A 72,089-nucleotide genomic window follows, 5' to 3' on the forward strand; every position below is an offset into this window, starting at 1 on the left:
GCACCCCTACAACTAAGAAGACAGCTCCAACCAACACAGCAAAATGAAACCAGCAAGCCCCTTCCAGAGAAAATGACCATGTGGAGAGCACCTGTACCCGGAAACAAAGTGCCGCAAGCGGGCCCCCTAAGAGAAGGAGAACCACTGCAGACACTTCCCCACACACCAAGGACCAAGTGAACTCTGAAGCCGAGGGCATGATTCCGAGCACACCTGTCTCGCGTTACGATTTGAGAAAGCGCTGTGGTTCGGCACAACGCATCCGTCATGACTGACATCCAGGCCGCGTGAGTACGCCGACTCTCTTCTTCTCACATTGCCAACAGCCTTCCTCAGATAACTCCAAATTTTTAAAGTTAAGAAAAATTGTAGATAAACGTATTAGACATGAATTTCATATCCGTAGCCTTAAGCTTTATCTCCAGTCCAAAATCACACCAACGGGTTTGCAGGTATCACTGTCACCCTCAATGAATAACCTGTGTGACGAGGACAAGGAAAATTGGAACCATGTATTGAAATCTGCATCTTTAGATCTCTTTAAAGTCACCATTTCCCATTTTGAGAGGGTGTTGGTATCCCTGAGAACAGAGGAGAGTCGTGTTCGCAGAAAAAGTGCCCTTTCCACGCTCCAGGCCACTGAACTCATGTTGTTTGAGGAAAAAAGAGCGACCGAGATAGCCGAAATCAAACGAAAAAAATTTACCCGTGACGGTGTTCCCCACATTATGATCACAAACCTAACAATACCGGAAAAAAGCTCGAAAACAGAAGCAGTTAAGCATTATTACCCTCTGGTTGAAAGCTCAGATTTTGACCCCGAGGACAGTATTATAAACCTTTCATCCACCCCCCTTATGGCAGAGGAACGATCTGTACTCTCACGAGGACTTACATTTTGCCCTACTACTGGAAAATTTAATGAATTTTCGGTATTGAAGGACCTTGACAACTTTGCGCGAACTCTGAGACTGAGGGAATACTTTTTCGAAGGGACACAGAGCACGGCACATGACAAAGAATTCAGCCTTAAAAATCACCAATGGACTCCGAGTACGGGGAGAGATAAACATTTGGACATGTACATTAGTGCCGTCCAGAACGATGTAATCAGGGCTTATAAGGACTACAGACCAGGGAAGCAAAACCTTTCCAAAAAGGAACGTGACGCATTGAAGGCGCTCAGTAGCCGGAGGGATGTGGTCATCAAACCGGCAGATAAAGGAAGCGGCATAGTGGTAATGGACAAGGACAAGTATATTGAGGAAGGAATTAGACAACTCTCTAACACTAAATTTTATAAACACCTAAAAGCGGACCCCACTCTAGAGCATCAAAACTTCATAGCAGGGACCCTAAATGAGCTCGCAAAAAGTGGGGACATCTCCCTGCGATTATGCAAAGCCCTGACCGCCTCACACCCGTCGCCGGGCCGATTCTACATGCTTCCGAAAATTCACAAAAATGGCAATCCTGGCCGCCCTATAGTATCTGGCATCGGTACAATCACAGAACCAATCTCCAGTTACATTGACACATTAATTGGACACATACCTGAAACACACCCATCCCACATACGTGACACAAACCACTTGCTTCGCGAAATAGCAGGTATAAATCTTCCTCAGGGGGCCTTCCTTGTAACCTTAGATGTAGTCTCTCTATATACAAATATCCCGCATTCTGACGGAATCAAAGCTCTAATTCAGGCCTATATTCAGAATAGGAAGGAAGGATCCCCCACTCCAGAAGTCCTAGAGGTATTGACAAAACTAGTACTAGAATACAACAACTTTGAATTCGACAACGAACACTACTTACAAACTAACGGCACCGCCATGGGTACAAAAATGGCCCCTACTTATGCTAATATCTTCATGCATAGCATTGAATTTGAATTTTTACTTACTTCCCCTATTAAGCCCACCCTATACAAGCGCTACTTGGATGATATTTTCTTAATTTGGACTGACACAGAACAATCACTCCTACATTTCATTGAAAACTTCAATCTCCTCCATCCTAGCATATCATTCACGCACACATATTCCCGAAACAAAATTAACTTTCTTGACGTTGAAATTGCGGTTCATGAAGGTTCACTCACCACAAGCGTATACAGAAAACCCACGGACCGACAACAATACTTACATTTTCAAAGCTGTCATCCTCATCAATCAAAAACAAGCATTCCATATTCTCAGGCTCATCGATTCAAAAGAATTTGTTCCCAAGATCAGGACTTCGCACGAAACGCAAAGCGTATGCAAGAAGTCCTGACTAAACAACGGTACCCGCCAAATATTATTGACGACGCCATAAACAAGGCATATGAACTCAACCGAGAGGAGATACTGGAGGGACGTCCACGAAAGGAAAACATAGACCGTCGAACAAGCCTGGTACTCACCTACACGAGTAACCCCCCCAACGTGAACAAAATCCTAAAGAAACATTTCAACATTCTAGAACAGAGCGAACGTCTCTCCAGTATTTTCACGACTCCTCCCCAAGTTGTCTACCGGCGACCGAAAAACATCCGCAACATCCTAGTCCACTCAAAAATAGGTAATAACCCGCGGTTGGGGTGCCGGCCTTGCGGAAAGAGTAGATGCCAAGTGTGCAGCCACATGCAGACATCAAGCTGCGCAACAAGCACAGCGTCAAGTTTGAAGTGGAGAATAGATGGTAACTTTGATTGCGATGCCTCAAACGTTATATATCTCCTAGAATGCGGTGTATGCCGCATGCAGTATATTGGCCAGACAGCTACCCCTCTTCGAATGCGGTTTAATAATCACCGAGCTCATGTCCGCTCTCTGCCCAACCTTCCTTTTTCAAAACATATCAACCAGAAACAGCACTCATTCGACTCAGTCAAACTAACAGTTCTTCAGGGGGGATTCAATAATACACGGGAGCGGGAGCAGCGTGAGTCATACTTTATTTATAAGTTTAGGACAATTAATACTGGGATAAATGAAAACATTGGGGCAATGTCGTCCTTACGAGCCCTGCAAGCTTAATGCTATACATATATATCAATCATTATCCCTTTACAGTTTTTCCTCGGTTTCTTTTTTTTTTCTTTTTTTTTCTCGCTTTTTTGATACCCTCCACATCCCACTTCTCGTAAAAACCTTCTTCATGCTTGGCGCTCACATCTTTTAGCGAAAACCTCAAAGTATTTCACCATTCTACAGTCCCCCATCTATTTATTATTTTTTTTCTTCTTATTCTTTCTTTGAGTTTCATCTCTCGTCGCGAGTTGTTCGAACTTTACTCGCCGCTGTCAGGTTCTGCTAACCAGCAGTGTCCACCTGGTTTTTTCATCAAGCGGGGCGCTCCCAGTGAGAACAAGAAAAATAATTTTCTCACCACCTGCAGCAAACACGTTCCCCCACCTGTTTTCTTCTTTTGCTTGGCCCTCACATCTGTTAGGGAAAACCTCAAAGTATTTCACCATTCTACCGTCCCACATATTTACTCACTTCTTTTTTTTTTTATTATTCTTTCTTTGAGGTTCATCTCCTGTCGCAAGTTGCTCGAACTTTACTCCCCGCTGTCAGGTTATCCTAACCAGCAGTGTCCACCCGGTTTTTTTCATCACGCTGGGCGCTCCCAGTGAGAACAAGAAAAATAATTTTCTCACCACCTGCAGCAAACACGTTCCCCCACCTGTTTTCTTCTTTTGCTTAGCCCTCACATCTGTTAGCGAAAACCTCAAAGTATTTCACCATTCTACTGTCCCACATATTTACTCACTTCTTTTTTTTTTTTTTTTTGAGGTTCATCTCCCGTCGCAAGTTGCTCGAACTTTACTCGCCGCTGTCAGGTTCTTCTAACCAGCAGTGAAATTTAAAGGACTTTTGTGTGCCGAGAGGAGCGCCCGCAGCTGGGCCTAACGTCGACTCCGGCCTTGGCCGGAGGAGCGGTAGGCACAGCCCGAGCCTCGGTGAGGCCGCCAGCGGAACATCGATTCATCGGTGATTACGCAAGTGAGCATTGACCTAAGATAACCACAGCTATGCGAGTAGAGGTGGACGGCGTCGAAATTCCGCCGGACCAGTGCACAAGATCGCAAGGCTGGAAAACTGCCGGCGAGAGGGTCAGGCACAAAGGCATGGGCAAGTTAGGCCTAAATGCCGTACTTCAAACGAACCAAGATGGCGCCAAGGCCATGGCTGCCACTGGCAGCGATACACGTCACTCAAGGGCGAAACGTATAAACAAGGGCAAATTGTTGAAGGGCGCGCGCATGCCAGACTTGCCGCGCGGCGACATAAAGATCGTATTACGACCACGAGGCGGGCTCCACGTGAGCGACGTGACCCGCGTTGAACTAAGTCGTGCAATTGTGGCGGCGGCACAGATCCCCGGCAATGAAGCAAGTGAAGATGTCGTGTGCCCCAACCTCCAGCAGAATATCGTTGTGGTGAGCACCTCCAAGAGAGAGAACGCCGACCTATACACTGCAGTCGGAAGGATCGACATACGCGGCACGGCACACGAAGTAAGTACCTACGAAACGGCCCCCCACGGCACGGTGAAGGGCGTCATAAGGGGCATCCCGCTCGAGGATACGGCCCAGAATATTCAGGACAATGTTGTGCACAAGCATAACCCAACGGCGCTACAGGCAAACCGGATCGGTAAGACCCGATCAGTCGTCATTGCTTTCGAAGGGCATAAAGTACCCAAATACGTGAGATACGGCAACCTGCTCATGGAGTGCACGTTACATAGAAAACAAATCGACGTATGCTATGCGTGCGGAAGAGTGGGCCGCAGAATGGACGTGTGCCCGGATCCTTCGAACACGATCTGTCGAGGGTGCGGAATCTCCAACCCCGCCGAAGATCACGAATGTGTCCCGAACTGTGGCCTGTGCGGAGGCAAACACCTGACAGCGGACAAGGCCTGCAAAGCCCGCTTCAAGACACCCTACGTCGTCCGCCGGCGGCGCTGGGAACGGCGCCGAGCAGAGGAAGAAGACATCGAGAGAAGGAACCAAGACAAGAGAGGTCCTGCAGGCGGACCCCACCGCAGCGCCTCCAAACAACGGGGCCGGTCACACACGCCGGGCCGCAACAGCAACAACAGTGGCTGTCAACAACAGTCGCCAGAGTCAACCGGACACCGAGGGATCGCCGAGAAAAAGGTGGGCCGGACCAACAGGTCTCCCGTCGCTCTAACCAGCGACACCGAATTCCCATCCCTCACCCCCTCCCAACCCCTTAACTCACAAGCGAATCCGCAAAAGGACAGTAGCGAAGTGATAGAGCTTAAGAGGATCATAGAGCGCCAAAACGCTCAGATCCAGGAACAGAACGTCCAAATACAGGCGCTTATGAATAAGATCGAAACGCTAGCGAGTAACGGCAGCTTGGCAAATTCAGGACCCCAAGACAACACGGCGACAAGCAACGCCGCAGGCTTGCGCAAGGTGCCGCGGAGGGCCCCCCCCCCCCCCTCGCCCCGCCAAGGGCGGACAGCTGGAGAGGCTGAGGCCATGCAACGTGCAGCAAATAACCTAGAGGCGATGGACGCCGAAGAGAGCCCCGCGAGCGGAGAGGAAACTGCGAACGCAGAGACCGCGACCACGGTAACGACACAGATCCCGCGAGAAGGAGAGCTTATGGCCATTTTGGCCGCAATTTCCCAAATTAACGAAAGGCTCAGCAAAATAGACGACCGACTTAAAGCTGTCGAGAGTCAGCCTCAGACGCCATCGGCGAAGCACAAACGTCAAGCGCTAAAAGTAGCCTCAACATCGGTGAGGAACCACTTCGCGTCCCTGAAAAAGGAGCGGGCCGAAAAAATAAAAAACGCGATCGCGAAAAGGCGCAATCGACTCGAGACAGCCGGAAAGGATGATGCAGAAGCCAAGTAAGAAGCACAAGAAGACCGGGGGGGAAACCACCGTGATTTACCAATGGAACTGCCGTGGGATTCGCAACAAAGAAGCGGAACTAATGTTATACATTGACGGGCAAGACAACAAGCCTGATGTAATTGCTCTACAGGAGACGAACGGGAAACCAAGACTTCCGGGGTACGTCACTTACACGGACCCCACGGAGAACGGAACGGCGGTGCTCGTTCGCAGCAACGTGGCGGCAACTCAACATGTTACGGCGCAGGGCGGGTGCGAGCACACGCTGGCCGAAATTCATGCAAGAGAAATTGGCAGCGCGGGCAATTTATTTGTAATGAGCGCGTACTGTCGGCCGTCACAACGGCAGTACGAATTTGACCGCATCGTGAGTCAGGCGAAAGGGTTGGCGGGGACCAGGCCGCTCCTGATCCTCGGCGACTTTAACGCCCCTCACACAACATGGGGCTATAAGTTCCAGTCAAAAAGAGGAAAAGCATTGGCCAAAGCAATGGAGGATCACGAGATTGCCCTCCTGAACGAGCCTGACGTAACTACCAGAAGAGGCAACAGTGCCGCGAGGGACACTACGCCAGACCTTTCGTGGTTATCGGGAACGCTAGACGTCTCCTGGAGAAGCGAAGAAGTGGACCTGGGTTCTGACCACAGCGTGATCGGCATCACGATCCGAGGTTCCCGATATCGGGCTGTGTTGGGGACAGCGCGGATCACGGATTGGGACAAGATGAGAAAGTTCACCCAGGAACAAGAAGATGCGTCTGAGGAAGAATCGGGACGAGCTGAAACACAACAGACCTACACCGAATGGTCGAGGGACCAGAAGAAGACCCTCCAAAAATTTACCCAAGAAATCGCAACGACTTCGCAGACACCGTACGTGGACGCCAGACTGACGCACATGTGGGCGGCCCGGCACTCGTTAACGCGGCGATGGAAACGTCAGCGGCACAACAGAAAACTGGCCAAGCGCATAGCAGCCTTGAACAAGCAGATCGTCGAGCACGCGGCCAAACTATGCAGGGAGAATTGGCTGAAGACCTGCGACGGCCTGCAGGGCAAGCTCTCGACGTGGAAGACGTGGTGCCTCTTGAGGCATCTGATCGACCCGCTGAGTAGCAAAACTGCGACCAATCGCAACCTTACCAAAGTATTGAACATGTACAAGGGAGACGGCCGCAGGCTCCTGGAAGACCTGAAGGCGAAGTACCTAAAGACAGAGAAGGGACAGTACCCGGAGCCAGAGAGATACGAAGGACCCGACAACGAAGACCTGGACCGGCCGTTTTCCATGACGGAATTGTGGACAGCGATAGATCAAAGTAACAAGAAAAGTGCACCCGGCAGGGATGCCATAACATACAAACTACTCAGTAACATGAGCAGTAAAGCGGCCCGCGGCCTCCTAGGGCACATCAACGAAGCCTGGGAGAGCTCGCGGTTGCCGAAGGAATGGAAGGACGCCGAGGTCTGCTTCATTCCAAAGCCCGGCAAAGCCCTCACGATAGACAACATGCGGCCCATCTCCCTCACGTCCTGCGCGGGGAAGGTGATGGAGCGTATGGTCCTTCGCCGGCTGCAGAAGCACCTCGAAGAAACAGATCAGATGCCGGAGACGATGTACGGCTTCAGGCAACATCTCAGCACCCAAGACGTGATGATCCAACTTCACGAACTGGTCGTCAAGCCGGCAACGAGGCACACGCCGCGCGGGATACTCGCCCTCGACCTGAAGGGAGCGTTTGATAACGTGTCCCACGCGAGCGTGTTGCGGAATCTGAATATGACCAGGTGTGGCCGAAAGACATTCGACTACATCAAAGAATTTCTGTCAAACCGAACAGCGACCATCAGAATAGGGGAGGAGAAGTCAGACCCTGTCGAGCTGGGTGATAGGGGCACCCCACAGGGATCGGTCTTGTCGCCCCTGCTCTTCAATCTGGCCCTCCTGCCCCTGCCCGGTCTACTCAAGCAAATCGAAGGCGTGGACCATGCGTTCTACGCCGACGATATTACGGTGTGGACAGCTCGAGCCGGTTCTGATGCCTGGATGGAGGAAGCCTTGCAGAAGGCGGCAACAACCGTGCACGAGTACGCAAAGTCATGCGGACTGAGCTGCGCTCCCCAGAAATCAGAGTTGCTTATTATCCAACCGGGAAAATCCAAGAAAGAGCTGCCGCCGAACGTGATCGTCACCATCGACGGAACGGCTATCAAGCCAACACAGCAGATTAGGATCCTCGGCCTACTACTTCAGGCCGACGGGAAGGCACACGCCGCCGTCACAAAGATCAAAACTACAACCGAACAGATACTCAGTATGATCAGAAGGGTATCTAATAGAAACCGAGGCCTCAAAGAGGACGATGTCATGCGCCTGATACGCGCATTCGTCGTGTCACGGGTTACCTACTCCGCCCCCTATCTCCAGCTGACGAAGGCGAATAGGGACACCCTAAACACGATGCTTCGTAAGGCAACGAAGCAAGCACTGGGCATTCCCATATACTCGTCCACACAAAGACTGCTGGACATGGGCGCCCACAACACGGTGGAGGAGCTCATTGAAGCCCACCTCTCTAATCAGAGAATCCGGCTCAGTCATGCGAAACACGGACGAGCCGTCTTACGCAAGATAGGATGGCAGATTGAGCCAGTACCCTTCAAGGAAGCCCTTCCGGAAGACTGGAAGACGGCCATTCAGACCAAACCCCTTCCCCGGAACATGACGCCGGGCAAGGACGACGAGAGGCGCACCGCGCGGGCCAAAGCCATAGCCCGAAAGCTGGAAGAGAACCCCAGGGTCCTCTACGCGGACGCCTCGCTCCGAAAACACAGTGACCGTGCAGCAGTGGTGGTTACGTCAAAAGACAGGCTGATCGTCAGCGCGTCCATAAAGACAACAGACGCCGCAGTTGCAGAAGAAGCGGCCATGGCCCTCGCACTCGCACAGCCGAGCGTAGACACCGTGGTTACTGACTCAAAGACAGCCTACAGAAGCTTCCGCAGAGGGGTAATATCCTCCGCGGCCCGAGCCATTCTATCCAAGTGCAAGCCTCCGGGAAGAGCTTAGAGCTCGTGTGGGTCCCGGCTCACTCGCAGGTAGCAGGCAACATCATCGCAGACTACCATGCCCGAGAAATGTCAATCCGGGGCGAGAACGAGCCGGAAGAGCTACCGCATCCGGTTACCAGCTTTCGGGAAATTACAAGTATGTACCGAGAGGAAAGGTGCAGACTGCCAGAACCGCACCCCAAGCTCACCAGGCAACAACAGACGATCCTGCGCCGAGCGCAGGCGGGATCGCTTGCGCATCCCGTATTGATGAGCCGCATGTACCCTGCGGAACACGACATGCTCTGTCCTTTTTGTAAAAAAGAAAAGGGCACCCTGCCGCACGTTTTGGCAGAATGCAAACAACTCAAAACCCCCCCTCCTCCCCTTCCCGCCAACACCCCCAATCCCCAACCCCTTGAGCGATGGGAGACCTTGTTGTCCAGCCCCGCCCTATCGATCCAGCTCGCACTGACAGACAGGGGCCAGGAGCTGCTGGAAACATATGGGTCCCGCAACTAGGGAACCACCCCGTCTGGTGCAAGCATGCACCACCGAATTATTTCGGGCTTAATAAATGTTGATTCCTCCTCCTCCACCTGGTTTTCTCATCACGCTGGGCGCTCCCATCTTTTAGTGAGAACAAGAAAAATAATTTTCTCACCACCTGCAGCAAACACCTTCCCCCACCTGTTTTCGTCTTCTTTTTTTCTTTTTTTCCTTCCAAGGTTGTTCCGGGGTTGCCTGTATTGTGTCTTGTATTGTATATAGATGACTCGCGGCGGCCGGTGCCTTGGGTTGATGGCCCATTGGGCCTAGCCTGCTCTCCGCACCTGTGTGTGTATGTGTGTGTTGTGCGTGTCCAGCTGACTCACCTGTGTGTGCCCATATTGTTTGTATCACCTATGGCCAACCCTATAAGAAGACAAACAAGAATCATGTACCATCAGTCTTGAGAAAGGCAGGGCTCCTGCCGAAACGTCGACTACAAATAAACTTGGAAACAGTATGAAGCAATTTTTCACTTTTATATATATATATATATATATATATATATATATATATATATATATATATATATATATATATATATATATATATATAGCGGGCCCCTTGCAGAGCTTTTTCTAGCAAGGCCAGGGCAGGTGCTGCACAGTTAAAATTTCATTTCTTAGCGCGTTCGTTACAGTGCTATATATAATTATAATTCATTTACAGGAAAGGAAAGGCGCAGCATCCGTCACAATTCCTCCTGCAAGTGTGAGACTGGACTACACACCCTCGCTCCTGTCGCGTGCCGTTCTTCGGCGCGTCAGTAGAACTTGTCGGGCTAGTTGGTTCATAATTCGATGCAATAAAAGAGGTGCGCTGTCGATACAAGGACGAAGAAGAGGCAAAACACACACAAACGCAGACTAACAACTTTACTTCGGAGAAATATTCAAGGCATATATATGCGATCTCCGCTACAAGCTAAGGGGTCTAAGAACCCAGCACGCGACCAAGTGGCGTACAAGACATCCACACGAAAGAAAACATTCCACAGTGTTGTATTTTTTGGGTTGTGACGAAGGCAGCCGCGTGCCTGCGCTCCTGTGCCAAAGACAGCCGCGCGTGCCTGTGTTCCTGTGCTGAAGGCAGCCGCGTGACAGCGTTCCTGTCGCTCACGCTTCTCTCCCTCTTCTGTAACCCTCTCAGCACGAGAGGTTTAAAATCTCGGCTCTGGGCAATAAACGTTGTTGTTCACTGCCGACCAGCGTTCATGTTGCAGCGCGTGTTCTCGCTGGCTTTACTACAGTGGCGCCGAGTTCGAAAATTACCCATGCGGTAAAAGTTGAAGCCGACAGCCTGCCGCAACGTGAAGCACCGACGAGAGCTATGACCAGCCTGCAGCTCCCGACTTTCGACGACCCATCAGATAAGTGGAAAGCGTACCTTACAAAGGCTGAAGCATATTTTGAAGCCAATGCTATTACCGACCCAAGACGGCAGCGAGCCTTGCTTGTGGCAGCACTCGGCACGCAGACTGTTCAAGTGTTAGCGGAACGAATTGCACCTCGGACGCCGAATTCCATCACTTATGACGAAGCAGTCGCAGCTGTAAACAGCTACTACGACCCGAAGCGTCACGAGATAGCCGAGAGCTATAAATTTTTCACCCGTTGTCAACAAGGGGGTGATGCGATGCAGGCATTTCTGGTCGAAATACGGCGCATAGCAGACGGCTGCAATTTTAGGACTGCGCTAGACCGAATGCTGAGGGATATAATTTTTTGCGGTGTATGCTCAACTAACCTACGCAAGCAGTTACTGGCGAAGAAGGACTTGACGCTGGAGGAGGCTAAAACGCTGGCAATAGCAGCAGAAACAGCCGAGAACGATGCAAACGATATTAATGCAGAACAACCAACGGTGCTAAGAATGCAAGGCAGTCATCGCTCTTCATCGCGAGATAATCATACCAGCGGCGCAGTGCAAGAGTGCGGACGATGTGGAAGCGCGACTCACGGTGATAACGCCTGCCGCTGGGCTAACGCACGATGTTTCCGCTGCAGGCAACGCGGTCATTTGGCAAAGAAATGCTACAAGGCCAGAACAGATGGAAATGCTGCTAGGCGAACTGCGAGTGTCAAGGCACTGACAGTTGAAACAGCGTCTGGCAACGAAAGCACGGATGAGGCACACGTCTGGACGATAATTTAGAAAAGGAAAAACCGGTTGGAACCGCCGTTTCGCCGAACATTTCGGTAGGGGAAATAGATCTGCAAATGGAAGTGGATACAGGATCCCCGGTGTGCGTCATATCACATGAACGTTTACGACCGACACCGAACGCAGTGGCCACGCTTGAAAACGCCACATGTGAAGTGTCATGTTACGCGGGACAACTGCCGGTGCTTGACGAACTCGAACTTTCGGTGCGATACAAAAATGTGTCTGTAACCTTTCCACTTATTGTGCTTGACTGTTCAGGACCGAGCCTGTGCAGTCGCGATCTGATTGCGGCACTTGGCAGGAAGGGCGTTCCGATGACAGAACTCACTGCGCCGGATTCGACAATAAACGCGCCGAGCGACCACATGGTGAACAGACTGCTCGTTGAGTATAAAGATGGCTTTTCGACAGACCAGGGGCTCATCAAGGGACCGCCAGCCAGCCTAAAGCTCAAGGAGACTGCGACGCCGAAGTACTGTAAGGCCAGATCACTTCCTTACGCCCTCCGTGATAAGGTCTCTCGCGAAATTGATCGGTTATTGTCCCTTGGTGTCATATCACCCGTGCAACATTCAGAATGGGCTACGCCCATCGTAGTTGTCCTGAAAAAAGATGGCACCGTAAGAATATGCGGAGACTTTTAAGTCACGCTTAACCCGGCTTGTGATATAGAGAATTACCCACTTCCATTGGTCGAGGACATATTCGCGAACTTAAATGGAGGTGAATACTTCAGCACCTTGGATTTGAAGGACGCGTACAATCAAGTGCTCCTTGACGAAGCGTCACGCGGACTTTGTGTCATTAACACGCATCGCGAACTTTTTCGTTACAACAGACTTCCGTTTGGAATAGCTTCTGCCCCAGCTATATTTCAAAGAAAGATGGACGCTGTAGTCAGCGGGCTACCAGGTGTCCAAGCCTACCTTGATGATGTGTTAGTGTCCGAAGGCAAAGGAGACAACGGAACGCGGCTCAAGAATGTGTTGGAACGATTCCGGGAGCATGGTGTCAAGCTAAGGGCAGACAAATGCAAGTTCCGGCAGACTTCAGTGACTTACCTTGGGCATCGTATAGATCGGCAAGGCCTACACCCTATCGGAAAAAAACGTAGACGCCATTATGCAAGCCCTGCGCCCAAGTAACGTGAGCGAGCTGCGTTCGTTCCTTGGTATGTTCACGTACTACGCACGGTTTTTGCCGAATATGTCGACTGTGCTCAGCCCGTTATGTCGACTCATGGGGAAAAAGAACCCGTTGGGAGTGGTTACAGCCGCAGCAGTCGGCATTCGAGCGAGCTAAACAAATTTCGAAGAATGCACAAATTCTCGTGCATTTTGATCCTACAAGGAGCTTAAATTAGAGTGTGATGCATCTCCGTATGGTGTGGGCGCAGTGCTGTTTCATTCGATAGGAAATGAACGCATGCCAATTGGGTTCCGTTCCAGAATACTAACAAAAACAGAGCAAAACTACTCGCAGCTGGAGCGAGAAGCACTAGCCCTCATGTTTGGCGTTTCTCTTTTTCGTGACTATCTTCCAGGTCAGCAGTTTACCCTGGTGACCGACCATCAACCACTGCTGGGACTGCTCAGGCCTCACCGTCAGACGCCGCTGATGGCTGCCGCGCGAATTCAACGGTGGGCACTATTCTTGGGTGGATACCAGTACAAGTTACAGTACGTGCCAGGGAAACAGCTGCTGACAGCAGATGCCCTCAGCAAGCTACCAGCGCCGACTACGGAACCGGGGACCGAGGGTGAACCGCCGGAGTATGTCCTTTCATTGGAATCCCTGGGAGAAGGTTCAGTGACAACGCGCGAATTGCAAGAGCTGACGGCCAAAGACCCGAGGTTAGCCAGTGTCACACACTACATTTTGCATGGATGGCCTAAAATGATTAAAGGAACGAGAGACTTGCCGTTTTTTGATCGTAAGCTGGAGCTATCGTGGGCTCACCGTCTTATCTACTGGGGCAACAGAGTGGTGATACCGCGGAAAGCGCAGAAACGGATGTTGCAGCTGCTACATGAAACCCATCAGGGCTCTTCGGCAATGAAATCAGTCGCGCGTTCATTGTTTTGGTGGCCAGGCCTGGACAGGGACATTCAAAACTTGTCTGCGCAATGCCGCAACTGCGCGCAAAACCTGCCAATGCCTACGGCAGCCCCACTAGTGAGCTGGCCGAAGACCGCGGACCGGTGGTCTCGTATTCACATTGATTTTGCAGGGCCGTTAGGCGGCAAGATGATACTGATAGTGGTTGATGCCCCCACGAAGTGGATTGAAGCAGTACCCTTGAAGCACGCGAATACCGCTAGTACAATCCGATGCCTAAGGAGCATGTTTTGCCGGTTTGGCGTGCCACGCACAATCGTGTCCGATAATGGCACACAATTCACAAGTCAGGAATTCGCCACTTTCGTATCGAGAAACAACATCGTGCACCTGCGCACTGCGCCTTTCCACCACCAGCCTAACGGAGCAGCAGAAAGAGCGGTTCGGACCGTGAAGGACGGGTTGCGGAAAATGGGAGACGGACAGATGGAAGACAACCTCATGCGTTTGTTATTCAACTACAGGCGGACCCCCCAAAGAGAAGGAAGGTCACCTTCCGAGATGCTTCTCAGCTATCAGCTACGTTCCCGGCTAGACACATGTCTGCCACCCAGAGATGCGGACTCGTCGGCGGACGCTCACGACTGGACCATCACGCCAGGCAGCAGCGTATACGTGCGGAACTACGGCGCCGGCTAAAGATGGGTGCCTGGGAGTGTACAGACCACGTCGGGGGCGAGAATGGTAACAGTGAACACGCCAACCGGAGTAGTGCAGCGCCACGTCGACCAAGTCCGCCATCGTCAAGAGTTTATGCCAGGGACTGCGTCTGTAGAGGCCACTGCAAGCGCGCAGTTGGAAGGCGGTCCTGACAAGGCGACCAGTGCGGATCTGCCACCAGTGCATACACCCAGGACCACTGAATCGGAGCAAGAACAAAGCCCTCGAGCGTCAGCAGCCGACCAGAGTGAAGTACCATCTGCAGCAACAACGGAGCGCCCACTGGTTCCGACGGAATTGACTGAACCCCTGCAGCCCACGCTCAGACGATCCATCAGAATAAGAAAACCGGTACAGCGGTTTCAATTTTACGGGAGGAGAAATGTTGTATTTCTTGGGTTGTGCCGAAGGCAGCCGTGTGACTGCGTTCCTGTTGCTCACGCTTCTCTCCCTCTTCTGTAACCCTCTCAGCACGAGAGGTTTAAAATATCGGCTCTGGACAATAAACGTTGTTGTTCACTGCCGACCAGCGTTCGTGTTGCAGCGCGTGTTCGCGCTGGCTTTACTACACACAGCAAAGATAGTCTAAACCTGTCCCGGCCCACTAAGTAAAGGCAAATCCACAAAGTCATCAAATCTCACGAATGAAGAGAGGCAACTATTAAAGGAAATTATATTGGGCACTATTACATCAGTAAAACACGTCAGAACCAGAAAACACAATTAAGGTAAAACAAGCACTATCTTCAGGCTGCGTCAAAGAAAAACAGTGAAAAAAAGGCACCAGGTCGCACCAGCACAAAACCGCGCAGCTCAGAAAAGCGTCGTAGAAACTTTTTTTTGCTCTTAACGACGTAAGGCACGCCGACACGAGAAATCACTATCATAGTCGAGTAAAGCTTCCGCCTTAATAAAACACAAATCAGGAGACGCATGTGAGAAAACTTTGCCACCGCACCGATCGCCACTTGGGAATTCCTGCCACCCCAGGGCAAGAAAGGAACACGCGTAGCGGGTCCCCTCAAGCTCCTCCTACAGCTGCTATCGCCGCTCAGCATGAACGCTGCTTAGCTTGACTCAGATTCCTACTATAAAATACAAAGCAGCAATGTTAACACAAGGACTACTTGCTTCCCTGCTTAAGTGCGGGGCCTCCAGCAACGACGCCTACCTGCATTGCTTTAGTCGTCGCTAAGCCTAGCCAGTTTCGCATCAAAGAGTCAGATTGCGGCGCTTCGGAACGGGTTAAAACTCTAAACGCTTGACTTTAGTCACCGCTATACTGGGAAGCCCATCTCACGATAAAACAAACAAAACAGATGCCAGGCGAGTCACATGTGCATTGGGTAACAACAGCTAACGGCCTCTGTTAAAAAACCTCACTTGCGTATCAGTTATTACTTCCACCAGGACATCAGTATTGGCCAAATGAATGAGTGAGTGGCAACTTTATTTGTCGCAAAAAAGAAGGATGCGGTGGGAGAGGTAGGTCCTATGCTAAATAACATTCCGCTACCCTCTGTCCAGCAGATCTGCGCTGGGCTATGCAGGGTAGCACCCACTGCCCTTTTAAATGAACATGGATGTATTTTTTGTTCGGGGTGTGAAAAACGCAGCTAAACATGATGTAGATATCTGGGCGGGTGAGGTAGCGTAAGGATAGGACTTTGAAATGCACGAGTTTGAAGGTAAGGCCACAAAATCTAAAAATTTTTGCGATGGGCAGAGTGGTACTGAAAGCGACCAAGCCAGTAATGGTGATAGATGTTATTAAAGAAGAGGAGTCAGTAGCGTGCAGTACGCGGGGCCACGTGGCGCGTGGCCGAAGGCGGAATGCATGACCTGCGCCCGAACAGTGAAACCATAAGCACGGGCATAAGACACCTCGTTGCCAGATAAGCCCGCGTGTGCGGGGCTCCGAACAAAGGTGATAGAATGGGTTGGAAGATGTTTTACAAGGAGAGACAGGGTTGGACGAAATATCCGACCCGCACCGAAGTTATGAATGGCTGATGTAGATTCTCATACCATGCTGTTAGTACCGGCAGTGGTCAGGACAAGAACGGGGGCCGCCTCTTCTGAATCCTCTCTGAATCAGGGGCATATGGTGCCAGCCGCTGAAGTCAACGGTCACAGAAAAGGTCGAAGGGATATTCCAAAGATATTCACAATTTATTCGTTATTCACGATCCTGTATCCACGGGATTTCTTTGTACGCGAAGAAACAATATTAACGCATTTTTCCGATACTGGCAGACCGGGTTGCCAGCATAGTCATTACAAGGGAAGAGGCCTCTTACATCGCTATGACGTTGGCGCTCTTCGCGCCCTCACTGGCTGTTGACGGCCGCCGGCGCGCGTGCCGCGCGCGGGTCATCGTTGTTGTGCCGGTGGGGTTATCACACAGTATTCCACCGTCCACAGGGTTGTGCCAAGGAGTTGGTTGCGTAGCGCTCGTCACCCGTTTCGTGAACGAGGGCTGTCAGCTCCCTGGGCGGTAGCGCGATGAATCCGAGTTGGCGCTGGTGAGATGAAGAAAAAGCTTTATACACTATTTACAGGCATTTACACAACGAGACAGGCTCTGGGGCCGAAAGCTAAAGTGCCTTACGCGACTGTTCTCGCGCAGCGACGGCCGGGGAGATTCTGCCGCGTCCGCTCTCTCAGGGGGCGAACTGCTCCCGATGGACGCTAGTGACGAACTCACCCTCGTAGCACAAGCAGATGCACTTGAATCTCCGTAAATCGAGGACCCTTTGACGCTCAAATGGTCCAATGCGACGGCAGCACTTTCGCAGGGCCAATGGGAGAGCTTGTTGCGCCCTTGCTTCAGATATGCCGCAGAGCGAGAAAGGTTCCACCGCCTGGGTCACGGCGCCGAGCTGTCTGGATGCTCAGCTTCTGTTATGAAACAATGAGGTATACGCTGTCACGGCCGCTTACGAAGTTTTGCTTGTTGCTGTCGCCGTAGTGCGTGTGAACAGAGATGAGAATAATGCATATATAGCATACGTGAAATGCCTTGTAAAGCTAAGGTGAAAGGTAACCTTACGACGGATATATATATATATATATATATATATATATATATATATATATATTTCATAAAAGTCTTCCAGGATCCAGAAATATGTATAAGATGAGGTAGGGGCGCACAAACGAAAACAAAGGTTTATTTCCGACGTTTCGGCCGGGCCCGAAATAAACCTTTGTTTTCGTTTGTGCGCCCCTACCTCATCTATATATATATATATATATATATATATATATATATATATATATATATATATATACACACGCTCTATACACGCTCAAACGGCTTAAAAGTCGATAAGAAAAACAAAGCTGTCATTAGGCAGGCCCAAGCATTAGGCGCGTGAGCGCGGTACAGCGCAAGAAACGTGCAAAGTAAATCTAGAAGACTGGTGGTTGCGTGCTTTGTTTTCCTAAAATCAACTCTTCTTCTGCTGCATTGGCGAAATCCTTCGATAGTTTTCTGCAATATTGCAGAAATACTGCAGAAGACACGTTTTCATCACCAACAAACCCGCCGTAAACTCGGAAGCAAACCTACGCAGCGTGCGTTTCTACGAGCGCCGCCGTCTGCCGATCCACACTACCAGAGTGACGGTGGCACCACCTCTAGGTCGATCTCGCGGCGAATACACATACGCACCCGCTTGGAGGGCGCGCCGCGAAACGAAATTTTGTTCGGACGTATGCTCCGTTTTATTTTGGGGGCAATACATGTCATCCTGTACTGCTCGGACCAAACGTAGTGGAGACAGTAAGTGAGGAGGCAGCCGGTAGTGATTAGAAGTAGTAACGGAAGCAAGAAACAATTGCCGATGATTATGTTGCTCCCTAATGCGAAATTTGAGCGCAGCTCATCAGCGGTTCGGTGGCGGCTATGCGTTTCGGCTCGGGTGGTGGACATATCGAGATTCGCCGCCGCCGATCCGGTTCTCTGATTGCCGCTGCACAGGCGTAGCATTGGAAGAGGAGCGAAGCAAGCAATTAAGTTATCTGGAGGTCGCAGGAGGCAGCGCGTGGGCCCATAGCAATGTTACACGGCGAAGAGAGCAGCGATTGGCTGATGCCGCTGACGCCGCTAGCGAGTCAAGTAAACGTGGCTCTGCGTTTCGGCTTGGGATGCACGCACCGTGATCTGATGATGCCGAGCCGGCGCTTCGGCAACCGGAGAACACCGTCGCCGCCACGTTGGAAGAGGAGGGTACGCGCAGCGGCGAACGTTGGCGGCAGGAGCGCGCGCCCCCCAGAGTGGATAGCTGGTGACGAGGGACAATGGCGACGGCGACGACGACGCGAAACGTAGGAACGGGCGCCACAAAGCTTTGTTCTAAAATATTGTGTTTCCAGCCAAATGCTCCAATTTCAGTGGAGCAAATATCACTGCTCCACAGAGCTCCATAACCGGTGTCGACACCGACCCCAATCTGCCTTTGAAACAACAAATCTGCTAGTTTTTGAAAGCGGGCTTTCTCATTTGTCCCTTATTGTGAGAGGAAGTTGCACATGCAAGTTATCCTCTGCATTACCACGCAAGACCAGAATGAAGACAGTAGCGAGTGGGGTATCTGTTATTGCATCAAGCACTTGGTCGAAACCTAGCTGCTGCTACGTGGCCATACGGCCAATTTTGAAGCGAAAGCTTCACTACGCCACCTCGCCTAAAGGTCAACGTGGGCTAGCGATTGACCTTCAAAGAAATAGAAGAGAAGGTACTGACCCTTAAAGAACACAATCTGTCTCCACCGGGCATCGAACAACTATCCATCCGATCTCCAGCCGACCGCGCAAACCAATGCACGCACAAAAATATATATATATATATATATATATATATATATATATATATATATATATATATATATATATATATATATATATATATATATCTATAGGAAGAAAACGAAGAGCACTGAAGAACGCTCTATGGTTATGGTGGGTACACGCCACTTTTCAAGAGGCTAACAACAGCAACGGTGTTTCTGCTCTCTTCGTTTTCTTACTGTGACAGTGTTTTTTGTGCGCATTACGGTATCAGATATCTGCCGATTGAAAACAAGGACGGTATGCATTATGATCTTGTAATGACGTTGGCACTGCTTAATAAATGTAGAAGTAGAATGGCAGTGCGTCACGCAGATCTTGACGCACGGCCAGCGGCCGAATACTTTAAGCATGCAATTGTAAGGCATTGCCAAGCTCTAAAACCTGTGGATTTATCACCTGCCTGGCTCCTACGCATTGATATATAAAGAACCATTGAAAGAATCATCTTACCTCAGTCATATACAGCTGAAGGTTCTTGCGTAAATATTGTATATCATCATCACCATCATCATCAGCCTGACTATAGCCACTGCAGGACGAAGGCCTCTCCCATATTTCTAGAATTAACCCGGTTCTGTGCTAGCTGCATCCATTTGACCCCTGCGAACTTCTTAACCTCATCCGACCACCTAACTTTCTGCCGCCCCCTGCTACGCTTTCCTTCCCTTGGAATCCAGTTTGTTACCCTAAGCGACCAGCGGTTATCCTCTCTTCGCAATATTCTGAGGGCAATAAAAAAAATACTCCATGCCAGGCTGATTAGCGTGAGGACGATAGTAGCGATGACAATGTCACTGTAGTTGGTGATAATGACAATAGTAGCGGTTGGTAATGATGATAGTAGCGATAGTGATTACGATAATGAGTAAGAAGAACTGTAAGTAAGCCTAGCGAAGCTTTCGCTTCGTTTGAGTTTAGCAGGGTTAAACCACGGTAATATGTATATGTATATATATATATATATATATATATATATATATATATATATATATATATATATATATATATATATATATATATATATATATATATATACATGGAGGGAATCGGTTCTTCAGCAATTGCTTAGTCGAACGTAATTTTTTAAACCGTAGCAGCGATTGGCTGTGTTGCCCATTTTAGACACGCAGCAGGTTTGCCAAAGCTCATTTTAGATTGTCTCCGTGTTCTCTCATCTGTTCGCCTTCGCGTTTTTCCTTCGGTTCGTCCCCGAGTTCTCATTCTGGCTAAAGGTCAACAATGACGCGCTGACAACTCGGCTGAAGCATTCCATGCATAATAACACCATTCAGTTGCAGTCGCAGAACACATCCAAAACCTAACGATGACGTCTCCGGTACCTATGCCCAAGACGTATGAACGCACAGCAGACACAGCAGTCTTGCTTCAGTAATCGGAATAACATTTGTTTGAAGCTCCCTTTCTCAGTACAAAGTTACAAATACTTAGGTTGTGCGAAATGACTGGTGAAGGCGACAGGGGAAGCAAATCAGAAGGCGAACTGTTCTCAATAATCTTCAAAAGGATAATAGCATTATTTTTTTTTTTGCTTTTCAATACACTTTAGGCCACACCTACTCTTTAAGAAGCTACTCACCGATGCAGATCATTGGCTCTATCGCTTTGGGACGTTCCAACCACATAAACCAACTAGCCTTAAAATTATCCACGGTGATTTGCTGCTGTTCGACAAGGGCCCGCTGTGCAAAATTACCTGAAAGTAAGAGATAAGCGACCTCAACCCCCTCCCCCATCCCGTCTCATTGGCGCTATGTCACGTGCGGTTGTACTTCGATATTTTGACGAGATGGCTGGTACAACAGAAATAGAAAAGCAGCGACAGCAGCGCGACGAGTGCGGTTGAGAAGAAGTGGCTGGCGTGATCGAAGGTGGTGTAATTTGTTGAAATAGGTATGCTGCGAAAAAAACCAACGTGACCTGAAAAAAAAAAAAAAAAAAAAAAGAGCAGGTTCGTTTTCGGTTGTTTTCTCTGGTCATTCGGAATGTTATCCGTGTTGTCTCATTCGCAAGGAAGTGACATTGTGAAAATGACGCAAGGGCATGGTCTTTCTTTTTTCTCTGCAAAAGGGGAATAAATCGATGGATTCATTTGTCATTCTCTGAGCAGTGAATCCGCCTATTTCGAGCAAATAAAGCGCTAGTGTTATTCCCGAAGGCTAATGCATTAGTCGAGATTAGTTTATGGTCTCCGTCGAGGTTTAACTTAGTGTCCCTTAAAGATACTAGCCGATAATCTATTACACTTCGATTTTGCCGCCTTCTTGCCGTGAGATTCCTGAACGACGACTCAGCCATGCAACCGCACGATCGAGTGTCACTTAACCATCGCCGTATCTGGCATAACAATGGTAAGTAAAAGCTATAGTTTGAGGGTGAATGTACAACGGTGCTTTGGGGTCAGTGGGAAAGAACGAAATAGCCTATAGTAAAGTAAATCTTCTCATATGGAACAAATATCGGCCACTATATCCGTGCGGGCCAACTCAACTCTGCGCAGAAGGAGCGCCTTTTTTTTACGAAGGCTGAGAAGATGACGGGGTCCTTGGTGGAGGGGGGGGGGGGGGGGGGGGGTCGTAGGTTCGAGCTTTTTTATCTAAAGCAAGCGCAGGTGTCGCTACAGCGACTTCACTGCCACAATCCACTCGGTGTAATGCGCTATTGAGTTGTCACCTTAATGTACGAGCTATTGTTTTCATAAGCCTCCAATATAAAATTGTAGCGCACGCGAGAAAGCGGCACGATAAGAGCAGTTACAGCCATGAGAAAACCTTGTTTCAGTGCTTTCTTGAACCGTATGTTGCGGAAAGAGACTATACATAAATTCCACCAATTTTTTGTAGGTATTCAAAGAGGATTTTGAATCATTATTTACATCACCCCCGCCTTACCTGCTTGAAACGTGCGCAAAAAAAAAAAAAAAAAAAAAAAAAGAAATGAAAAAAGATACTTGGGGCCCCTTTTTAACTACATCTTTAACGAAGGAAACGAGATAGCATTGAGGTTGTCGATTTAGGTATCTAAATTGTGCAGCTAGTGTCTTTCTAGATAATAAATTGTGTCTTTTCTTCAACCTGATGCTCTGTGAGCGTGCACGGTATTCTAGGCGTTTCAGACAGCGCCATGCAGCTTCTGTCTATGCGAGCTCCAGCCGCCAGGCGCTCCGAGCTCCGATACCGCTTATATACCCTCATTTCTTGCCAAGAATTGTTTGGATTTGGATATTACAGCCATTTTCAGATCATAACTCCCTCTGCGGACAATGTTGCGGTTGAATTCGGATCCACATTAATTATATCGTGTACGGGAAACATTCTCTTCTGCATATTCGAGTGCCTGCCATTGGATTAGAATACTGGACCTATCCCCCCCCCCCCCCCGACCTATTCACATATTGTAATTTTTCCCTAAATCACCTTTATTGATACCATTAACCCATCACTACGAATTAAGGTGGATCAATGAGTGAATTGATCAGTGGGCCGGATTAGTGCATCGCGACAGTTGGCCTACACCTGCCGAATTTTCGACGGTTGCGGCGTTTTCTAATAAGGCGGCCCTTTCTAACTGGTTTCTTTGGAGTCAAGAGACTTTGGTGATGTTTCAAAGTTGATGACGCCCTCTGTTTCGTTGTTTAGAGGGTCACGTGAGCATAGTGTCATCACCATCTACACCAATCAAAGAGCGTTGTGCCAGAGAAGCCATGTGAACTTCGTTGCAGAAAAATCGCGTATATTTTGCAAGATGATAACCTAAACATTGTCGCATTATATAGTATATACTTATTCGGTGTAGCTTGCTCTACTCATTGACAGCTTTCTGTGTCTTTGCGGTGAAAGCTAGGCAGAAAAGGAAAGGAGACAGGCCTTTGTCCTCGTGCCAAATCGAGTGGAATATCCCAGCAATAAAGACGCCGCCAGCGTCTCTAGCTTTTTCTTACCCCTCGGCACCATAAATCGGACAATAAACAACCTACTCCCAATTGCACGGAGACAAAAGTCCGTCCCCTTCTCTTTGCTGCAAAGCCATGAAAAGTTCTGTTCGGGAGTCTAGTGGATTACAGGCGTTCAGACGCATACTCTTTGCTTCTTGTATGTTTTTGTAAATGTGATGTATGACTGGCCGTCATTTTGCTGTTTGCTAACTGTTAAGGGGTCCACACATCATCAAGCTCTCCAAGGTTTAGTCCCATACTCCTCCTTTTCAGAAAAAATAAAGATGTGATTGGTTGGTTGGTTGATTGATTGATCGATTGATTGATTGATTGATTGATTGATTGATTGATTGATTGATTGATTGATTGATTGATTGATTGATTGATTGATTGATTGATTGATTGATTGATTGATTGATTGATTGATTGATTACTCGCATTCTTTCCGGTTTCTTTTTTGTCGTACCTCAAATGACAACTATAGTTACAGCAACAGTGGCTGTGCGCACTACTCTAGACTGTACATATTTCTCATCACCTTGATTCGCGGTTCTGCTTTATGCTGCCCTTTTAAAGTTTTAAAAACTGAAGCCTTTCACGCTAAACAGCCAAGCCAATAGAATGAGAGTGAGCGGACGAATGTGTCGATATCGCCTTCCAAGGATCTTTTGTGTTCTTGGAGCCGTTCATTCAAACAGAGCCCTGTTTGACCGATGTAGGTGCGCCCGCGTGACAAGAGTATCTGATAAACTACATTTTTGTACATTTCACGTGCATGTTCTTGTGCTTCTTTTCGCATTGCTTTTTTCCCGTTCGCTTACTGTTGACCTTGACACACATGCTCTTTAACTTCTTAGGTGCTGGTCTGCATCTTTTGTAGTCTTCATCTTTTCTCTGTCTCTATGTTCTTGCAGTATTCTTTCTTCGACACTGTATAATAGCAGCGTCGGGTAACCTGCTGCTTTCAGCCGACAATTTTGGGCGTCAAATCTAGCTTGTGTACAGCACGGTAGCAGGGTCTTGTCAATGCGGCTCTCGTATCTGCTTTCCCTATTCCCCGCTTGATGATCTTTGAGCGCGCTGAGGTGTATGGGAGCAGTCCCTTTTTGCTTTGTGGTCCCCACCGCCAACATACATGACTGTCTAAAAAGGTTAGCGTCAAATCGAGGAATCGCAGAACGTTGACTTCTGTTTTGTTTTGTGCTTTCCGCTCAACATGAGTGGCTTTTCAATAGATGTAAAAGGCCTATACTACTCGCTCCCGTAGAACATGGTGTGCAGAGAAGTCGAAGAATGCATTGACCGACATGACGTGGGAAAATTTCAAAACCCATGTGGCCTGTCGAAGGAAACTTTTATGGAATTACTAACCAGCTACTTGCATTCCACTATCATCAGTCATAAGAGAAGTTTCAAGATTCAGCGGGAGAGCAGGGCGTCGAGTCTTCACTCGTCCCTATTTTGAATAACTTGTTTCTTGCGCGTATTGACAGACGGCGCCGACCAAACTGCCCAATTCTTTCTGAAAATCAAGACCACTTCCCGACTCCGTGGAGGTGGGGTACATGTAAATCAGCTTCAGGCCTTACATCCCGAATCCGAGACACTGCTTCAATTGCCAAAAGTATGGCCATGGCGCACAAAGCTGTCGAGGCCGACTCACTTGAGCAAAGTGTGCTGCTCATGAACACACCACTGATGACTGCCAGACCCAACCCCATCTTTGTGCGAACTGCTAGGGCAACCATCCTGCCTACTCGCGTAGCTGCTCTGTGTGGAAACCAGAAAAAGACATTATCACTCTCTTATGACTGTCATCAAAGTGACAAGCATTATTGAGGTATTCCGTTATGTAGACGACTATATATCTCTTTACAAAGAGGACGAGACATCACCACAGCAACAGCACGTTGGCCAGATCATTGACATTATCAAAGACGAACTCCAGAAATAACGAGCGAACTCCCAGAAAACAATTTTCTGCGATTCCTTGACGCTGTCATGTATGTTGGCGGTACGGACCACGAAGCAAAAAGGGACTGCTCCCATACACCTCAGCGCACTCCAAGATCATCATGCGGGGAATAGTGAAAACAGCAATGAGAGCCGCATTGACAAGATCCTGTACCATGCTGCGCAAGCTAGTTTTGACGCCCAGAATTGTCAGCTGGAAGCAGCAGGTTACCCCGACGCTGCTACTGTACAGTGTCGCAGAAGGAATACTACTACAAGGCAGAAAAAGATTAAGAGTACAATGGAAGAAAGGAAGCCGTTTGCTCTCATTCCGTACATTCATGGTTTTTCCCACAACCTCAAGAAGATAGGCGAAAATGTTGGCGTAAAAGTGCTGATGTCAGCACCTAACAAGTTACAGAGCATGTGTGCCAAGATCAGCAATAAATGAACGGGAAAAAAGCAATGCTAAAAGAAGCACAATAACATACACGTGAAATGTACAAAAAACATGTAGTGTATCAGGTACCCCTGTAATACGGGCGCACCTACATCGGTCAAATAGGGCGCTGCTTGAATGAATGACTCCAAAAGCACAAAAGATCCTTGAAAGGCGCCATCAGCAGTGAACTGGCAAAGCACTGCCGAGAGCATGAATGTTTTTCCCAGCTCGGCAACACCCCTATCTTATCGTCCTACTTAGATCAACGGACCAGATAAACTCAAGAAGTCATTAACATTCGGCAAAATGGCAGAGTGTGCGTCAGTTCTACAGCACTTAGCGACAGCGAAATTGATTATCTGTGCATGAATGCATAATCTTGTGCCACGTTTTCACCTTGTCGAGGTTTTTGTGTTTGTCTGTCTTCCCTTTTTCTTCTTTTGTACGAACGAGAGGCATATAATTGACGAACGTGCAATACAAATGTGGTGGTTAGCGTCGTGTCCCCGCTCTATTTCATTCGTCTCGTGTTAGCGCTGTTTTTAGCCACAAGATAGCCCAAATTTCTACCATCTTAAACAAGGCATCAGTGCCCACGTCAAGCTGCCCAGATTAGCTTTTTAGCCCTGCAAACCCTCCAGCACCTGCTAGAAATGAGTTGAATTGAAATTAAATTGAATGAAACGCAGCAGTTTATATGGTTGCTGATTCGGCGCTCGAGGAATGCGCCAGTGTAGAAAGAATCATGACGAAAACAAAACAGGCCCCTAACGCTTTGATCTATTCGTTGTCTAAGAGCGCCCAGAAGATTGCCTTGCCACTGGCAGCATAACCGTCCCTGTCCTCGAGTGAAAAATACGACACTCAAACTCATGTGCTTTGTGTGTACGTGCGCTGGTATTTGAGCGCGTACTTATGTAGGGGCAAAACTTCCAAAATGTGTGCACAACTGATTGCTCAAGTCAACATACATCTGTTAACTGCTCAGGCAGCGAAACTTTATTAGCAAATTGCAGTACACGACATGCAGCAGTAGCGCACAACATCCGTCGTACTTACAGAGAAAAGACGAAAACTTCCAGGAAACGAACTTGCACCTACGCAGCCTTAAATACTTCATGCTACGTTATTGGAGGATGCAATAATGAGTATGATCTAAGCAAGCACGTGCCGAAGCTCACTACCAGATTTGGCGGCGTCATCCCTTAGCGCCCAGCTCACAAGTAAGCCGGTTTCACTGTTCCCCACGCCACTCAGCAACCCTGACTATAACATAGTTAGGCCCCCTTCCCCCCCCCCCCCCCCTTTCTTCCTCTGGGACCTTTGCGAATACAATAGAGTAGTCGAAGATCAAGCGGCACGGCCGAGAATCAGCGCGTCATAAGGCTTGCGCTCCGAAGTGTGAAATAATTACACTTTCAATACCACTACGCATTACAACGTGGATCGAAGCTATCTTCCAAAATGTGCGGTTCGCATTTGTGTTATGCATGTTTGCATGGTCGCCAACCTGTTGGGTCTCATCTGTCTCGCAAAAGAAAGAAATCGCGAGAGCTTCGAACGCAACCTGAACGCTCGGTCGGATGAATTCTTGGCTGAAAAAAAAATAATAAAGTGCTCCTAAATCGTGTTTTGACCATGGTGTTCAACACAGATCGAATACACGGGATGTTCAAAACTAGATTCTTCCTTTTTTTAATACAAACAATAATCGTGCGCGTGAAAGTTTCTCCCCGAACGCAAGTTATGCTACCAGGCATACTTTAAAGTGAGGGGATAGTTGTCGCTTTTAACATATTTTTTTAAACTAAAATCAGTTAAAAATCGTTTAGCTAATTTTTAGCTTAATGATATATTTAAGAAGCCAATTCTCCAGACACGTACGCTTATCGAGATTTCAGCTCCAGGGTTTCAACTTTATCCACCTGATTACTAATTGAAGGCGGAGGTGATCGACGCGAAACTTCTCCCCAGTATGACGCAGCTGTAGCGTAGCAGTTTGCAGAACAACTCGATGTGAAAATAACGGCTTGAGGGGCTAGTTGGTGCTGCATAGTATTCAGAAATGCCACATTTCTGCGCCACATTTCTGAAAACTCGATGTGAGACAGCACTTAAAACAGCCGGAAAATCAAAACGTGAATATGTATTGGTTATACATCTGGGGTATTTTCCTGGCTGATTCCTTCCATTAATGGGAATAGCCGCTGGAGTACACTTACTTGTATGTCATACATCGTATTTTAGAACGCCGCGTATTGGCATGCACACTCGCCACATAACGGGGCTTCACTTGAGGGCAGATTTTGAATCAAGATTCGGCTTCTGCGGGACACACTGTGCTCTGCGGTCTTCTGAACCACTGGACAAGCCACTGAAACCGGGAGACCGGTCACGCTCGCTTTGCACGTCCAGTAATACATCTCCTTCGCAGCGAGGGCGAGGAACCCCTTGGCCGGGTGGGCATCTTTCGGTCGGGGAAATGGCGCCGACAACAGCAGATGCATGGCTAGCGGCTGTGCTGGTCCGCGCTCCCATGGAAACGGGCAGCGCTTGAGGTAGCGGCGCCGAGAACGCGGGCGCCAAAAGCGACGGTAAACCGGGCACTGCCAGTATGCCGGGAGCCGAAGTGGGGCAGGGGTGGCAGGGCACCTGCGGCCACAGCTGAACGGCGGCCGCAACCGCTGGTCCGGCTGTGTCCTTCTGCAACGTCTCCTGCATGGCCAAGGACTGGACTTCTAGCCGAGCTGCACAAGAAAGAGCAAATGGCGGTCGCCAAACCATCGAACAAAGTTTGTTAACCTTCGGAATATCATTTTAAAATACATTTATTACTCTAATAAAGATCGTATACCGGCATCATCATCACGTTGCGAAACTCAAAGACGCCGTGCACTTTACTTTATCAAGCTCAGGCTGGGTGGTGTTAACCCGGAACAATTGTGGGTGTTTAGCCCTACTTGGCACTCCTATATGTTCTGTTGAATATCAAAAACATTATTACAAAGCGTTGACGCATTGCAAAGCGATAGGCGACGCTTTACATCAATTATGAAAACATTTCACACGCAACCTTAAGGGCCGTATTTGGGTGCATAGCAAACGCATATTTTCCGAAACTTGAAACGATTCCTTCGTAACTTGTCAAGGGACATCCCTTGACGAGTTACGAAGGAATCGTTTCAAGTGATGTTGATGGCGATATTAGCAATGAAGGTAATATCCCGATGCCGACGACCATAGACCATGAGATGTGCGAAGACCAAGACACGTGTGCTCAGTCACCCGGAGAAGCTGGTTTCCATAAGCTAAATGGTGGAAAATGAACGGACAATTCATGTCAGTAATGGTGAAAACAACACCTTTACAATAATTAACTCAACTCTGCCATGTATATCAGCACTTGAATAGCTTTTCAGTTTGAAATTGAGCTGAACTTGATCATCATGGGAATTTATAACAAAACGCGATAAAAGTTGTGGCTAACAGAATACTTTTGTGTCAAGTTTAACCCGAGCATTGCCGCGAGGCCATGTGGCTGTGATGTAATGGCCGTGTTGATCAATCAAGGTTATTCGCCCGCGGCCAACAAAGGTAAGGGTGCAGAATAAAGCTGTCAGACTTATTTTAATCAGTGCAGCATTGCACCCAATGCTGAATTTATGAAAAAGAGTAGGTTCGAGGGTGCTACCTAACAGGACTCTTATCGCATTTCCTATTAAATGTTATTGCGTTGAAGTTAAAAGTGTTACTGCTTTCCTGGTTAAAAGTTGTTCCAGATAAAAAAAAAAATTAAAAAAGAACACTCCTGAATATTTCATATTTTCTCCTGATTGCGCTACACACCCAGAAATCATTTTACTTTGCTTCCATTTCAAGCAAAAAAACAACTTTTTTATTGTTTCTTTCCTCGCTCCGGAGACGAAAGGAACGGCCTCAACCGTGTGTGGGTTGAAGTGATATAGGTTTCATGAGGTGGTTGACCTAAATATATAAAGCATGTTCACGGTCGTTTGATGATTTTGAGTGGTTCCGTGGTTCCACTCGAGTGTTTACTATTTCTTGTGTGATATTCTTTTCAAACCTCATTGTTACTATTATCCCTAATATGAGCTATTCCCTATTACAGATGTAAACGATACCCTCCCCATGCCCTACCTCAGAACTATATCAGTATTGTAAATAAAAAAAAAATAAGTAAACATTTCAACAAATGTATGCATAAATTTCCAAACAGCGTTTGCGGTGGAGAATAAAAAGTGCGCTTTTTCTAGATGCAGTTTTCTGAGCAATAACAGATGCATCGTTTTCCGCCGCCGAAAACACATAAACGTAGCCCGCCTAGCGGTCGATATTTTACCGTGAACGAGAACCTGCACACATACAGCCTGTTTTTGTTTGTGTTTTTTTTTCTAAACAATGCCCAAACATGCCCCTAGTGCGATGACTGCTGTAGCGGTAAACCGCAGAACCTAAATGCAGCCCACGCATCGTCCGAGTAGTGGGAGACAAAACAGCCAGCAATGTTCCAGAAGACCACCGCAAGCTCATCGACTGTTTCAAGGTGTAGCGGCAGCCACCGGCGTTCTGAAATAACGATACCGGCCACTGACTTTTCAAGTCCTCTGTTGCATTAAATAAAAGTCTTCAATCAATCAACGAAAACCGATCGGAAATGTCCTCATTGTCGTGTTGAATCCCCATGGCGGGAACTGTTCCTGCTGATGCTGCTCGCCCTGATAGGCCACCAACGCTTTTTATTTACAAGGCGCTCTAAACTGGCGCCAATAACTGCTCTCATCGCTCGCACTCGCACGTTGCGGAAGATGTGAATCTTGAATAGCAAAACAACGCTAACGATTTGAAGAAACAAAAAGCTGAGAGCGAGTGCACCAGGAGCAATCTCGTTTTGACATCGCTGCTTAGGGGAACGCTTATTACATGCAAGCTCTCTTTTTTTTTTTTTTTTTTTTTTTGCTGATAGAGAGACAGAGAAATCGCTAAACCTCTAGAAACACTACTCACACATCCACTAGTCGAGCAAAGAAGAAGCGAATGCGCCGATAAATACGAAAGAATAAACATGGAGGATACGAAAGTGGGCGCGCTTTCGTTGATCGATGTTGTCAGCAACTTTCAAAAAGAGACGTCAAATCATTATTTATAATTCAGTGCCAGCCTTCCCATAGAGTCATTACTCTGAGAGAAAAACACGACTATTAGCTGGCTTTTCTTTAGCTTTATCGGCGCTTGCAACAGCTAGTGAAATCATTTACCTCACGTCTGGGCAGGTATAAGTGAAACAATTCCCCTACCATCCTCACCGAACAACGATGAAACGGACGAGCATGTGTCGCTTCCCGCAGCTCCGATGTCCTTTTATTGTACTACCTGATCGATCCATTTTGTCACCGTTCGTAGCCGGGAGCCCACGAAGCGATCAGCGTTATCAAACGCGCGCCTGCAAAGACTGCCGAAACACAATTACGCACGAGCTTCATATGGCTTCCCGCCAATGCAGCAATCAGGGCACGCCTTCAATAAGCGGCAACGTTCATTTGCAAGGTGTTTCTTACTGTTTTTATTGATTTCAAGCACGGCCTGTAAGTAAGGCACACTCAGCGAGCTTTGGTGTTCCCTCACCGCGCGCGCTGAAACAAAAAGAAGCGATGTACGCGAAACACTCAGGTTCAAAATCAACAAAAATTCATCCCCACCGACTGCCCACGAAAGGGCCTACCTTCTATCTTATTCGTCTACTGGCAGCTGATCGGCAAAGCTTGGACAGCCACCTGCAGAAACGGTATAGCATACCTGGGCGGACCAGACGCGCAGTCACGAGGCACCAATATAGATTGCTCTCTCTCTCTCGCTCTGCTTCATCCTGTTCTTCAACTTTTTATTCTTCTTGAGGTAGATAGCTAACGGTGATTAGGTTTGTTGCTATCTACGCGATTCGCAGCCAGTGCAGGCTACGTATGGCCTTGTTTGCGGTGTGTACGCTTTTAAAGACTTGGGTGGACTTTATTGCTACCCAGGTGATGTTAGACATAGATCCAGCTACGTGGCGTGAACTCAAATGTGGGGAGAGGTAAGGTATGGTGTCGAAACGAATCCATCTCTTCATAAGAAACGAATATCTCTCCTCGGAAGCCAGTACACTGACGCGCAAAGGGGGCCGGAGGCCGTGAGGTACTTGAGAAACAATCGTGAAAGGAGGCGGGCGGGCAGCATGCAGGTTATATGGTCCACCCATACCTTCCAGTAGCATGGAGAAAGCCCGGTGGACGCTGAAGTTTGCCTCTCGGAGTAGGGCGTACAGGTAGACGAGCGGTGGCGCGTCGGCACCGGACACCCTGAGAGCGTTGACGAGGCAGGCGAGGGCCTCTTGGACGTGCCGGCGTTTCCGGACGTCTTCATGGCGAGCACCTGGGCACACATATATGCACAGCTCTATAGGACCCGACCTCCGCCTCGAGAGAAGCATTTCGAAGCGCTACGCGTGCCGGCAAAGACGAACTGCATCGATGAATTGGCGTTATCTATTGGCAGGGGCTACACACCGAACTGTCAGAACACTGATAGCCTTGTGCGAGACGCGCAGGTATGCCAAGTACCCGGTACATCTGAGCTCACGCGACGCGTTATAAGTGAGCACAAGCGCAATCTCTTTCGCCCTTTTGGTCAATATTTGCTAAGCTCATTCCCACTGCACAATTTTGCAACGGTTCGGTGTTCTGTCGTTCTCTCAGTATGACAAGGTTCGGAGCCAGCGAGAGATAGCTACTGGGCTTTCCCAGCCTGTTTGGCGAGTACATTCAGCAACGTCTGTACTCTTGAATTGTAAGCTGACTCTACGCCGGATTTTCGTACTTATTTTGTATCGATTCTTCTTTAAAAAAATGTAAAGTAATGAAAGCTACGATGATACAGTCTCTACGGCTCTCGACGTTCGACCGGCCGCGAGAAAAGAACGCGCATGTCGTTAATTACGAGGAACGTGCCCCTGACATATAGCGTTCTCCTTTAGGTGCTCCTAACTCGGCCACATGACATGGCAGAGTAATGCAGACGCATGCTCCACAGGGCTTCCACTACGTTCCTGGTAGTAAAGGCGCACAGTAACGGCGGCTAGCCTCGCTTGTCGCTTAATTAGCGCCGATGCTTTATTCCCCGCCTAAATGCACCGTTGAACACTGCGTCAACCTCGTAATGTATACTGTCGAAACGCAGGTGCGCTTTTTTGGCATAGGTTCGTACCTCAGACTGACAGTTTCCCTCCAGCAGCGCAAAAAGGACAGAAGCCGGTCGGCCTAACTCCCAAAAAGCGCTCCTTGATTTTTTTCACCTTTGAACGCTCTTCCTCTCTTCTATGAATTGCGGCTATACTGCTGGAGCACTTCGCGCCTCGGTGCAGGTGTCTTTTGATTTTTCGCGCGCACTTGATATCTGGAACCTCAAAATCGGTTTAGAAAAACTGAGCTTGCCTATGGCCATTTAAGGTCTTCAATTTCGCCATGCAATATTGAGCCTAAAAGCAAAACAAAAATGTTTAAAACGGAGTTGGTGAAGAATCGCTCAGTTATAGTAATTTCACTGCCTTCTACCGCAGGCATAATGTCACCGTAATTCATAATCAACTTGTACTGGCCCCATTGCCATATCTTTAATGGCTTTTTAAGGAAAAATTCGTACAGATTTAAATAACATACAACAGCTATGTCAATTCAACTATGCATATTGCAGCGACGGATTACGGTGAGAATAAAGGTACGGGCGGGAGCCGGAACGTGCACCCCTTGCTGGGTAAGTTAAGCCGAATGTATATGTCTTCCTGCCAGAGAAGAAAGCAGCATTGAAGATGACTGACAAATATACACAAAATTATTAATCCAATGCACTCAGCACCCTTTCATCCTACCACATAGGGTCAGCGGCAGCAGGAGGGTAAACAAATAATTAGTGAAATAAAAAACAAAACCATAGACCTCATTAAACAAATAGCCACATTCAAAATTTGAGTTGAGTGAGTAACACGTTGGTAGTTACTTTCCCTCCATTTTAAAGCGAAATCGGTTACTGGGTTGGTGCCGCCACATAGACCTGTGTTGTATACCTGGAATCTACAGCGTCAGCCAAGAGGAAATTGAATGATGTCAGGGAATTTAATTGATTCACTTGAGGTTGCAGCTCAACTGTTAATCGGCTGCAGGTGGCAAAGTGAACAAAGGAAAATTCCCTGTCCCGTTGCAAGGGAGAGGCCGCAAGTGACTACCACGGAAAGGACCCAGATCGTGGAGGCCGCCGTGTTACGGGGAAGGTCCTTGCTCGGGAATAACACGGCGAGAGGGACACTATGCAAGGCTGACTTTACGATGCCGTCCCGGAGGAAGGGGCAAGCATCAAGCAGCGAAGAAACGCGCAATATGTTTTTGAAACATTTTAAGCAGTCACACCGTCTTGCGTTGAGCGAAGAAATGAGTATTTCTGAAAAATGAGAGCAGTTGACTTTCTAAATCAAAGCTGATTAATGCGCTAAGCCACCCACCTGAGCTCTTCATTTTCTTATTCCTTCCGAAGCATGACAAGCATCAAGTAGTCGCATTCCTTAGTCTGGCTAGTGCAGTCATTTCACCGCGATATTCCAAATTACGAAGGAATACAGTTCGGCTTCACTTTTCCGGTTCGACTTTGAAACGTCACCGATGAATTTTGGCTCAAGGTATATCTTAATAGTGAGTGTTTAATATTACTCGCTTCATTTCACCATTCCAGGTGCCACTTTTCATTTCCGTCGTAAAACATATTGACCCAAATAGTATTTCCAGATATTTAGGAAGACAATTCGCTCGCTTTGCAGCGGTTAAGTTATTCTAGGAATGTGCGAAATTTCGTAAAATTTGTAATAACTGATTAAAAATTTACAAAGTGAATTAACTGACGGACGTCTATGCTAACGTGTTAAAAAAGTTCCCTCACTGCTCATTTGGGTCCGACACGAGAGACAGTGCCCCGGCAGCTATATGAATTGATGTTGAGGTGAGCGTTGCCTGTCTGGCCGAATGACATCATGTTGCCAGACCCTATCCGACGTCAGGAAGACATGCCATTAGCGTAACCGAATAATTCAAATATCCAAGGGGTGTTTGCGTATTGTGTATGCGCTCTTGCGCCTCTCAACTGACAGGGCTAGCTGCTTAATAGCTATCACGTCTAGTTTAATATAAACAGGAGAGACGATTCGCTTCAGCGAATGTAACCTGGTTAACGATAACGGCGTTGGAACCATCAATTCGTTCCAAAGCTTTCATATACCGACGTGCGTCTGAGGAGGCACATCGAACGTTTCAAGCTTTGGATGGGTTTGCGAACAGACAACTGATGCTTGCGGAATGCGTGGTACGTCTGTGCACTAGGTTATAGGCCGAGTAATAAAGATACAATACCTTTACATATCCGTTGTTAACCTTAAGGCGTGTTTTAGAATGGGGTGGATACCTAACCAGCCTTCCGAAAGGCTGGCAGGAAGCCAGTCGGTAGTAAGATAAACGGCCTGTGTAGTATTCTTGTATATTTGATGCCAAGACTTCTGTCCACATCCGTCTCTGTTTTCATGCTACAGCGTATAAATATACGACGCTTACTCCTTGTAACGAATACGGTTTATGTGTGTACCTACATGGTTTTTAGTTGAAACAAAGAATAAAAATAAAAATTTTAAACACAAACATTAAGAGCGCCGAAAATGCGTTCAGCATATCACTCTTGTACTTTAGAGTTGGGGATGTTTTCTTATTTCTGTGAATCAAGAAAACATTCCTAACTCCAAAGTAAAACAGTGATATGCTGAATTCTGTGAACCTCACATCGCCTTAAAAGTTGATGTTTCATTATTTTTCTCGGTTTATGTGTACTTTGAATGCATAAAGGTCACACGTCACGTGGACATGACCCAAATGCAGAACCTGCTAGTCTACTCTTTATTTAGCCTCGATGATCGTAACAGCTAGTGAACTAGAAACCGTCTTTGTACAAGTCCATCCCATTTTGTATGGCATGGCATGTGGAATTTTACATCTTAAATGGGATATCCGGTCTATAAGAGACGCCGTAATGACACCGACGCTTCTTTATCCTGCACTCACATTGCACAGCACGCGGACAGTTTTGTGTTCCGCCTCCATATAGATACAGCTGCCGAGGCCAGAATCCTATCCCGTCCCGTAGAGCTCAGCAGACCGAATGCCGTAGCTACTAAACCACCGCGGCGGGCGGGGATTGTTGGCTCTCAATGCCTAAAGTTTCTAAATTAGTTTGGCTGCGTATCAATCATTTCACTTAGCCGCTTGTAACTGGATCAAGCAGCATTAGAGGGTATTAGAATAGGGAGGCCCTATCGCTCAGAGGAATAGGCGAATGGTGGGGAGCGAGCGCGCATGCTCATTGGAGCATTCCGCGCATGCGCAATGTCGCCCCGCAGTTACCCTATTCCCTTAACCCATAGGGTCCCCTCTTCTAAATCTCTCTATTAATATGAAACCTCCTTGCCTCTACACTGGGGCAATTTGTGCATGTCCATTAGGTCGTACAGTAGGCGTGGCCTACGCGTGTGTGCTGCTGAACAGGCGTTGTCTAAAGCTTACATGCAAGAATAAACCACCTTATCTCACAGCATCTCATCTTTCTCATGCAATCTCCCAGTGGTTCAGAAATCGACTAACGTAGAAACCGGCTGCTGGTTCTCGCGTTTCCTTAACCAACACTCAGCGATATGCGACATGTCTTCCACGAAGCTTTCTTGCAAGGCAGATCTCGATTGTTCAAAAAAAAGGATAGTTCCCAAGCCCACAGAGGTTAACGAATTGTACTATATTGAAAAATCAACAGACTTGAGGCTTGTGAAGCAAGCATCGACGTTACGGAATGTTCAAATCACATCAAGTAAGCGCCTTGTCAACGTTATGTGGCTGTGCAAAGGTCCTCTGCTAAGCGCGCAATTTGAAAACGCATTAAACCAAAGGAAAAAATTACAAGACACTTTTTCGACTAGAGCAGTGAAAGGCGAAAGCCTGAGTGCCCCATTCTGCTACGCATTTGCTGCGAATGTGGCAGTGAATGGTGCTTCGAGTAAAGAGGGTGATTACTGTTTCACATTCCTGCTTTCTTTACGGCGTGGTACATGCGTATGCGGAGAATTGTGACAGATACTGCGCCTTTTCTATCGTGTAAATCAATTTCAAACGCCGCTGATGCTGTACTAACGCCTCCTAGACATCTGGGTCTGCTTCTGTTTGTTGCGTGGTGCGGCGTTCGAGGAAGCGGCAAATGAAAGGGCACACGGACGCTTGGATCGGACGCCTGGCTTCGCATATGCATTAATCGCCTTGTGACGTCATGACCTGTCGTGACGATACATCGCGCGCCCCTTGTCGAACAAAATCGGCATTTCATTGAACGCATTACAGTTCACCGGCGTTCTATAATTCGTCTACAGGAAACGAAAGGCGCAGTATTTGTCACTCGCGGAATCTCGCTATCATTCTCACTGTGGACAACAGGAATTATGAGCAGCGTTTTACGATCCGTGACAAGTGGATGAAGGAAAAAGAACTACATTGCCAACTAGACCTGCTTGCATGCCTACAAAGCTCTCAGCCTGGATTGTACAAGAAAGAAATAAGAGAAACAAAAAGTAAGCTTGAGATTATCGATAAAGACAAGTACGGAGCTGCCGTGATACAGGCGAGTACCGAGCATCTCCGGCTCGACGAAGTGCCCACTAAGCGTTCGCTGAATGATGAAAAGTACGCGACTCAGAATGAAATCAGACAAAGTACAAAAACGGGGTAACGAATGACACTGATATAATTCATTTGGCTTTTGTTGAGCAGTACCGGGGATTGTTTGGGCGACGACAGATCCAAGAAGAAGAATTTAGAAATACGTTTTTCTCCCGAATGCCGAAACTAGAAGACCAAACTAAAAGAAAGCTGGAGAGGCCAATCAGCATGACATAAATTTAAAGAGCTATCGAAGAGTTCTATATGCGTTTCAAAGGAGACATCCCTAAGGTCCTTTATTGCGTCTTTAGGGAAACTTATGACACCAAAAAAAAAATGCCCCCGTCATTTAGACCAGCCCATGTGGTTTAAATACCTAAAAGTCCGAACGAGGCTAATTTACTGTCGGTTAGGGCTTACCACCCGATAAGCCTCACAAATGTAGATTATAAAGTCTTTATGAAGATACTTGCCAGAAGAGTGAAAAATGTTATGAAAGATCTTGTAGGGCCACATCAAACGTGCGGTATTAAAGGCCGCACCATCGGAACAAATGTGCACATTGAAAGAACTGCTCTTGAATGCTGTGACGCTTTCGTAGAACGAGTTGCTATGATGCAGCTTGATCTTGCGAATGCTTTCGATAGAGTGTCGCACGAAATTCTTATCGCAATACAAAAACATGTAAATGTTGGCTCGGTGATATCACAAGATATGCGGATGGCGTATGCGAACTGTGTCTCACGTATCATTGTGAATAAGCAGCTATCAGAATGTGTGCCTGTCTGCTGCTCAGCCTGTCAAGGTTGTCCGCTTTCACCTGTGCTTTTTGGTATTTCTCTTGAGCCGTTTCTGTTATCATTGATACATAATGAAAGTGTCGGCGGGTTCACTCTCCATTCTACTCAGGTAAAAGTACTTGCTTACGCGGACGATATTGCAAGTTTTTGCGCAGATCGGGAAAGCGTTAAAGGAGTCCTTCGAGTTGCGTGGGACTACTGCAAAAAGGCAGCGTGCGAAATCAATTGGGAGAAAAGCATTTGTGTCACTGTGAACTAGATAACAAATCGGCAATGTTTGCTAATATGCGGTGTGCGACTGTTCCACCGAAGTACTTGGGTGTACCATTAGAGCAATATAAGAGCAGCAGAGAGTTGTGGAACGACACAACGCAAAAAACTAAGCAAAAAATGGATGGAAGGAAAGGGCGCAACTTCTGAGTGTTCGCACGTGCAAGTGTCTGTAATTTGTTTTTGATTGCCAAAATTTGGTATTTGCTGCAATTTTTATGGATGTCCCGCTTGAATATACGGAGACTGCATAGACTATTTGCAGCTTTTATTTGGAGCTCAAATTGGGAGCGAACTAGCCTCACTAATTTGTTTCTTCCCATAAAAAGGGGTGGCCTTGGTCTTTCGAACTTGTTTCTGAGACACATTGTATCACGATTTCTTTTTTTGTGCGATCAAACAGACCCTTTGTTGCGCACAATGATGCAGATGCGCTTAGGTAACGTGATACCGGACTTTGTTGTGTCTAGTTATCCGGCCAGAAATCGCGCTGGCACTGGATTTTTAAGAGTTGTTTTTGCCTTATAAATTTTGCGTGCCCGTTTTTCGGTTGAGTGTCTTAGTACTATACCCAGGAAAGAATTGTATAAGGAGTTGCCCAATCTGGTTGTGCCCACACCCCTATACCGATCCATATATTGTGGCGACCCAGGACAAGATGTCCTAAAGAGAGTTAGCAATATGCCGGTAAAACCGACCGTCAAATAGTTTTCCTTCAAGCTTCACCCTTGGTATCCTTCCCGTAAAATTGTGGATTAATAATAAACGTATATTTGTACCTTGGACCCTCAACTGCATAATCTGTAAAAATGAAGAGACCATCGGTCATGTTTTTATTGACTGCTGGCATCCCGTTTTTCACTGGGATGTAATGCAAATAACGTGAAAAAAATAAATACCCATTAATCCTTACGGCATCTGGTTTCTACCCGTACAAAGTGATGAGGTCCCATAGGAGATTATTATGGTGCTGGGCCTCCACAACATTTGGAAAACACGGATGGCATTTAGGCAGGGCGAAGGAAATGTATGATCGGTCAGGGACAACTTCATTGAAAGTGTCACATTTCTCAGAGATGTTCTCCGCAGTCAGCCTGAGTAGCCTCAGTGGATGGATGTAATTGACGGATTGATCAAAAAGAAAAAGTTTTAATACATCGCTTAAGCCAAAGGTAGGCTAGTGATTTGTATACCTGTATGTACTTTGTTGACCGGCAATAAAGGAAAAAAAAAACTGGGCGTGGCGAAGTGGTGAAGTGCTGGGCTGGGGATGCAAGGGATGGAGGTTCGATTCGCCGGTGGGAGACGAGGTGTATTAATTTATTTTTTGAAGAATCAGAGCCGCCACAAAAGCGTGGCACTTTTGCTGACAACAACGATGAGCCATTAAAGGCTTTCGTCTTAACACCCGGACAGCGTGCAGCAGGAAGGCGCTGCGGCATGGCCAGTCCAAATCATGACGCCCGTTCGCAAACCAAGAGGCAGCGTGCGAACTAGCAGTCACATCCTTAAGCCCGTCGGCCGCTGCGTAGGCGACTCCTGGCACATGCCGGCCACCATCGCGTGGACTGCCGTAGAGTGCTCGAGTGACTGACAAAGGAAGAGGGAGTGTAGGCGCGAGGAACGTACTCGCGAGCGTCTTTGTCGGGCGATCATTTTCGCGAGAGCTAATCCGCGACCCCCCTGTATCGTGGGTCGACGCCTCTAGTTAGCGACATGTGATTTACGAGACACATCCGGCTGCCTTCCGATGCAAGTGTGAGGTGCAAGCGGCGCCGAAGAAGACGCATCGTCTCCACCCTGTGCTGACGAACCGTCGTTCCGGAGTATCTATCGTCATGCTCCGGACCTCGAGCTTGGTCTGTGGCAGTATAGCAGGCTACTATAGAGCGTGCCAGAGTACTGATACATGGTAGTACTTGTCGTGAAAGTATGTACACATAAGTTCATTATGGCAGCAAATTAACGTTTCCAGACAAACAAGTCGAAATAGATGCCGGGGCGCCTGAAAAAAGTTGTCATCGCCACGTTCTGTCCCTGCTCCCTCTTCTAAACAAAAAATGGAGCTTTACCGAATTTCGGACGTCCAATGATTGTTTTGAAGGCGGCAGTGCACTTCACGTGCATCGTATGAGTATCATAAGCTGTAAAGAGAAATCTACGTAACGAGTTGACTAGTAGGATGTTTAAATGCAAGGCATGGGAAAGTTAGCGTATATTCATGATGGGAATGCACAGCACAAAAATAAAAAAAGAACAATGATAGGCCACAAGTCGTACTCCTTGGGCACGACGACCGGTCAAATGGGTTTCGTTCAATTTGCTTTGTCTTTTCACTCCTTGGTTAAGGTGACGCTCATCTGTTTGCGCCTCTTGTGACGTCGCGAACCTGCTGATGTGGCATTGTCAGCTAGACGGCGCATTATGCAGTTGCTGATTGCAGGGACCATGCACGATTGAATCGCGGTCTGAAACTCTGCATTCGATTTTAGCAAGATGACCAAAATGCGATGTTCGCGTTCAGCTCCTTTCGAAAAACAAGCCACGAGATTCAATTACTCTTGCCTATCTCTGTGCAAACATAGCATACGGATATTTTCAGGAGAGGTAGATCGAACCTCATGTCAAAGTTTGCACAGCATCGCTTATTATCAAGGACTGCGCAGTCTCTTTCAAGCTGTGTAATTTCAACAGGATCGTGTAGTCCCGTAGCGCCTCTCCAGAATCCGGCCCATCATATGCTTTCAGGCGCAATAAACTGATGAAAAACAACAAAAAAAGACTCCCTTGAGTGTAATGGGAACTGAGCTTCCAGCCTCCTTATTTTAGGATCTCCATTTTCTTGCATTCTTAGCTTAAGCCTCTGCCTTTCTTGTGCGCGTGTGTGTAAGAGCGCATGCGTTCATGCGTGCCGATTCATGCGTGCCAACTGGTACCACCCTCCCTTCCCCTTGAAAAACGATTAAAAACGCTCGTTTGTCGTGGTAAACAATGGTGAGTCATGCAGCGTCCGATTCGGTATGCTCGCGAGTTAGCGCATCCTCTCAGTGACAGCAGATGCAAAGCGATACCATCCGCATCTACAGTTCTCCAGGAGAACATCCGCGCTGCGCGAAGGGTGAAAACTAATACGCGTAAATTTTTGGCATGCCTCGTAGCTATTGTTTCGGTGTCGACTTACGCCTTCAACGCGGACGTGACGTTCCTGAAATGCGTGAGATGTGTTCCTCCGGCAGGTGCAAAGAAATACATACAAAGTGAACGGCTCAAGACCGCGACTGGCATGTTTGCGGTCTCGTGCGAATGAAATTCAAGATGGTCGTTTTCGACCGCGAGCGGTGGCGTGAGCGCGTTCTGTCCCCACGTGTTCACAAGCTGCGCATAGCATAGCGTACTGGCACTCGTTGAAGGCATGCGTACAGTTCTATAGTATTATAATACCGCTAAGTCGCACTCAGTGAGCAGTGTTAGGAAAGACGCTCTTCTGTTTGGAAAAAGGTCTTGCTAGCTTGGAAGGTGTACTTTTATTGTTCTTCTTTCGACCTCTAGGCGTTGTCGGAAATTTCAGCGTGGTGAGACATGTACCACATTTACCAAAAGTAACTTGGGCTGCGTACGTTTCTTCTTACTCGCACATTAGAGTCCGTAAGACCTCCCACAAGATTAGCACGTCTATAATGGTGAGGTCGAGTGTTCGTTTTCAGGTGCAGCTTTAGGGGTACCTGTTTCACTGAAAAAGAGACCCTGAAATCCGGTTAATTTTGGCAGAGACGGTACATCACCAGGAACGAGAACCTGCCTATATTTGCTCATGCGTTTTCTTTTTTTCTCGTTCTGACTGATTCGACCTCGGGAACACCTAAAAAAACGAGAGCTTTCTCGCCTTGAGGCCGCGTGTTTGCTCTCGGTATCGCCACCGTTCGCCCAGAAAACAATGCTTTTGCAGGGGCGAGTAAGTGGGCCCCAATTAATGCCCTGGCAGGACAGTTAGCCCATCGAGTCCCCTACAGTCACTGCTTTTTTGGCGTGTGAAGACTCCTTATTTCTGTCGTTAATTTCTATCTGAATTTTATTACAACGCAGAAGAGTACTGTTGTAAAAGCGTGGTCAATGGGAACGCCGCTCCCGGGTGATGCATCAGACAGCGTAGCCAGGCCAAAGAACGCCGGTTCATTTTCGGATCAAGGGGTATTATATAGCCAGAGGGGTGAGGGAAAGAAGGAAAGAAAGAATGAAAAGATTGGTGCCGTTGCCGGTTCATAGATGGCGATCTATCGCCTCTGCTATCAGCAGCAAGTACGAATGTTCCGAGGAGGAAACATTAACTAACCCGGTCCTGTGCCGACCACGGCCACCGCACCCCCACTAACTTCCGAAACTCATCCGCCCGCTTGCCACTCGCGCTCTCCTCCCTGGTACATTTGTAGCCCGTTTGGGATCTCCTCTGCCGGTTATGTTCCCTTCTCATGACGTGCCATACCCGTACCCCTTTCTTCTTGATTTCAAGCGGGATATTATTAAACGGCATTTGTCCTCTGATCTTTTCTCTCTTCCTGTCTCTTAAACTTACGCGCAGCACCGTCAACAGGGACAGGTATGCTAAATCTCTCTGTTAGAGCTTTTTAGCAACGCGGAGACGTCTTAGCGTGACGTATACCGTTTTTCGGACGTCGGTGCATGCGCCATGGCCATGCCACACCTATACCGCCAGTGCGCGTCCGCAAAAGGCGTCTGTAAGCCGGTGTACGTCTGCGCTAGTACGTTTTCGCTTTGCTAAAATGCTCTAATAGAGAGATTTAGAATGCCTGAGACGTACTAGCTTAGAGGTATACTGGTTTACCGGACGCCAGCAGTGGCAGGAGTGGAACAAGGTGTGGCCATTGCACGCGCGTACGAGGCGTCCGGTAAAACAGTGTGCGCCTACGTTAGTATGTCTCCGCTCTGCTAAATCTCTCTAATCGATGTGCATAGGTGTCTGCATGAAGGGCGGGAGGAGAGGGGATACGGCAAAGTTCGTGATAGCGCCTGTTCGAGTCTCATCCTGGGTAACAGGGACTAATAGGGGACGAATTTGCTCCTCTCACCTAAGCCATTTGTTCGGTTCTTGGTGCTACCGTGGTTTAGATAATGCGTCTCTGGAGCGCTAGAGGCTCCACACAGCTTCACCGTGCAGATGAACTGCTGCTCTTCACAAACGCTAGGCGACTTGAGAACGTTTGAAAACCTTGCACCTTCTGTGCCAAATGTGTTTGACATTACGCTTATAAAAGGGGTGCCTTCTCAGCGCGACCTTACAACCAACATATGCGGACAGCGTGCGTAGCACATCCACTGTTTGTATACGACTAATTCGCTCTCCCCCCAAGCGCTTGTCTCCTCTTAGGTGTTCCCTAGGTTTGTCAGGCTTTCTTTTCGAATGCGCGATGATGAATACGTCACTGGCATTTCATTTTTATCCTCTTCTCCTGCGCATTGAATTAACAAGGTACCTTGATCATGCGGAATATGCATGCATAACTATCTGCGTGTGCTCTCCAGTTTTCTCAGCACAGACCGCTCCTTCCAAGATAATGTGATTTAATCGTCCACTTCTTGCGTTTCCCACATAGAAAAAATGTGCGTATATTTTATTTGACCCCAATCGCATGCAGCCACTGGGAAGTGTTGGTTGAACGCAAACTTTGGCAAGGTTTATTCGCTGTTTCGCATTCAGTCCTCCTTGTTCAAGACAGAGGGATGCATCATGTAATTCCTGCGCTGTATTTCATTTCTTTTTCGATGACGTTGCATTCCGTAAACTTTTGGCAGCGGGTGTACGTGTAGCAAATGAACCAAGCACTTCCGTCAGTTGTGCAGGCCGATATCATTCATTTCCTGCGTTTTTTTTTATTATTATTATGAAAGAATGCGGAGGGCCATTGCCACCGAGAATAAAGTTGAGCTCCGTGAATGTATACGCACTGCACTGATGCAGCTGCTTGACCATGAGGCAATCTGTCACAGCTCTGCAGCGGCGAGTTTCATGCGTATGCCACGCTGGCACAGAGAGCGTGTTCTCACCTCCGAGAACCGGCGACACTTCTGGAGCGCGTCGAGAAGGCGGGTGCGACGTATGCCCTCCGCTGGGGTTCCACTGCGCAGCCCTGGAGCTCGGAGGGGCATGTGTGGGTTCCAACGGGTCCAAATCTTCGTCGTCGGTCACCGGCCGGTCTCCCATGGATTCGGCGGCTGCTTGGGCCCTGCAGGCAGGGGATGGTAGAACGTGCTCACTGCAACGCTAATCGCGAGACCCACGACGCAGCCTTTTGCGACCACGCGAAGGCTACGTTCTGTGAAAGGTCCCTGCGTTCATTCTCGTTGTGCGGAGATCAATAGGTGTTGTGAGCGGCAGCATCTGCGTGAGAAATATGACATGTGTATACGCGTCGTTTCTCCTTTCATGCGGATGAGCGAAACATACAGTTTCCAGCTTGTTTCGTCGGAGTTGAAATTCTGTCAGTTCTTTGAATTAGCGGCCCGCACCTTCCTGGTCGGGTTCTGTGTTCGCACGAGAATTTTCGTTTTATTTGTATCCCGTTCATGTTGGATTATTAATATAAAGTGCAAGCTGACGCAAGCGATGAATAGTGCAAAGCAGGATGACATTCTTTAACCAAAGCAAAATTATCTATACTATACAATAAGCGCCTTGAAGACCCGAAAAAAGTCATACCATACTCACTTGGAACGTTAGGTCATCTAACTCTTTCGGAGTAAGTCTCGTGCGGCAGATATATTTTGCATCTGTTGTAGGACTAAAACAGCGTACGAATGCAATGCAAACCCACGAGGAACTCCGCAGCTGGAAATTGGCACTACCAACTACGTACGTTATAATTCGGCTTGCGCACGAATACGCATGCAACTCGAATCTATGTTAGCGATTCAATAGCAAATATCGGCAGATTTTAAGTGACATTCGCTATTAGCAAAATGCCTCCTGAAACAGAGGTGGCTTTAAGAAAGCAGTCATGGGAAAATCCGAACTCCCGAACAAGAAGTTTTTCATAGCGAAATTAGAGCGGGTGCCGGTCATATTTATTTTTCCAAAAATGCGTGTCCTAAGAGACGGCCCTTTACCTCGCAAGAGGCGCAAGAGTTGCCCCCGAACAAGAGCAAATGGCGGTTTCCAAACGACACTTGCATACACTTGGCCGCTAGTTGATGCGCAGCAAAAAGGGATGACTAGCACATTAACAGCGTCAATTGTTCAAACTTGCTCCTCCCTTTAATGCTCTCCGAAAACGACGATCCCGACTGTTTCTCTCCTCTCCTCACAGCATCCGACCAACCCTGCTCCTCGTAATCTGAGTGCGCGAACCACGAAAGCAGTCACCTTCTGAGGGCCACCTGTTTGGCCATGACACGCTGGCGCTCCGCAATGAGCTCGCACTTCTCACAGGTGCACTCCCGGAAAGGGCACTGCTTCTTGTGTCCCCGCACCAGGCGCCGGCGACCATGGTTGCGGCACCGGGCGCATTTGGGCTGCCGGCCGGTGGGCACCGGGGACCGCAGGGCGCACTCCGCTGTCTCCGCAGCGAACCCCGCCGCTGCAGCGACGTTGCCGTTCATAGCCGCACGTCGGTCGCGATGAGCTTTGGTGAGGCTCTGGCACCGACGCAGCCGGACAGCGTGCCGGCCGCGAGAGGGGAGCTCGCGGGGGAGGGCGTTGGTCACGCATTCGCCTCCGCAACGCAGTTGCAGCGACAGCCGGAGAATTTCCTCCTCGCCCTTCGCACAGGGATTCCTGAGCGCCGATGGAAGCATCGAGTGCATGTCAGTGCTCATGCTGCGACTTCACTATCGACCCACTCAATCTTATCTTTCCGCCCGTTCTCTGTATGCATATTGCGTTTTTCTGTTGCATGTTTTTGCAGTAAACAATAGAACGTTAATGCGAGCTTGGTTCGTCATCTTCAAAAATGTCGACTGCGCTCGCGAAACGCGAGCTGTAAAACGAGGAATACGTGCATTTTCTACCACTAAAGAAGTCGCACCTGTGTCCGGTCGACTTCTGTTCCATATCGACACATATTTCCGTCTGTTATAACCTTTGTTTGGCCCATGATAGTTCCAGCTGCTTAGTGTCATAAAACTGCATATAAGTACCTATAGTCTCATTCTTCATTAGTAAGCGCAGCCTAAAATTGCGGAGATTATTGTGACAGCTTTCACTTGCGTCGAAGCGATGGAGGACGCAATGAGTACAGCCTCGAAGATCTGTTAGCTTGATAAGGGCTCGCGGCTCTTCATTTCAGTTGTCAACAGCACGGAAAGAAATTAAATGTCAGCGGGAGAGAAAAAAAAAACGTTCGTTTCAGTTTCTATCCATCACCACCGCGGTGGGGTTAGGGCGCTCAATTGCTGTGCCCAAGGATGCAGGGGCGAATCCCGGCCGCGGCAGCCGCTTTTAGATGGAGGCAAAAAAAGCAGGGCGTCCGTGTGCGATGTCAGTGCACGCTAAAGAACCCCAGGCGGTCGAAATTTTCGAAGCTCTCCCCTGCAGTGTCTCCCATGGACTGAGTCGCTTTGGGACTATAAGCATCACAGGCCAAATATCAGCCACATCCCACCTCCCCTCGGAATCACAAGCGCACACAGGAACGCATATTACTTACCATAACCACTGGCAACATGGAATATATTCCCAAAGAGGGGCATGCAAGAATCACGTCTTGTTTCCCTGCCAAACTGGCGATTTCAAGAGCTCGTTGAGTTAACAATACAGAATTTTATTAATGTTATCTTGTGTACTATCTGTTGGTCATAAGTGACACAAAATCCTTGTCCGACAGCTAACGGCGAAGATGAACAAAATTTTATGCGGGAGACTTTCAAGGGCAAGTTGTGAATCGCATTTGCGCGCATATAAATGTAGACGAAAAAAAAAAAGGACAACGGCTGGTACTGCGTCGCAGTATTTTTGTATCCCTGTCTTCTGTGTGGTGCCAATATTGCCAGAGTGCTTGACAGTCCGTTATCGATGCCAAGATAGCAAAACGCTGTCAAATGTAGGTTGAGTTGCTACTCAGGTAAATTCAGGGCAGGTGGAAAAGAAAAATTTCAGGGATGCTCGTGAAATAAGGCTAACAAGGCGAAAGAAGTTTGGCCGCCCTGCTGCGATGCTTGGAATGCCCCTGCTTCCTCGACAGAGAGGGAGAGAGAGTCTGTGATCTCTCCCTTTCTCTCTGCTCTCTCAGAGAGAGGAAAAGCAGAGAGTATGCCCTTCTAATCTCTCTCTACTATAGAGTCTCTGTCCCTCTCTACTCTCTCTCTCTAGAAAGAGAGGGAGAGAGGAGGGGAGATGGAGAAAAAGAGGGAGAGATAGAAAGGGAGAGGAGAGAAATAATAAGATGAGAGAGTATCTTTCTCTTTCGAGAGAGAGAGGTACTCTGCCTCTCTATTTCCCTCTATGAGAGAGAAAGTAGATGGAGAGAGAATCTCTCTTTCTCATCACTGACTATCTATCCTCATTAAATATAACTATTGGTCCCTATATACCACAATCCCCTCCCCCCCCCCCCCCCCTTGTATATCACGGAATCTCGCGCACACGTCTCGCTCAGTTTCTGCGGACGCCAGTCATGAGGTATTAAAGGCTTTCTAACTAAAAGAGTGCGTGCGCTAAATAAACTTCAAGGACGATATTCAGAGTCTCCGAAGCATACGAAACGCTTCCGTTGGGTAGTTCAAATGTACTGTGTTTAAGTGGTCCCTGAGCTCTCGTACGGAGCTTTTTATCAGAAGGAGAGCCTTGGTGGCCCAAACATTCGACATGAACGAGGAGCCCCCTTTGTACACTCAGTAGAGGTACACAGCAGAATCGACGTATATTGCGCGAAACTCTATAGAAAGGTAAGTATAGTACACTGTGTGAAAGTGAAAGCCGGATTGCTGATAGTACGAACTCCTCTTGTACAGTCATGTCCATTTGTCAGCCATCCCTCAAGGACATATAGTGAGCCAGTTTAATGTGTTGGCCTAAGGTCCAACAGCGAAGGCTATCGAACCGACTGAGGAGGGGCAAAATGTCCCGATTGTTGCGGATAATGATACCAGTATCTAAGGATTTTCGCCGGTACAAAATGGTCAGAAAGCCGCAAGCCGATGAGATTGTGGGATAGTTAACTGTATGTAGTCTGTTTTTAATTATCTTGAATTCACGGGAAAGCATATGGCTTTTGTCTTCGCAAAGAATATACATTTTATTTTTTTTTTCTGGAATTTTTTATAGAGCCCACTAGTAAATCCAGGGCTTCCTAGGCCTTTTATTTTTTCCTAGAAGAACGCTCTGGAAAAGGTTGCAGAGATATTTTTCTCCCAGCACCAGTAAATAAATCAAATTACTTGGATGAGTATGTCTAATGTAATATTTTATCTCAATTCCTAATGATATCAAGGTGACAAAAATGGACCAAACTTTCCTTATCAATGCTTCTATACAAAAATCGTCGGTCACCAAGACGCAGTTGCGCATTGCTATGAGTGCTATGAGTCAATAAAGTAAATATAGTCGTGTGATCACCTACTGCTTGCATTAAAACATAAGATAAATTATGTCAGGCTGCGTGGTTTGTGAACCAAGCATCTATCGAAGTGATGGAACTATCGTTATTCTTTTAGCAGATTCAGATTCTCAACACTATAGGAATGCAATCTTGCGAAAAAATAGTTCGTAATTGTCTCCTTAGATAATAGTTGAATATTCACGTCATCGATAAGTAACGCTTTGAGATTATTCCGCGACACATATTTGCGTATTCGATCAAGGAAGGCACTGAAACGAGAAACACATCCAAACGGCGGGCGATAAACAACAACGATAAGCAAACCACGGCAGTGTGCAATCATCCCCTCAAAATCACAGTTGATAAAAGAATACCCGGAACTCTGTGGTAAGCAATATTGCTCTCCAGAAACAATGTCACACCACCTCCCCGTTTGCCGCTGCGGAAAAGAGAAATGCTTGTTTAATTATCAAAATGGGGCACCTCTTATTCAGGTGCTAACCATGTTTTAGTAAAGGCCAGTGCATAGAACTGAATGGTAGGTTCACAAGAATTTGTTTCGAAGGCTTCGATTATTTACGTAAAAAAAAAATAAACAGACACAAAAGACTGGCGTTAACGCAGCAGAAATTATTTCGCTCGCGTGTTAAAGGATCCCAGATGAAAGTGCATTGTTCATTAGGAAACGGCATCGCTTCCAAATGTATTCAGACATGTGGCGCAAACAAACACAAACACAGGAAAAGATACACACCACACGCGCACACTACCAACTGAAAGAAGAACCGGAACACACTTCCTCTTCTACACTCAGGCACGTCTCTACTTCCTCTTCTTCTCATTTCCCTCTTCGTAGCCAAGGGGAAAATGGCACTCTCTTCCTCGCAGACCATAACCTTGTCCAAACATGTCGGAGACCACTCTCTTCTTCCTCTTCTTCTATTCTTCCTCTTCTTTCACAAGGGGATAGTGACACTTTCTTCCTCTCAGCCCGAAAACATCACCCAAACATGACAGTCACAAATTCTATACAGTCTTGTAAATCCACACCTCTGCTTTGCCCAGTAACTCCTACCCCGCTGGACAGGCAAATATCACCACAAAGTCACAAGTTATACACTAAAAACACCACCACACATATACAGTAGGACATGTCCATCTACACCCCATAACTTAAGTCGGCCTTGTTAAAATCATGTGTACATATGGCAGAGGAAAGCTTTAATAATCAATTACAAAGACTTGATGCGGTTGGTTTCCCGGGTATGATTATATGTGGGGTGGCTGAGTCTTTGCTTCAAAAAATGAAAGGGAAAAAAAGATCGCCAGATATGTTGAGGAATAAACGACCACAAGTGATCCCCTATATACATAGAGTTGCACACTGCCTGAAAAAGGTGGCTAGTAGGTTTGAGGTGCCAGTTGTGTTTTCTGCCCCCAATAAACTGGGTGGGTTATGTGCAGTAATAGGGAGAAAAAACAAAGGGCAATGCGATAAGAAGCATGTTAAGAGTTTTATTGGATGTCGGGTGGGGGTGATTTATGAGGTTCTTCTGACGTGCGGTAATCTATATATTGGGCAAACAGGAAGATGTATTAATGATAGAATGAGGGAACATGAGAAGTCCATAGAAAATGGCAAAGGGTCAAATTTAGTCTTGCACTGCCAAAAGTGCAAGTGTGAGCCGTTGTTTAGCAGGCTAAACATATTAGGCAAGAGTCGGGATAAGATGGCACGCGAAATTTTAGAGGCGTATTGGATACAGAAGAAAGATGAGAGATGCATTAGTGAAGCTTCGTTGAGTTTACGTAGAAAAGAATTTAATTTTATTGAGCAATCCTCCTGAGTTATGCAAAGAACGAGATTATTATCGGGCCTCAAGCTGTTATTCTTGGCCTAAAGTTGTTATTCTTGGACTCATCTTACGTTTTGGGGCCATGGGAGTTTACAGAATTTTTTCCCCTCAAGGACATGGGCCTCGTGGCTTCTTAGATGTTGGCAAGATAAAGTTTCTCAATACACAGGGACTACTTAAGTTATGGGGTGTAGATGGACATGTCCTACTGTATATGTGTGGTGGTGTTTTTAGTGTATGACTTGTGACTTTGTGGTGATATTTGCCTGTCCAGCGTGGTAGGAGTTACTGGGCAAAGCAGAGGTGTGGATTTACAAGACTGTATAGAATTTGTGACTGCCATGTTTGGGTGATGTTTTCGGGCTGAGAGGAAGAAAGTGTCACTATCCCCTTGTGAAAGAAGAGGAAGAATAGAAGAAGAGGAAGAAGAGAGTGGTCTCCGACATGTTTGGACAAGGTTATGGTCTGCGAGGAAGAGAGTGCCATTTTCCCCTTGGCTAAGAAGAGGGAAATGAGAAGAAGAGGAAGTAGAGACGTGCCTGAGTGTAGAAGAGGAAGTGTGTTCCGGTTCTTCTTTCAGTTGGTAGTGTGCGCGTGTGGTGTGTATCTTTTCCTGTGTTTGTGTTTGTTTGCGCCACATATCTGAATACGATGATGCACCAACTAGTCCCTCAAGCCGTTATTTTAAGATACCTTCCAAATGTAGTCTACTTAATTTTAGCATTTTAGCAAGGTCACTTTCACACGCAAAGACGATAGCACTATCACCAGGCCTTTTTCGCGTGAAAATATTTTCATTTTTCTGCCGGGTGAACGCATAGCCAAAGTCGGTTGCCTTTGTGAGTGTTAGCCAGAGGCGTCGTTCATTGGGAGCAGTCATATTATCATAGAAGCGAATATCACGGTTCCTTTTTTTTTTTTCCTTATTTATTTGCGTTTTGCATGCCATTGCTTTTTAGTTTTGGGGTTGTTGAAACGAATGACGATGGGCGGAGGCTTGCCGCTTTTTGTAGGAAGTCAATGAATGCCTTCAACGTACTAAGCGTCGCAAGGCAGGCCTAAACCCCCAAAGAGCAGCTAGCTCATTCACCTCCATTATTAGAATTTCATTATTTTTCTTTTCAGCACCATGTATCTCCAGGCTTCGTCGCCTTCCGTATAGTTCAAGATCATTCGGCTGCTGTTTAAATAGTACAACTTTCGAGTTCTGGCTGCAAGATTACAAGTGGTCAAGGCGTCTTTTTTTTTATGTTCTGAATTTCGGCACCTTGTTTACATTGATTGTCATGGATGTTATTCATTGCTTCATTCATTGTTATTCATTGTCGTGGATGTTATTCCTGGAGGCTATTCATTGCCTCCGTTAAGGTAGGCGCGCAATTATGTTGAACCTTAATATCTAAGATTAAAGTCAATTTTTCATTGATGACAGCCACCAGCTGAGCGACGTTTTCACATTTATGAACACGTCGCTGACGTGCTCACGAAGTCAGCGACGTTGGTTGTGACGTAAAAAAAAGGCGCGTACGCAGTATTTCAAAACATGTTTGGTGAGTCGAGCAGCTCAAAAGAAGCGTCTAGTTAGTTGGATAATTTGCTTGGTCGTAACAAACCCTAGATGTAACTAACACTTCAAATGGTCAAGATAAGGCATATAGCGGTGTAGATTTAGCAAATAAATTTAATGACTACTTTGTGGGCACTGGTGTACCTTCACGTGTAGAAGACAATCATAAAGACCTGACGACCTACCTAGGCAGCACATTTGCTAACTCTATTTTGATCGCCTTGTGAAGAGAGCGAAATAATTAATATCAAGGTCTGTTATCGTGTCCCTAGGGCCCTTAGTATAAATGATGTTCAACAAACCCTAATAAATCAATAGCAGACATAATTGCAAGATAGCTGACACGTCTGCTTAACTGCATCCTGAGCACCGGCTGCTTCCCGAACAAAGTGAAAATAGCTCGTGTTATCGCTGTGCACAAAGGCGGTGCTGTTAACAATCTAAACAACGACAGACCCATTTTCATATTGACAGTATACTGAAAAGTGGCTGAGAATGTAACAAATATCCGTTAATGCAATCACTTGAACAGCAATAAAATAACTTTGGGAACATCCACGATTTCCAGAAAAACGGTGCAACTAAACCAGCACTGTTGGAATTGAAAGAAAAAAACTTATTGATAACACTGAAAAGAAGATAATTCTAGTGTAGTAATCCCGATCGCCATCAGCTCGCGCGCCAACCCGAAGAGGTAGACGAAGTGGAGCCGGAGCCTTGTTGGCACTGCACTGTTGATTCGAACGCTACCCCCGTCGCTTTGGTTTGCGGACGTTGCTTACGGGCGACTCGGGATCGTAGTGGTACTGACGGACTGTGTTCTCAGGATGAAGCGGGCGCTTACGGCAAAGGCGAGCGACGTAACCCGGGAGCCCACAAAGCATAGCAAATTGGGCGATTGTCGGCGGTTCGCCATGGGTTCGTAATGCGGCGTCGCGGTCGAGGGATCGGAGACTGAGGGGCCATGAAACGAGGTGGAGCATAAAATGCAGGGCCGTTCTGGTAAGACGATGTAGGAAGCGGACCGCGCGTTCCAGCGGTTACTTGAGCGTAAGTGAGTGGGGCTTGCACAGGAGCGATGGGAACACCAGCGCTTCGGCAACTTTCTCCTCGATAACTTGGCGGATAGCCGGCGAGGTGGATGGCGCGTTGGCCGGCGCTAATTGCGAAGTGCAGACGGTCGGCTGAACTGGATGGAGGAGGGACAGCTGACGTGCAACTTCTTCGCGGATGAAGTCTTGGATATTCTGCATAAATTGAGACTGTTCCGCAGACGGCGTAGCCAGTGCCAAGCCAGCAATGCCGGCAGGTGCGGCAGCCCGCCGCGTAGAAGCGCGTTGCTTTCGTAGCTCGTCAAACCTCTGGCACAGGGTTATAATGTCGGATACGGAAGTAGGGTCCCTGGCCGACATCATATAGTACGCATCATCAGTGAGACCTTTTAGAACATGTGTGACTCTTTCGGGCTCGGGCATGGACGGATTGACCCGCTTGCAGAGGTCAACCACGTCCTCAATGTAGCTGGTAAACGTTTCCTCGGGAAGTTGAAGCCGTGCATGGAGGCGTTGTTCGGCGCGGAGTTTGCGTACCGCAGGACGGCCGAAGACATCCGCGAAGTTCTTCTTGAAAACAGACCACGTCGAAAGCTCGGCTTCGTGGTTTCTAAACCACAGATTTGCCACGTCCGTGAGGTAGAAGAGGACGTTGCTCAGTTTTATGGAATCGTCCCAGCGGTTGTAAGTGCTGACGCGCTCGAAAGAGGCCAGCCAGTCGTCAACGTCATGTTCGTCGGTTCCACTGAAGAAAGGTGGGTCACGGGGGCGTTGTGCCCCGGGACAGAAGATGGTGGCAGGAGTGGCAGGGATGGGCGCCGATGGTTGGCTGGGAGCGTCCTGCATGGTTGTGACCGAAGGCGGTAGCGTGCGGTTCCGAAGTTCCAGGGTGAAATTTGCGAGGAGGACTGGGGCGACGACCGAGACACCTCCACCAAGTGTAAGGTGTTTGTTGGAGCACCAAGACCGTAAGCAACGTCCGCAAACCAAAGCGACGGGGGTAGCGTTCGAACCAACAGCTTGCCAACAGTGCAGTGCCAACAAGACTCCGGCTCCACTTCGTCTACCTCTTCAGGTTGGCGCACGAGCTGATGGCGATCGGGATTACTACACTAGGAATATTTCAGATCCGCGTAACATCCTTTGAATTCGTTAGCCATACCAGTCTACTTGATAAATTAAGTCGATACGTAATAAGTGGTATCGCGCTGGAACATCTTAAAAGCTGCCTAAGAGACCGGCTCCTGTCAACTAAAGCCAATGACGCAAATTATCATATTTTGTCTTATTACCATTGGTGTGCCTCAATGGTCTATTTTAAAAGCAGTTCTCTTCCCGCTTTACATAAATGACACAGCTAGTCTACCCCATACTAAGAAAATTATAGTATACGCTGATGACACTAATGTGTTTTTTTTCTGGGCTGACTATGAGGGTATACATGAAACGGCAAACGCTTGGCTACAAGGACTGGCTTTATGGCTAAAATAAAATAAAGTACACAAAACTTGACTAAAGCTACATTCACTCTATTTAGAGCAAAAACAATGAACGCAGTCTGTTATTCATCACACTTTACATTCTTACGGAAGCGAATTCCGTCATTTTTGAGACGTAATATTTCAAGAGAATCTTCTATGGACGACTAGCACGGAATACATTCGTCCAAAAATCTCTCGATCTGTGCGCCTAAAGCAGGTTCAGAACCTGTTATTAGGCAAGGTAAAGCTTTAAATGTATTACTCCCTTTTTCACTCCTACATGTATTACGTCTTAATGGAGCACAACGACCACTGCAAACCATAAAAAAAAAAAAATTTACACTCTTTAGTGGAGAGCCGTTTATGCCATAAAAAATGTTCCTTTTACTAAGTGTACGTCTGACCCTTTTTTCCCGATACCACTTGTTAAAAATTAAAAACTTTTACAAGAAGAAAATAGCAGTGCATAATAAAAATATGTCTACAATAAATAAATATGACTTTTAGGAGTAGTACCTGGCTTCATGTTCAACTTATCATTTCTGGCGACTCAATTACGAAGCTTAAAGGCCCCGTAAAAATTACGGCTTCCAGAAGTTCACCTAGGAGTTGTCGAATTTAGAAAACACTCACCGCGCACTTCTAGATTTAGCATTTGAAAAGAACAAAAAAAAAATTAAGGATCAAGTCCAAGCTATACTGGCACCGTTGATGAACTAGGGATAGCCCACCTCTGAGCACCTGCACATCTCTTGTTTTCTCCCTTTCTCTGCTGGCTTAAATTTTTATTTCTTATTTTTTTTTTTTGCGTTATGTATGCCAAATTTGATTGTGTTTTGATTGGTCTTGATTGTGTTTTACGCTGCTCGTTTGTTAACGGCAGAAGACTTATGCACACAATTCTAAAAACATTGCAGCTTGCTGTTGAATGTATTTTTTTTTTACGGCAACAGGTCCTTGTCAGATGTTTCTAAAATATGTAGCCTGTATGACTCAGTTTCTACATCTCATTAACCTAAATAAAAATTATTATTGTCATCATCATCATCATCATTATTATTATTATTATTATTATTATTATTATTATTATTATTATTATTATTATTATTATTATTATTATTATTATTATTATTATTATTATTATTATTATTATTATCCACGCCGAGTTCAGTCATTTAGGTCCTTCCAATAAGCTTGCTTCAAGTTATATTCACCTGTAACCAACAATTTCATCCTCTACTTTGGACACTGATTACTGAAGGAGAATGAATTTGGTAAGTCAGTTGATGCGGGACCCAATGTCTATAAGGTCTTTTTATCAAAGTTACGGTGTTTGTGTAGTCGAAAACCCTGCTTCTCAATACTTTCCTTTTTGAAATTATTATTTTGAATTCATTTCAACTCAGTGCATTTGAATAAAATTAGTATCTCTATAAAACTTCCGCTAGAGTCCGCCACAAAGTGCCGAAAACAGAGGCAAGATCTTTTCTACCTGATTTTTTTAATGAACATTTTTATTATGTTGGGTAAATTCAATAAATGCGTGAAGAGGGCTGTCTGATGTCAAGAATTACCAGGTGAGAGTTGACCCTGGTAAAAACCACATTGTGTTAAGGTAGAGGAGGTTCTTGTTTGAAGAAAGAAGACGCAATATTATTTTTTTATTTACTTTTCAGGCGACACGGGATTGGGCCCTGCTATGGATATAAGTCAAGATAGACCATACCCATAGATTCAAGCAGAGAAGTATCAAAGTGCATGGAAAGAATCACTAACAACACTAACAAATGAGGAACAAGCAATACAACCTTATACAATTTTTAGTCGCACTCTGTAGCGGTCTATGAACCATCGTCGTGGTTTGATATTGTTCACAGAAAAGGCTACAATTATCAAATCGAGCGTATTAGTATTTTGGTGAGTTATGATGATGAGCCATGTTTTTGCAGGCGTTATATATGGCGATGGATTCATTAAAAGCTTGGGAGGAGGTGGACTGCAAAAGGCAAATGGGTCAACAACCACATCCGAACACAAGGACTCCAGCAACAACAAGGAGAAAAGCTTCATGTTGTGACATGCCTAACAGGATGCGAAAGAAGGCAGTTCTTATTGCCTGTTGATAGTGCAAGTAGATTGCACCCCTTGCTCCTCCGCTTGTGCGCCCGTTGAAAGGTGATCACAAAGCTTGAGATGCGGACAAACAAGCTCAACCACGCCTGTCCTCTTGTACGGCGCAAGACGCGTGCCGAGTACCTCGGCTAGAGTGCATCCGTGTTCATTTTGGCTGCTTAAGCGTGATGCGCCATTTCGTTTCACAGACGCAATTTCTGAACGCCTAATATTATTTCAAAAAACGCATTTTAGGCTGCCTTGGTCATGAGAGTAAAACACAGGTGCCAATCATAGAAGTCCTATTTCAGGTAGACATTTGGAAGCTTCAGTCGTCCCCATACCAGATGTCTATAGGCCGCTCTTGGCCAACAAAATGACGTCTTGGAACCAAAAAATAGTTTTGCCGCCATAAGTGACAGCGAACTTCCAAAAGCATCATTTTTGGTATGTTGTGTGTTTGTGGACCGCTTGAAAGGTAAACAGCTGCCAGACTCAAACAACCGACACGCGCTTTTGGAATGGCACAAGGTTTTGCCCCTCGTCAATTGTCCCTTGTCACGACCGTAATCCTTTTCATGCTTCCGAAAGCATTGCAAAGGACGTGATCAGAGACACAAGGTGACACGCATCGCGCTGTACAAGTGTGGGCCAGTTGGTTGTTAGTGCTTCTGGAAGATTGCAAATGGCACGGAAAAAAAAAAAGAAAAACAACGTCGTGATTGTCCACTTTCGTCTGCGTCGCTTGCGATGTCTCGAGAGGCATGGAAAACAATCAACTGGCCCGCAGCTCTACCCTTGTAATTTCTTTTCGCTTCCTTGACATGCTTTTCGTTTTACATTGTTGCAAAGCTTATTCAGTGCAGATAAACTTTAGCTTCAAGCTTTTGTGACAGGAAAAAGAAAAAAGGGCAACTAGAAAAAACTGTCTTTTTGTTTTCCTTGTAGACCGCAAGCGCCGCTGAAATCACAAAAACTAAAGTGAATCGGTATTGCTTTGAACAGAAGTGTTAGTTTCAGTGTTGTGCTAAGGTATGAGATTACTTCAACTTTATTTGATCGATTAAATCACTTCATTTATATATGTGCTTCAAGTGTATAAGCCTATGAATGCGCCACTATCCTTAAAATGAAACACAATGCCAGGAATCAGACACTCGCTTACGTGGGCGGAAACAAAACTACGTCGTAAAAAGTGTTAACATTAACGTCAGTCCCAATGGTAACCCGCCCGCTGCATGGGCAGGTGTGCACAATTGTTCGTGAACAAAGTTACTGCGACGGTAGTTTTCTGTTCATCGCTAACAAATCAAGTCGGAACAGCACTCGCACAAGTCAGCGGACGGCTTGCGACTTGGAGACAATCAGTGAGCGCATCTGGAGCCACATGTTTTCCAGCCGGACAGCAGAGAAACACCGCCTAGGTTAGTAACCTGTTGGAAATAAAGAAAAAAAACAAGGCCGCGAAAGTGCATGTAACCCTATTAGAAATAGCAGTAAAAAAATTGTATGCCCTTAAATAGGCATAGACTCTTGTGCACTGAACAGCAATAGTTGATCAGTTTTCATTTCTCTCGCTTTCTCTGCGTGTGCGCGTGCGTGCCTGCGTGTGTGTGTGCGTGTGTGTGTGCGTGCGTGGGTTTGTGTGCGTGTGCGCGCGTGTGTGTGTGTGTGGGGGGGGGGGTGTCATGGCGGTGATTGGCTGCGGCGATCCAAAGCGAGACCCATGAGCCAGCAGTGAACATTCTGAGCAAATTGTAATGCCTTCGTGTACTCCTGTGTGGCGCTTATGCATTATACATATTGATCCGTACTTGTACGGTGCTGTCGAAGCAGGGAACAAATGGAGGGGAAAGCAGCGATGGGTACGTTCGGAACTCTCTTCAGATGTGTCCCTTACCGTGACATCGTAGGCAAAGGGGGGCTCTGCCCGGTACAACAAAAGCGAGCTCCCCGCCCACCCTGATTTCGTGAGGCAAGTCTTCAAGCTTCACACCTGGCTTCAGTTTTAAAGACACCGAACGGGTCGTTGAACATTTGTTGGATACCCCTTGGACGCGCCACCGTTCCTTCGACACTTCGCTCACCTTCACGTACGGAGCAAAGGCTACCCTCACGTCCTCGTCGGGCGCAACAACCAATGCAGCTTCAGGCGTACGTCTAGGTTGGCAGGGTCGATGACCAGACGACGGCGTTCCTTCACATTCATCTCTCCAGCAGAGAAAACTTTTCTCTACCGCTGCAGCAGAGGCGAACATAACGGCCCACACATTGCCAACTAGACCTGCTTGTATGCCTAGAAAGTTCTCAGCTTGGAATGTACAAGGAAGAAATAAGAGAAACAAAAAGTAAGCTTGAGATTATTGATAAAGACAAGAACAGAGCTGCCGTGGAGGCGAAAAGCAAGGCGTCCGTGTGCTGTGCGATGTCAGTGCACGTTAAAGAACCCCAGGTGGTCGAAATTTCCGGAGTCCTCCACTACGGCGTCTCTCATAGCCTGAGTTGCTTTGGGACGTTAAACCCCACAAACCAAACCAAACCAGAGCTGCCGTGATACGGGCGCGTGCCGAGCGTCTCCGGCTCGACGAAGTGCCCATTAAGCGTTCGCTGAGTGATGAAAAGTACGCCACTCAGAATGGAATCAAACAAATAAAGCACAAAAACGAGGTAACGAATGACGCTGATATATTTCAGTTGGCTTTTGTTGAGCAGTACTGTGACTTGTTTGGTAGGCGACAAGTCCAAGAAGAGGAATTTAGAAATAAGTTTTTGTCCTGCATGCCAAAACTAGAAGACGAAACTAAACGAAAGCTGGAGAGGAGCATCAGCATGACATAAATTTAAAAAGTATCGAAGAGTTCTATAAGCGTTTCAAAGGAGACATCCCTAAGGTTCTTTATTGCGTCTTTAGGGAAACTTATGACACAAAAAAAAAATGCCCCCGTCATTTAGACCAGCCCATGTGGTTTAAATACCTAAAAGTCCGAACGAGGCTAATTTACTGTCGGTTAGGGCTTACCATCCGATAAGCCTCACAAATGTAGATTATAAAGTCTTTATGAAGATACTTGCCAGAAGAGTGAAAAATGTTATGAAAGATCTTGTAGGGCCACATCAAACGTGCGGTATTAAAGGCCGCACCATCGGAACAAATGTGCACATTGCAAGAACTGCTCTTGAATGCTGTGACGCTTTCGTAGAACGAGTTGCTATGATGCAGTTTGATCTTGCGAATGCTTTCGATAGAGTGTCGCACGAAATTCTTATCGCAATACAAAAACATGTAAATGTTGGCTCGGTGATATGACAAGATATGCGGATGGCGTATGCGAACTGTGTCTCACGTATCATTGTGAATAAGCAGCTATCAGAATGTGTGCCTGTCTGCTGTTAGCCTGTCAAGGTTGTCCGCTTTCACCTGTGCTTTTTGGTATTTCTCTTGAGCCGTTTCTGTTATCATTGATACATAATGAACGTGTCTACGGGTTCACTCTCCATTCTACTCGGATAAAAGTACTGGCTCACGCGGACGATATCGCAGTTTTTTGCGCAGATCGGGAAAGCGTTAAAGAGTTAAGCTGTTCGACTTTGTGTGACTACTGCAAAAAGGCAGGATGCGAAATCAGTTGGGAGAAGAGCGTTGGTTGTTGGCGCGGTGAATGGGATAATACACCGGCAATGTTTGCGAATATGCGGAGGACGACTGTTCCACCGAAGTACTTGGGTGTACCATTAGAGCATTATAAGAGGAGCAGAGAGTTGTGGAACAACACAACGCAAAACACTAAGCAAAAAGCGAATGGGTGTAAAGGGCGCGACCTCTCTGTGTTCGCACGTGCCTCTGTAATTTGTTTTTGGTTAACAAAATTTGATATTTGCTGCATTTTTTATGCATCTCCCGCTTGAATGCACAGAGACTGCATAGAGCATTTGCAGCTTTTACTTGGAGCTCAAATGTGGAGCGAACTAACCACACTAATTTGTTTCTTCCCGTGAAAAGGGGTGGCCTTGGTCTTTCGAACTTCTTTCTGAGGCAAGTTGTATCACGATTTATTTTTTTGTGCGATCAAACAGACCCTTTGTTGCGCACAATGATGCAGATGCGCTTAGGTAACGTGATAGCGGACTTTGCTGTGTCTAGTTATCCGACCAGAAATCACGCTGGCACTGACTTTTAAGAGAAGTTGTTTTTGCCTTACAAATTTGGCGTGCCCATTTTTCGGTTGAGTACGTTAGTGCTGGTACCCAGGAAAAAAGTGTATAAAGACTTGCTCAACCTGTTTGTACCCGTACTATACCGATCCATATATTGTGGAGGCCCAGGACAAGATGTACTAAAGAGAGTTAGGAAGATGCTGGTTTGGTTTGGTTTGGGTTGTTTTGGTTTGCGGGGTTTAACGTCCCAAAGCGACTCAGGCTATGAGAGACGCCGTAGTGGAGGACTCCTGAAATTTCGACCACCTGGGGTTCTTTAACGTGCACTGACATAACACACGGGCGCCTTGCTTTTCGCCTCCACCGAAGGGCGGCCGCCGAGGCCGGGATTCGATCCCGCGTCTTTGGGAACAGTAGTCGAGTGCCGTAACCACTGCGCCACCCCGGCGGGGCCGTTAGGAAGATGCCGGTAAAACCGACCGTCAAATCGTTTTCCTTCAAGCTTCACTCTGGTACCCTTTTCGTAATGATAAAGGTATATTCGTACTTTTGACCCTCAACTGCACAATCTATAAAAAACCAGAGACCATCGATCACGTTTTTATAGGCTGCTGTGGTTTCATTTTTCACTGGGATATATCGCAAAGAACTTTAAAAAAAAGAACTACCCATTAATCCTTACGGCATCCGGTTTCTACCCGTACAAAGTGAGAGGTCCCATACGACATGATCATGGTGTCGGGCCCACCGCATTTGGAAAATGTTAATGGCATTTAGGCACGCCGAAGAAAATGCACGATCGGTCAGAGACAACTTCATTGACAGTGTAACATTTCTCAGAGATGTTATCCGTAGTCAGCCTGAGCAGCCTCAGTGGATGGTTGTGATCGACGGATGGATCAATATGAAAAAGTTTTAATACATCGCCTAAGCCAAAGGTAGGCTAGTGATTTTTACGCCTGTACCCATTTTGTTGACCGACAATAATGAAGAATAAAAAAGCGGCGGTGGGTACGAAGGTCTGTGATCGCTTCCCACGAGAAATTCCTGGGTTTGAATGCAGTCCAACAGATGTTTTTCTTTTTTTGTTTCTGGGAAGATCGACAGAGGTTTCACGAAGACACTGGTGTTATTTTTCCTGCTAGCCTAGTAAAGCTTTCGAGCTAAAAGGCTGGGGTTTACTTCTAATTTAAATACGACCACGTGGTTCATCAGTACTCGGTGGCGTTCTCTGACATTGCTAGTTTAACTAAAAGCTAAATTGACGTAGGAAGGCCTATAATGTAATGGCAGAGCAATCGGCGGCTCTTTTGGGTAACAACATGCAGTCTGGATTCCATGAGAGAAAAATGTAGCGTGAGGCTGCTGAGTCAGGCGGGCGGGTGATATTGGGACGTTTGTAAGAACACGACTCGGCCAAGAAAGGGTGAATTCTAGAGACATGGGAGAGACAAATTCAGAAAAGCCGCCAAGGGACTGCAGCCACAAATGCTTTCCCAAACGAAAAAGGTTAGGACAAGCCAATTCCTCCTAGCTGCAATATTCAATGTTCCAACATTTCACATGCACAAACTAGAGCTATCAAGAAACACTGGTAATATTAATTATTAAGAAACTGACAGAAACAACAGACAACGCCAGGTTCATCTAACTAGGAATACTGGCTGGCATAGTACTACTAAAAATTTCCAGTATAGCTATACCTTCAATAAATGATTTAAAAGGGTGAGAATGAAGCATGTGATATTTGTGCATTTGCGCAAAGTGCTGACGTGCGCGAGACTGGCATCCATATCTGACGCCGCTGCTGTTAAAGGTACAGTGAGGAGCAATTTACGCAGTGCATGTCCCTACGTGCGCGAGACTGTTCGTTCGTCTCTGACGCCGTTGCTGTTAAAGGGACAGGAAAGACAAACTGATGTCTGCCTGTATCGACCTGCTAACTCATTATAACAACAAAGAGGTGACACTGTCTCTGAAAACAGTGCGTTTATAAGTAGAAAAGGCCCAAAAATATATACACGTGTCGCTGCTACCGACCGATTTGGCAAGAACATGCACGCATCGACACCAATTTTTGGATCACACAGGCAATAGGCTACAACGTCCTTCAATTCGAAATGGCGGCAAGCAGTGCTCCTCGGAGTAAACTTGGTGAGCTTAAACCCAGTGCAGAATTTTTTTTTTTTAATTGAGTCTTATCAACCGTAAACGGCCTCTCAATTTGCTGCCTTGAAAATGTTGAACTAGCAAGAGCCAGATAAACAATCTTAACAACTTAGCCAGTATATATATATATAAGTAAATAGACGTACTTGGTTGCTAGAGGTTACATAAAAGTGAAAAATTGCTTCATACTGTTTCCAAGTTTATTTGTAGTCGTCGTTTCGGCAGGAGCCCTGCCTTTCTCAAGACTGATCGAGACTGAAAGGCAGGGCTCCTGCCGAAACGTCGACTACAAATAAACTTGGAAACAGTATGAAGCAATTTTTCACTTTTATATATATATATATATATATATATATATATATATATATATATATATATATATATATATATCTCCCAGCACTTTCACGTACGGCTCGTCTACCCCCTGATTTCGCAATGCCTGCATCACCGCCGAGGTTTCAACTGAGTCAAATGCTTTTTCGTAATAAACGAATGCTGCGTGCAGAGGCTGGTTATATTCCGAGCATTTTTCTATCATCTGATGGATGGTATGGATATGATCGATAGTAGAGTACCGTTTCCGAAAACCTGCTTGATCCTTTGCTTGATTGCAGTCTAAGCTTGTGCTGATTCTATTAGCGATTACCTTAGTATTTCAGACAGTAAGCTGATTGAAGTAACTCACATATACAGCCTTCTCGGCTAATGTGCACGCATACAAGATATCAAAGAAATCATCCATCTTATCAAATCAAGCGTGGCAGAAATGTTTGCTCAGCGTCATAAAGGAAACCCCCCGTGCCACTTATACAATTCGAACCTGCTTGTTTTATATAGAAGGATTCTAGGGTTTCACGAGCTGTCTGGTGCTTGCCTCTGCCCAGAATCCTCACGTTGCGGAACTGTGGTACGCAACTGGTGCAAACTCTATAGTGCAAAATAAGTCGCTCAGCCTCATTGTTCTCAATGTCTTTTGCATATTCCCTATGTCGGTCATTCACGCAACGTCCCATCTGTCCAATATATGAGTTTCCACAAGACAAAAGAATTTCGTAGACGACACTGGTGGCGCACTTAGTGAACTGCTGGCAATGCTTTTTCTAACAGCCAACCCTTTGGCTTTCGCACGTTATGCGACAGCTTAGCTGGGCAAGCTTGTGGAGGGCAGAAAATACCACTGGTATAATAAACCGGTTTGCCACTTTTTTCATGCCGCGAGAGACTTTGCGGACGTATGGAACCAAAACAGGCCTCTCTTTTCCCGCCAGTTGATTCCTGCTCGCACTAGCCTTTGTCTTCTTCAGAAGTGTTTCCGACCCTGGTACTAAGAACGACTCAGGGAAGCCGGCTTCAACAAGCCTGTCCAATTGATTATTAAAGCTGGCTTGGATCTCATGTACGCACGACTTCCGGAGTGACGAGTTCAAGCAGAGGGTAGCGATGCCCCTTTTCACTACCTTCGAGTGGGCGGAATCATACGGCACAAGAGACTCTTTTCCACACGAGAGGAATAAGCCCAGCATATGCGCCCATCCAAAAACTTTAACGCATATCAAGAAACTGAAGCATGCTGACGACCAACTAGCTCAGCAGTTAACTCTCTAAACGCTGTTATGCAGAATCACCTCTTGTAAACGAAGTGGCAGAGAAAGTTTGACGTTGTATTTCTCCGACCTCCAAGAACGTGTCGTACTTTATGTTGATAATAGCGAAGTTCACTGTGTCGAGAAAGTTGATAATTTATTACACACGTACACGTCGGTTCTAATATTAATGATGATGATGATGATGGAGTAATTCCAGCATTCAATTTGTGCAGCCGATGTTGAAAATAGCATACCAGACATTTTTGTACGCTATTATTAACACATTCTCTTCAAATTAGCTCTGGATCACTTCTGCATCACTCACTAATGACCTTGTTCAGACTAAATACAGTTATATAATAGCTAACCCCAATAGAAACTAGTTCTCTCTGAAGATGGTTTCTAGGCTTGCCTCCTTCTGATGATGGTCTTAGGGCTTATGTCGGTTATAGTTGCATACAAAGTAGTAAATCTGCCGATACTATAGACTATATATTTTCTTGAATCTTTCACTAAAGTTAGTGTTAACAAGATGTAAATGCTACAAAGAAGAGCAGCTCGCATCATTTATAATAGCTTTGGGAGACTGCAGTGGCAAGACTTTAATAAAAAAACACCACCATTAACGCAAAGGCTTCTGTGTATCGCCTCTAAAACGAGTCTTTCAACTGTTCAACGGGGTTTGGGTTTTTTAAAAAAGCAAAACCCCGTTTAACAATTGAAAGACTCGTTTTAGATAGATAGACAGATGTATTTATTGAAAGGAAAAGGCAAAGAGGTTGGCCGGAATAATTCAAATCTGGCCTGCTCTCTGCACTGGGGAAGGGGAAGGAGAGACGAAAGAAGGTCATGATGGGTGACGATGTGGGAGAATGCATATGAAATACATATGCAGACACAATAGCTTGTTTTACAAGCGCGAATCAAGTCCGCTGGCGCACAAGAAACGGCAAAGAGCACGCACTGCCTGGGCACCCTTCCCCTTGTCCTGCCAAGCGCTAAGCAGCAGTTCGACAGAGGCCTCTTGTCTAAACGCTTCAAGGAAGCCGCTAGCACACTTCTTTCGTGCTCATACGCTGGGCACACCAATAATATATGGTCCACAGTCTCTGGGATGCCACAAGTTGAACATTCCGGCGAGTCCATCTGTCCAATTAAATGTAGGTACTTGTGCGTGAAAGCCACGTTCAAACGAAGTATATGTAGTAAGCATGCCTGATGACGCGGAATATCACGCGGAACATTTGATCGAGCCTTCTTAAACGAATGTGTCGGGCGTCTGGCTGGGCCCAGTAAGCTGCTGTAGGATTATTCATACAGCTCGTAAGAAGGCACGTCGTGTCACCTCTTGAAAAAGGCACAGCTGTTTGGAGGCCATTGATGAGTGCGCTTTTCGCTTCAACATCGGCCTGTTCATTCCCATGGAACCCGCAGTGGGCAGGGATACATTTAAACATTATCCTGTGGCCTTGCAGCTGGGCAGGTGTGAGGAGCTCCATAATGTTTAGTGCCAGGGAATGATAGGCAGTGTGGCGCAAGAAGTTTTCCAAAATTTGTAATGCCGTTTTTGAGTCCGTGAATATACACCATGTTTGAGGTGGTTCCCCACATATGTAGCGAATAGCTTCCCGAATGGCTACAAGTTCAGCAGCGGTTAATGTAGAGGTATGTCCCAAAAAGAAATGCAGAGTCGTTTTCTGAGTTGGTATGACCACAGCTGCAGCGGATGCCTGTGCTGACACAGATCCATCGGTGTATACGTGAATATAATGAGGATATTCTGACCAGATGTGCGCCAGAGTAAGTTGTTTGAGTCCACTAATTGGCACCACTGATTTCTTTAGTATTCCGGGAACACGAAGGTGCACCAAAGGTTTATCCATCGTCCAAGGTGGTTGGGCGGGACGATATGGGAGGGCATATCCTGTCGGTACTTGCGACTGATGGCAGCGGAGTGCACTTGTAAAACTGCAGTCCTGCCTTTCATCCAGAATCTTGCTGAGTGGGTGTAAACTGTGTCCTGTAAGTGCTCGTAAATATACACGAAGTGGTTCGTGTGGCAAGTATATGGATATTGGACGAGCATGTGCCTCTTCAATTGTACCTTTGTTAGAGGTGCATCTAGGCAGTCCAAGGCATATTTTCAGTGCCTGCGATTGTACGCTCTCTAAAGTCCGCAAGCATGAACTGCTCATACTAGAGAGTACAAGAAGACTGTACCGGATGTATCCAACAAACAGGGTCTCGTAAAGCCGTATTAAGGAGCGCTCAGTTGGACCCCATTTGATGCCAGCTATGTAACGAAGTACATGGCAAAAATTAATTAGCCTTTTCTTCACCATAGTAACATGTTTCGTCCAAGATAGTCGGTGGTCAATAATTACTCCCAAGAATCTGTGCCTGGAGACGTATGTTATTACGACTCCATGAAGGGTAATCGGGTAGCGGCTGACACATTTCCCTGTAAACGCAATCACTGCACACTTTTCTGCCGCTAAGTATAAACCTTGACGCCGTAAGTACATCGATGTCGATGACACAGCTCGTTGCAATCTCGCACGTAGTTGTGGGCGCGTCGAACCAGAGGCCCAGATGCAGATGTTGTCAGCATATGCACTTATGTGGATGTTAGCTGGCAGTTCACTCACCAGGCCAATTAGCGCAACGTTAAATAAAGTTGGGCTGAGGACTCCTCCGAGTGGAACTCCATGACCGACCTGAAAGTGGGTAGTATCTCCTTCAGGCGTAGTCATGTAAACAGAGCGGCCACTGAGATAGCTTACAATCCACAAGTACAGCCGGCCACCAACTCCCACGTCGTCAAGTGCATCAAGAATAGCATCATGTAGGATGTTGTCGTAAGCTCCCTTTATATCTAAAAAGACAGCAGCTACTAGTCGACGGTGACGCTTTTCGTGTTCTACTGTCGCCACAAGGTCGATGACGCTATCAATGAAAGAGCGTCCGCGGCGAAATCCAGTCATCATATTCAGATAAAGATCATTCCTCTCTAGATACCAATCCAGTCTTGTCAGCACCATTCGCTCCATAACTTTTCCAACCCAGCTTGCTAGGGCAACTGGCCGGTATGAGGTAAGTTCGAGAGGAGGCTCTCCAGGCGATACACAGAAGCCTTTGCGTTAATGGTGGTAAAAACCAAAACCCCGTTTAACAATTGAAAGACTCGTTTTAGAGGCGATACACGGAAGCCTTTGCGTTAATGGTGGTGTCTTTTTTCAACTCCCACCTTTCTCCCTTCCCTTACAGTGCGGTTCAGGTGTCCACAGAGCAAGTGCGACAGATACTGCGCCTTTCCCTTCCTGTGAACCAATTATTATTATTGTGAGCACTGTGTGGCGCTTCATCTTCCACATGGCTGAACGTGCTGCTTCATCTTCATCCTGCTCCCTCTTGTAGATACCCATCGTCATCGCGGAGTGTGTTTGGCTGCATTGTGCGACCAAGGCTTCAGGTCTGCAATAAAGCCTGATTCCCCAAGTCCGACCTTCGCTTTACCTTACACGTGGTGGAGGTGCGCCTTGATTTCCCCGCTGCTTCGTCACCTGCATCCACCTGGAGCTTCGTTCTGGCCGCCGTTTGACCCCAACCACCATCGTCATGACTCAAGAGGGCCACTCCGCTATTCCGGCTGCTACCAACTCGACTCCAGCTTCGACGACACTGCTGCCACCATTCTTCACACCGATGCCAGCAGCCTCGGTATCGGCGCCGTACTTCTGCAACGTGATACCGCTTCTCGGGAAAAGGTAATTGCATTTGCCAGTCGAACTCTAACACCAGCGGAACGCAACTACACCATCACTGAGCAAGAGTGCCTCGCCGTCGTTTGGGCAGTTCAGAAATTCCGCCCCTACCTCTACGGCCGCCATTTCACGATCGTTACCGATCACCACGCTCTGTGCTGGTTACCAACCCTCAAAAATTTGACTGGACGCCTGGGCCGTTGGATTCTGCGTTTGCAGGAGTACCACTTTGATGTCATATTCAAATCGGGAAGCAAACATCGAGATGGTGATGCTCTTTCCCGCTGCCCGCTATCAGAATCACCACCTAGTGCTTCCTCGAGCCTTCCTGCGTGCACCCTCGACGTCCCAATGTCGTCCAGAGCTCCAAACATCACCTGTGCTACTCCTGCCGCTGCTCCAGATCGCTACGCCATTATTTCACACCAGCGAGCAGATCCCTACTGTATTTCCCTAATCAACCTTCTCACCGGTGCTTCTCAGCCTCCTACCGCTAGGATGCGCAGGCAACTCCAAAAGTTCAAACTTGGCAACGGCGTGCTCTCCCGTTATATTTATTGCTCTGAAAGCACCCGTTCGGTCCCCGTTATTCCGAGAGCGCTTCGCACCCGTATATTGGCAGCTTTCCACGATGATGCTACAGCCGGTCACTTAGGCTTTCATAAAACTGACCACCGCATGAAAACCCGTTTCTTCTGGCCAGGCCTCGCCTCAAGTGTGGCAAAATACGTCGCCTCTTGTCTGCCATGTCAGCGCGGCAAACGGCCCACTTCTCCTCCTGCTGGCCTACTACAGCCGCTACCTTGCCCTGCTACTCCTTTTGCCATTGTTGGCATAGACTTATACGGGCCACTTCCATTGTCCGCACGAGGTAATCGCTGGATCGTCACCGCCGTCGACCACCTAACACGCTACGCTGAGACCGCTTCCCTGCCTAATCGCTCAGCACATGAGGTCGCGACCTTCTTTTTGGAATTGCTCGTACTGCGCCATGGGGCCCCTCAAGTGCTTCTCAGCGATCATGGTCGGACATTACTGTCGAAGATTGTAGTCGAAGTTATTGAGGCCTCAACCACACATCACAAATTGACCTCCAGCTATCACCCGCAGACCAATGGGTTGACTGAGCGGTTCCACCGCACGCTTTCTGACATGTTGTCTCTGTACGTCGACCAGGACCACCGAAACTGGGACGTAATACTTCCTTTTGTTACGTTCGCCTACAATACGGCTGTACAGCGGACCACAGGTTACACCCCGTTTTTCCTTGTTTACGGCCGTTCTCCCGCTACCTTTCTTGACGCCTCTTTTCTTTCTACACATGCCAGTTCCTCATCCTCTCTTCCTGACCAGTTCCTTTCCCGAGTGGCCAAACCTCGCCGGCTTGCTCGCGTCAACACGGAAGCTAGCCAGGAAGACCGCAAGTGCCGCTATGATGCAACCCATCGCCAAGTTTCGTTCCGTCCCGGCGACGAGGTGTTACTTTGGTGCCCATTACGCACTCCTGGCCTTTGTGACAAGTTACAGCACCGTTACATTGGTCCTTACACAGTTCTTGCAAAAACCTCCCGGTCAACTATCGCGTCTCCCCTGTTTACCCTCCTCCGGACTCTCCGGACTATCGTTACCGTGGCACTGAAGTTGTCCACGTTTCACGTATGAAACCTTTTATTCGGCGCAATCCTGCGGACTAATTGCGGCCAGGCTGGCCGCTTCAACTGCGCGGGCGAAATAGTGTGAGCACTGTGTGGCGCTTCATCTTCCACATGGCTGAACGTGCTGCTTCATCTTCATCCTGCTCCCTCTTGTAGATACCCATCGTCATCGCGGAGTGTGTTTGGCTGCAGTGTGCGACCAAGGCTTCAGGTCTGCAATAAAGTCTGATTCCCCAAGTCCGACCTTCGCGTTACCTTACATCATTCTTATTATTTGGTTTTGTATTCAACCCTAACATGCGTAGTGGCAGTTCATTCAATAGAATTTGATAGAAATATGAGAAATATCTCACGAGAGCGATTCTTTAAAGCTTCTGCGTTAACTCTTCGTTCATTGGAGAATCCAGAAGCAATAGCACCAGCGCTGGGGGCGTGAAAAAAAAAAGCCGGATTGGTCGAAGAGTTTTAACGCCACTTGTGGAGCGGCGGGATTTAAAACATTGTGCACAAACTGTGATTACAACTTGGAAATTAACTTAAAACGTCATTACAACATAAAAGTATAAACGGCCAGTACATTTTGTTGAAAAGGCAATTTAGGTTATCGTGCAAACCGGACACGGGTCCCTTGGATATGAGTGAGACATGCTACCCGTAGACAACGGAGGTAATTTTTCAAGCGAGAGCTTTAGTAGCCTCATCGCGCCAAGATCACCGGCGGGGTAAATTTGACCTTCAAGTGAAGGTGTGCCAGCAAGGTGACGTACCACGTGATTCATCGCCGCAGCCGGTGGTGTTCGCCGTCACCGCCGAGAGTTTAACAGGGGCTGCACATCACTTTTTTGAAACAATGCTTTTTTGAAACAATCGATGAAACAAGGCTAAATTGTTTCAGAGGTGGCAATTTGGCGCAGACAAAAAAAAAATATCATTTTTTTTTCTAACCACGTTTTAACCTGCAGCGTATCAGTGTGTAATCACCAAAGGGGCATTTTTCGTATTCTATTAAGTACATCATGTCCTGCCAAACACAAACACACGGAACGGTACATGAGTGGTGGGAAGAGCATAAAAATTAGGTACTTGTACAACAGTTTCCTCGACACTGAAATCAATCACTCATAGGAGTGTTTATACCCCGAAACATTATTATTATTATTATTATTATTATTATTATTATTATTATTATTATTATTATTATTATTATTATTATTATTATTATTATTATTATTATTATTATTATTATTATTATTATTATTATTATTATTAAATCGTCCTAGTCAGTTCTGGCGTTACGTTCGCAAGCGTTCCATTAAATCAGATTTAAGTATCAGCTTAGTTGACTCTCAGGGTTCGGAAATTCGGGATGTTGCCGACAGTTTTGCACAACATTTTTCCTCCGTTTACAAACATCCACATTGTGATTCCGTTTGCCTCCCTTCTGGTGCACTATCTAATTCCATTCTCTTTGACGAGGAGTTGATAACTGAGAGTCTTAAGCGTCTGAGACCATCTTTGTCTCCTGGACCTGATGGCATTCCAGCTGCCATAATAAAAGCCTTCAGTTATATCTTCGTACCAGTACTGACTGCCATATATAATAACTGTTTAAAAAATGCTGCCTTTCCTCGCGTGTGGAAAATGGCACGCG

General features: G+C 47.0%; 1 protein-coding gene across 1 annotated transcript; it reads right to left on the reverse strand.

The window, feature by feature from the left end:
* Positions 1 to 26,962: 26,962 nt before the first annotated feature.
* On the reverse strand, positions 26,963 to 46,239 carry LOC146171815 (uncharacterized). Its single transcript, XM_084586279.1, has 4 exons — positions 45,870 to 46,239; positions 44,555 to 44,733; positions 31,903 to 32,073; positions 26,963 to 28,391 (listed from the first exon to the last, which is right to left on the reverse strand). Exons 1-4 carry the CDS (start codon positions 46,103 to 46,105, stop codon positions 27,934 to 27,936), a joined length of 1,044 nt encoding a protein of 347 aa, XP_084442405.1. The 5' UTR covers positions 46,106 to 46,239; the 3' UTR covers positions 26,963 to 27,933.
* Between the last annotated feature and the right edge of the window lie 25,850 nt (positions 46,240 to 72,089).

This window comes from Amblyomma maculatum, unplaced genomic scaffold (genome assembly GCF_055883805.1).
Source record: "Amblyomma maculatum isolate TAMU_Amacu unplaced genomic scaffold, ASM5588380v1 scaffold_18, whole genome shotgun sequence".
Classification (NCBI taxonomy): Eukaryota; Metazoa; Arthropoda; class Arachnida; order Ixodida; family Ixodidae; genus Amblyomma; species Amblyomma maculatum.

Bases quoted from the DNA above. Each gene is read 5' to 3' on its own strand.
- LOC146171815 (XM_084586279.1), bottom strand. From the start codon at position 46,105: ATGAACGGCAACGTCGCTGCAGCGGCGGGGTTCGCTGCGGAGACAGCG. The intron at 44,734-45,869 runs GTGACTGCTTTC...CCCTGCCTGCAG, and splicing joins AAACAGGTGGCCCTCAGAAG to GGCCCAAGCAGCCGCCGAAT. The intron at 28,392-31,902 runs GTATGGGTGGAC...TTTCTTGTGCAG, and splicing joins TTTCTCCATGCTACTGGAAG to CTCGGCTAGAAGTCCAGTCC.